The sequence below is a fragment of the Vitis vinifera genome, chromosome 4 (genome assembly GCF_030704535.1).
Source record: "Vitis vinifera cultivar Pinot Noir 40024 chromosome 4, ASM3070453v1".
NCBI lineage: Eukaryota > Viridiplantae > Streptophyta > Magnoliopsida > Vitales > Vitaceae > Vitis > Vitis vinifera.
Genome location: NC_081808.1, coordinates 7264194 through 7336282, shown reverse-complemented (window position 1 = coordinate 7336282; position 72089 = coordinate 7264194). Strand labels below are relative to the sequence as shown.

The following is a 72089-nucleotide window of genomic DNA, read 5'->3' as shown; positions in this document are numbered from 1 at the left end:
TAGCCAAACAGCCTCTGAGGGCTTTTCCTCAGAGGATGATTGGCTAAAACTTTTAGTTTCTCAAAGTATGGATGTTATGTGATGGCTTGGATGCAATCCCATGGAAATTTCTCGCACCTCGAAGGTAAGGTAGTCGTTTTTCATTAATGGTTCATTAATGCAAAGTTTGGTTTTTATTTCCTTTGGACAACTTCCAACAGCCAATACTTGATAAGCTTTTGGATTTCTATCCATTAGTTATCTCCTACGAGCTATTGGAAGGTGAGGTTTTCAATTCCAAGTTTTGCATTAATCCGTTAGAACCAATTTCAATGGCCATTGAAAGGTGAGTTTATCACCTGGAATGACTTTTAGTTGCCAATATTTGGTAAGCTTTTGGCTTTAGACCATTAGTTATCTCTTACGAGCCATTCAAAGGAAGTCTAAGGTGAATAACCATTGATGAAATTCAATACCATCTGTTTTGCCATTTTAAAGGATTAAAACTTGATTTGCTAAATCCATACCGGTTCGGGAAGCAAGCATCACCATAGTTGCAACCCCAACGCGAGGAGCCTATCCTGAGATTTCCAATTTGCATAAGAGTCAGAGCATAGCTATCCTATCTTTGAGAAACTTGTTTTTACACCCTTTCATTTTAGTCTTTAATGTTAGCTTAGATTAGTTTAAATCTTCCTAAAACATTTACATCTTCTTTTAAAGCTAACATTCATAAGAAAATCACCTATTTTCCTAATTTGAATATCACTAGTGTTTGCGAAAACCCTTCCCAGTGAACGATCCTAGAACCACTATGCTATAGTAGCTTGGCTACTTTAGTAATAGTATTTAAGGTATAAATTTTGTTGATACGCCTTTAAAGCTAAGCTACCATGAGTCGCATCAATGCATAAGGAGTGGGATAGCCCATTTCATGTTTAATTTGTTTGGTTTGCTCTTGTAATAAAATTTTGAGTGGAAAACATATTCCATTCAAATGCTTGTGGCTTGCATAATGTAAGGTTTGGAATGAATAGAATGCCGTAGTTTTATGTTGCTGAAAATTTATTGGTTTGGCAATTTCTTGGGTATCATGGATCAAAGTCTATTAGGAGAATGATGTGGTCAACTTGTTCAATGAATGCAGCAGCCTGCAATCGAGAGCGATTGAACCCCTCTTCTGGATCAAAACCTTTAACCCAATGAGCATGAGCACGTTAAGAGTTGTACAGTGTTAGCCAACACTAGAGATCAGGTTGGCTAACCTGAATCATTAGGCCTGAAGACGAACCTGGAGTTCGACTTGAGTCTTCAGGTTGGCCCAAGCCCAGCCCAAAGTTTTCCCCTGACCCAATCCAATTGTGTTACAACTTACAACCCTTGGCATGAATAGGCTTCCAAGCACCTGCGAGGCTGCCACACACCTTGGCTATACGCGTGAGCTTACTAAATACCAATATTTTATTGCAACAAAACCCATAATATATACCAATATTTCATAACCACAAAACCCGCTCCGCTCACTGTGGGTTTGTGGTCCTTCCCTTCCCCTGCGCACTTTACCTTTATCCCTACTTCCACTTCGTCTTCCTCTTCCACTCTCCCTTACCATTGGTTGAAGGATTCAGTCATTTTGTTCTTGACATGGTCTGATTTCACCCTTTCATCACAAGCATGCCTGCTTTAGTATGTTCGGGTATGTTGGCCAACCATTCTTGTGTCTCCTTGTTTATTTTCTTGATTTCCTCTATTGTCAGATTGAATGATTTGGATGTTCATGATTTTATAGCCTTCCAAAACAAATTCCTTAAGAGCAAGCCTCCATATATATATTTCACTTTGAAGTTGTTGTATAGATGTCTATAATAATGCATCTTTAAGAGTTACCTACTACGCCTTCTAAAGCTTCCAAGTCGTGAGTATCTTAGCCTAACAAGTTAAGCATTGGAAGTAAGACTGACTTAGCAAGATCAAGTGTCTTTACTTATCTAAGTGTCGCATGAGCTTAGGAAAAGAATAAGTCCGTGACATTAAGCTTTGAATCTTCAATATTTTTTGCATTTCTATTTTTTATTTAATTTTTATTTATTTATTTTATATATTATCACCCTATTACTAAAATAATTGTGGATTATCATTTTTTCTACTTTGTTCAGATGTGTAATTGTATTTATCTTATTTGAGTTCCAAATACATTAAAATCCACATTAGATGGACCGATTTTTTTTTTCTTGGTTGTAAAAGAGAGCTCCTAAATTTAATTGGGGGTAAAAGTAGATTGTACTTTTTTACATCATGAATGAAATAATTTATATATATATATATAAACATAATTATTCTATTGTGTATATAAAAGGGTCTTGAAGAATTGTAAGGTGAAGTGGAGTTACATCGTACACTCTTGACATATAAGAGTTATTATTGAAAATTAAAATTATCTTCCATTATATGATATAATAACATGTTTACTAATTAAAGCTAAATTATATTTGAAAGGAAGAGATGTGCAACATTTAGGTGGAGGGTAGTACTCTTTTCATTAACTTAAAGATAACAAAAAGAATGTTTGGACGAAGACAAATTATTTTCAAGGTTTGGAAAGACAAGAAGATTAGGGAGCAGATCACAAAGTTATACAAATTCAAGATTACAACTAACATTGAGTTGCAAGAGTTGAAGGCATTAGTATGGAATTTCTTGCCACAACAAACTAGTTTTTCTTAATAACCACCACTTCAATCTTACTCATCTTCCAAGCCACCATCTCCACCATTGAGTTGACCTCATGATGTAGTTTACTATTATTTGTTGGTCACTTTTATTTTGGGCAATATTCAAATAGTACTTGGACATTGTTTGTTTCAAGTATGATTCACATTAATGAAACAAATGTTTTGATGTATACTTAATTTTTATAGTTATTATATTTTTAAGTTATTAAAAGTTTGATTTACATGATATCATATTAATTTAAAATTGTTGAATATCATAGAGGTTTATATGGGTTTACGTTTCATTTAAAAGATAACAAAAATATTATATTTAGGGAGAAAATTTTTTCATCCCCAAATGTGTAGATAGTTGATTTTTTTTTTTTTTTTTTTATCTCCCACTATGAATATATATATTTAGAGATGAAATTGTTAGTTCCTTAAACATTGTTAACCTCTTTTAAGATAAAATAATTTTGTCTCTAAATATAATAAGCCAAAACATTTCAAGATGAAAGTTTTTTATTATCCAAACTAGATGTAAATATTACAAGACATAAATATTTCATCCCCTAATCTAAGTTGAAATATTTGGAGACAAAATTATTTCTTTGTACAAAATGTGTCAATATTTTGGGACGAAAATATTTTGTCTCCCAATGAATAAAGTAACATTTAAAGACAAAATAATTTCATTTCCCTATGAGTTCTTGTGTTGCCAAATGGTTTATTGATATTTACAAATTTTATTTCCAACAAAACTTTTGACTTTGCACCATAAGAAACACTTGTTGACAAATAATTTTGGTCATGATTTTTTTTTTCATTAGAGATATGTTTATGTAACAAATTTAATTTTTTTATCTCCAAAAAGGGTAACATAATTGTAGAGACAATTCTAAGGACAAAATTTTTCATTGAAAAAGACTTTTTTCCACAAAAGTAAAATCTTTGGAGATGAAACATTTCACCCCTAATAATGTACTTTGTTGTAGTGTCCTTAAAAGCACATATATTTTAAAATAATTATCCTATGTTGATAGAGCCCTTAAAAACATAATATGATATAACAATTATTAGCCCAATGATTCTCCTAAGTGTGTTTTGATAATAACAAAACAAGGTTAAGTAAGCTAATAAGTTTAAATCAATTAGTTAAGTTTCAAGTATTAATAAAAAAAAAAACAAGTTTACTTTAAAAGAATCTAAGCAAAGTGAAGTTGATGATGCATAAAGATTTATCAAGTCTATGAAATCAATGTAAGATGAATCATTTGGGTGCACTTAGGATTTAAGGTTTTTTTCCATGCATTTCTTTATATTTAGTTTTTCTAAAAACTTGCTTAAACAATTACTTTTTATTTGAAACTAGATTAAACTTCAAAAAGCTTTGGCAAAATTATTTAAAAAGGACTTATAGAGTCCCTAAAAGTTGTTGCCTAAGTGTTAAAAAGGTTTTCGATTGAAAAAGTTAGGTTTTGAGCCTTATTTGGTCCAACCAATCTAAAGGGACTTCAATCGATTAAATCGATTGCTCTTTCTTGGTCAAAGTCCAGTCCAGGGTATAAAAGTTTTTCTCTTTTTTCCAAAGAGCTTGCATTCTCGGTCTAGGCTACTCATTTCATGGTCAAGATATGATCAAGGCCTAGTCAAGATTCGGTTGATGCTTGGTTGAACCTTAGAAAAGACAAATGGTCACCTACTATGCATTTATTGCCTAACCCCTAGTGAACCAGTCAAACTGGAGTTCAACCAATTGAGACTTGTTTATGCTATTTTTAGGTGTCCGGTGTTAAAAACCTATAAATAGAAAGCTCCTATGAATATTAATTAAGAAGAGAACACTTGCATTGAATTCCTTATCTACCATTTTCTCTCATTCAAAGCACTTAACTCTTTGTGCATCGATTACTCACTTGTAAAACTCCTTTAATGCACCCATTTGTTCATCCTAATTTCTTTTATATTCAAGCATTTAGTGTGTTGGGTTAAATGCTGTTAAACCTTCATTCATTTGAGTATGTTTGAGTGTTGAGGCTTCAAGTTAGGATTCAAGTTGAAAAGACTTGTAATATATACTCATTGAAGCCATTGAATCCAAGTGTGAGACTTGAAGGCTTGGGTTGGAAGCCTTGATCTAGTGGAACCCTCACTTGAAAGGGGTTTAAGGAGAGTGGATGTAGGAGGGAATTGCTGAACCATTATAAAAACATTTGTATCTCTCTATCTCTATCTCTTTACATTCTTTATGTTATTATTCGTTTAATTAATTAAGTGTGCTTTTTGAAAAAGGTTTAAAATCCAATTCACCCCATTCCCCCATCATTGGGCGTTTTGTTTAATTTAATTAGTATTGTTTTATAACAATAAATAAAATTCATTAATATTTACATTATATATTATTCCAATTCTCTTTTCACTATCTCATTTAAGCATTATCTATGTCTAAACATTTAGATCCGCATCACTTATATCGTACATGACTTGGGTGCATTAAGAGTTACACAAGATCTATGACATGGGTTCCTTGTAGGATTGATGAATTGTCCATAATTGGTTTATAGACTTAGGCAATTCATCTAAGGTTATAGTACACTACCTCCTAATTGGATGAATGACTTATTTTAGTTGTCACGATAGGTTTTCCATGATGAGTGCATGAGTTTTTATGGTTATACAATGAAAAGAACCTATAGTGAATCATAACATTGGCTATCGAGTAGTCATGATTCATTAAGCTATTATGTCGCATGGCTTCTCAACCTTAAAAGAATACTGAGTTAGTGTTGAGGTCTTTAGTGGTTTTGGCTTACAAGTGAGACTCTAAGATAGTCATATATTCTCTATGGATTTAGCCATTATTCATTAAAGCAAGTGACAAAAAGTATTCTTAAGATATTCACCATGATATCTCATGGATTTGAGATAATGTATCCCTTTTAGTGATCCTAAGGATATGGGGTCATGAAATCTGTGGTCGTACTAATTCCTTAAGTGGAATTTAACATATGCTCTAACAAAGCTAGAATATGTTAGTTCATCCCGTAATAAGAGGATTTGAGGCTCAAGGATTGTAAACATAATCTTGAGAGATTAATAGTGTTCACCTTGTTAGATTACAAATACCAATTCATGAGGAGATTGTATGCAGTCATTAATAGGTCACAAATCCAAGTATTCTATGTCAATATAATATCATAGGATATTAAAGTTTAGTTAACTCTCTGTAGTAGGATAGTAAGTCCAATTCAAAATTGGATTATGAAAGAGTTAGTATTTTCTTATGGATTCCACTAGTCCCTACTCGAGCTTATATTCCTTAGTGGCACTTATTTGAGGAAAAGTTAGGTTCTTTATTCATATGTGTGCATAAGAGTGTTTTTGATAAATATGCAAGGATGCACAAAATCTTATGAATGGTTTTTCTAGATTGGTTAAATAATTAATTAAAGTTTAATAGAACTAATTAATTAATTAAGACCTAGTGGGCTTAATTAAGTGACCCAAGCTCGAGATGGGCTCAAGTCACTAAAGCTCACAAGGTTAACCTATATAAACCCTCTTAAGTGTTTAAGGCTAAGGTTTTTGCTATTCGGTTTTCTAAAGAGAGTAATTCGAGCCTCAATGCCCACATAGAGGATTTTACCATTCTTATGTGCCAAGATTTGGAAGCCATTGAGTGGAAGATTTCTTGGTTCTTCAGATCTGCATCACCTCTTCACTGACTATAATTGACCCAAGAACATGTAGATTGATAGTATGTTTTCCTAAGCATATAGATTTATATTTTTTTCATGTATATGCTTCCTTTGCGCAAATCTAAAGATCCCTGGGATAGTTTTACATGCACTCTAACAATCTAAGTCATGAAATGAAGCAATCCCAATATTCTACGATGTCCTTTTAACTATATTTTTCCACTACTTTCAATATAAATGTGGTTAAGAAGCCTATGTAGTTCATAAGCATCTCTATCACCACTCACAACCAAATTCTTCTTATTTGATTTCAAATCTAACAATTCATTATTTTCATTTGCTATTTTAATACCTTCACCATACCTTCATTGTCATCACCTTGCTCATGGAATAAGTCATCATTTACCTTACTATTTGATTCCTTATCAAAATCATCATAATCTCTTCATTCTTCGGTACCCATTCAACATCATCACACTAAAATCTAATTCCTCATGAACTTCATTTTCATGTTTCCTCACCTTGTCAACCTTATCTCATGTATCCTTATACTTTAACTTTGAAAAAAAAAGTCTTAATCCTAACTTTAGGGGTTGATAATGGTTCAACCTCTAAAGGCCAGTTTCTAGCTAGGAGTGAACACAACTTCAATAGTTAATAACTTCCTTGATATGAACATAAACATCAATATTTTGTTCTCTTGTGAATTCAAAATACTTGCATCAATCTTCATCAATGTTCACCCTTATTTTAGCATCAAAGTGAGGAACAAAGTAGGTTACCTTGGTACTTGATTAAAGCCACAAATTGTACCTAAGGGCATATATAGGAATGAATTATGCAAATTTAAAGACTCAACTCACCCAACTTAACTCGAATTGTTACTAAGATCTTAGCCATGGATCTAACATATATCTTAAGTTAAATATCAAGTTTAAAAGATGAAAATGATGTAATTTGAAGAAGTCATTTTTAGTCATGGTAGAAAAGAGACTAGATATGCTTAGAACGTGTTCCAAGAGTGTAAAACATGATGAAAGTTTTGACAAGTGAATGAAGATTATGGAAAGAGTTGGAAAGCAAGAAAAGAAAGAAAGTTAAAGGATATAGCTTGAAGTTCAAACATTCTAATTGGAACTCAAAATCAGGTAGCAACATATACATTGACTTTGAGGTGAAATTTGGAGTACTTCCTAATGTCATTTTTTATCATGCAATATATCGTTTTGAGGCTCGGGAAGTCAAGAGTTGACTGTTTCAAACAGTGTGAAAATCAAAGTTAAAATAAGGAATATGTGAGTGATTAAAGAAAACTGCACAAAAAGAAACTAAAGAAGTGTCAATTTCGCATGTTCATGCAAATTTTCACATGAACGTGTAAAATGGACTAGAGAGCTAACTTTTGTTATAGCTCAAAAACCTATGTGAATCACTTTCGCATGAACATGTGGAATGCGCTAGTGAGCATGTTGAGAGAGCAATGGGAATAAATTTTGTATCACCATGCGAAATGGAGTATCCTCATGCGATATTAATAACTTTTCATTAAATGTTCCTATGATTCAAATTTTACAATTTTGATTAAAAGCCTTTTATTTGGAAAGAAGATTTTACACGCTCTCTAAGATCTTGCCATATGTCAACTTAACTTTTGGCCTATAAATATAGGGCATTGGATTTCTTTTTTAAGAGTCTTGGATTTTCTTCGAAAAGAAGACGATATTGAAGATTCTTGGTTTGTTTTCTCTATTTTATTGATTTAATAATTTGTTTCTAATTTCTTTTATTCAATAAGGATTCTTTATTCTTCTTTTATGGATTGTGTGAATGAAATCACCACCATAAGAGGCTAAGAAGCCATTTTGAGGCATGAAACATGAAAATCTAGGGTTAGAGCCAAGGGAAAATAATAGGTAAAATCCAACTAAAAATGGAATGAATGAAAGGTTAAGGCATGATAAATGAAAATAGAGATATTCTCTAACGTTAGTTTGAATTAGGGGATGGTACAATAATTCATTCCTTTATACTAGGGATTCTTAGTAATTCCTAATCCCTAATTATTTGAGGTTTTGCTATTACTATCTATTCTAAGACAAATCTTCATAGAGTGATAAAGGCCTAAATCCTAGCCCTAAACCTAGATTTTATATCTATTCATTTATTTGGTATTTCAGTAATTTAATCAAATAATAAAAGTTAGGACATAAATGCAACCTTGAGTAGTGGAACTCAGGTTTGTCTTGTTTGACCCCACATTCTGAATATCCTAAGACTAATTAAAATTGATACAATTGTTTTGCTTAAGATCCTATACTCAAAGTTGGATTATGGAACCCTCAATCTTGAATCATTTGAATTAAAAATCAATGATTCTTGTAGAATTAAATTAGGTTTGTTTTAGTAAATTCAATTTTATTCAAATCAATTTTATACATTTTTCAATATAAGAAGTTTTACAAAAAACAATCATTTAGACTCAGTTTGACAACTTCCATGAGTTAGTTCTTGAAGATGATACCTAGAGTACTACAAAAGTTGTAGTGACGTTTTTTTCTAGTTTTTCTTGGTTAGAATTGCTACATAAAAAAGTTTTGTATTTTGGACAACAAAAAAATCTCAATCATGCTAATATTCACTAATGCAACTCCACACTCTAAAATCCCTTTCAATGTATTATCATATAGGTCAAATATGTACTACTTATTTGGTCAATACCATTGACGACATAGATGCAATTAATTCAAGTAATAGAACAATATACTATCATTTTGCATGTGATCAAACCCATGAAAAAATATATATTCTATCTTTATATTAACTATGGTCACATGTTATTTGTTACACACAATTAAGAATCTAGGTTCCAAATTCCCAAGAAAAGAAAAAAATAGTATACTCAATCTTTACATTTACTAGGGTCACATGTTATTTGTTACACACAATCAAGAATCAAGGGTTCCAAATCCCAACAAAAATCCTTCTTTTTTTCCCTTGTCAGCTTCCTTCCAAATTGCCTGCTTCACTGAAACTAGGACTTCATTTGTGGCTTTAGTAGGGTATACACAACTAAATCTAGGGCTTCCATTCAATAATCTGATTAGGAAAAAAAAAAAAACCCACTTCTAATTAAAAATATGGTTTTTGATGAATTGAGAGTTTGTTTTGATTTTTACCCTTTAGACCACCATTAACCAACGTTGAAGGACACTCTTAGGGAAGATCACTGTACTTTCATAAGATAGAAGGGAGGTTTGTTTTTTTCATAAATCTTAGAGTAGGAAAGTGTATTTTTCCTTATATTTTTACTTGCGTTAACATATGACCCTACCATAACTCCAATATCAAGTCATTTATATTTTAATAACGGCGTCACCCTCATACTTTGATACAACAATAATTTTTAAATAAAGAGTGATCTATATTTTGTAATTTTAAAAAATAGATAATTATTAATTTCTTCAAAACTTCAAAAATTTTTGCCTCAAAAATTAATAAATTATTGAAATTTTCTAATGTTATTATTTTTCTACTTTATCCTTCGACTGTTTCTAATAATTTTTTAATTTAAATAATTTATTATTATTATTTTTTAACCAATGCCTTATGGTATTTTGATTATTTAATTAAAGCAAACCCTTGCCCTTTGATATTGAAAGCTCCTAGTCTTGCATTGAAAGTATTTATCTATTTGTTTGTTTTTAGTAATCCCAATCACTCACTATTTAAAGTTCATTTGACTGTGATTTTATAAAGCATTTTTAAAGCTCATTTGATAGTGATCCAAAAAGTTTCTTAACTTTTCTAAGACTTGAAAACTTTTATCATTTAAGTGTTAAAAAAATTAAAAATGTTTCCTAAAATCATGGCTAAACACACTCTTAGTCTAACACCCACACCATACTCCAATTTTTACTTTAAATTTTTAGTAATTTTGGCAAGATTTAGGGCAGTCAAGGGGTAAAACATACACAAATGGAAACCCAGATTCTTTTACTTGTATAAACCTTAGCCTTGTCATTTCCAAGTGTACATTCATAACAAGCTTTCTTTCTTTCACTGCTACACAATCCAATACACTTGCAATTCTTTCCTACGACCTATTTTATTGGCCGTTAATAATTGATTTTTCATTGGACTACGATATATATCCTTCAATATCTTCAATCCCATACATATTAATCCAACCTTATTTAACTACATGACTACCGAGAGCTAGCTATCTGAAGATTTTGTTTCTTCATCAGCTTGATGATTTCACTTGCAGCCTCCTGGGGTGAATCCAACCCTCCCTCCAGGGACATCGTACACCACATCAAATGTCTTTGACTGCACATTTCCTGGGATGGCAACATCGATGGCATCACTGTTTCCCGCAAAAGCTAGACAAACTTGTGATTCACTCAAAATATAAAGGATCCTTGAGGGATCTAAGTCCATCTCCACCATCACTGAAGTATAGATTGATCCTGGGTATGTCCACCGTGTCATATTGACAAAAGTCATAGCATGTGTCGAATGGGGAAGCTGGAGCTGTTGTTGGATATTTAGACATTTGTTGCTGGAAAGCTGCCCGAAAGTCAGAATATGTTGTTGGGGGCAACCGACTTATGACTGTCCCGAGTCTTTGATGGTGCATGTGGTGGAAAACACCAATGCTGGTGTCGATAATTTACCTTCCCCATTGCTTATCGCTATCAAATTCAGGAAGTAAAATGAGGGGCCCTGTGAGTTCACCAAGGTTGGCGTAAATTTCACTGCTTTAGAGGTTCAACCTCCACTTCCAAATGTAAGATATCTAGTTGAGCTACAGGTGGATAGGAGATAGCAGGAGAAAACTTTGCCATAATTTTGAGTTGTCTGAGACACAAGGGATAAAGCGCTTTGCCCTAGCCCTAGCAACCCAGCAGCGCCAACAAATAGGCCACCGTTTTTTGGTCACAACCAAGGATTGAAATATCGGTAAATACGGATATATCGGAAATATCGGAGAAATATCGGTGGATATTTTTCATCAAATATCGATGAGACAAAAATTATCCAAAATTGATGGGAATGCTTAGAAAAATCCAAAGAATGATAAAAATAAGCAAGAATATACATGTTAAAGTTATTTTATAAGTGTAATCAATGTTTTCAGAACCGAACCGATGATCGAACCGGTGACGTCATAAATATATAATTTATATATTATTAAAATTAAAAATAATTATAAAAATTTTAAAATATATATGAATAAATTAAACATCAATAATATTATTTTATATCTTTGATATTATCAAATTAAATCATATTAATATTTTAAATTTTATTAAATGAAATATGTATAATATTTAAATGTGAATATATAAAAAAATGAAAATTTAAACTAATTTCATAATTTTTAAAAATATTATATTATTTTTATTTAATATTATAAAAAAATTTAAAATCTAATATGTATTGTTTTGTTTGGCATATTAGATAACAAAACACATGTAGCCTAGTGGTGTCCTAGGTGGACTATAGTAAAAGATTGGTCCAAGGTTCAAATCCTCTTGGTGGAGTTTTGTTATGTTTTTTTTCAGTGATATTTAGCAATCCCAGATCGGAAAATGAGAGGAACAAGGAGTCAAATGACTCCTATAAAAGTCATCCTCAGCAAAGTCTTGGCATGGTCTTGTGGGCTCAAAAAAAAGCCCACAATAATTGGAGTGGATATGTGGGCTGTGTCATAAGACATGTCCAACATGGAATCCTTCCTTTCATGCTTACAATGAGAGGGTAATATTTTTATTTTGTAATTTTTTTAAAAAAAATTAAATTACACGGGTGAAATCTGGCTGGAAAAAATTGGTGATTTTTTCAAAAAATCACCGATTTATCGCGATTTTATCAGCAAAAAATCGACGATATATTGCCGATTTTGCCGATTAATCGCCGATTTTTTTCCATCCACCTCCGTCTTCTCCGCGCGTGCCTCCACTCGCCGATTTTTCGGTTCTCCGCCGATTTTTCGCCGATATATCGGTGATTTTGCCGATTTTTGGCCAATTTTTCCGTCGATCGATAATCGGTGACGATTATCGTTTCGGTGCCGCCCGATATCCAATATTTCTCCGAAATATCGACGATATTTTCCGATTTTTCAATCCCTGGTCACAACTGAATAGGAAATAATTGAACACAACTGTGGATGTCAAGGCAATCCATGGTTCAAAGTCATGGTATCGGTCACTGACTCGGAGGGTCTTAAGGCATATCGGTCTAAGTGTATTGGTTTGGTATCGGGCGATACGTAAAATAAGATAATTGGAAAATTCAAAAAAATATAAAAATATTATGTAAATCATCAGAAAAATATATACAATGAAATAAGCTCAAAAAATTAATAAAAAAAAATTGCCTATCATTTAACATTATTTAAATAGTTATAAAAGTATCTGATAAAACAAAGGCTATGAATAATTAAGGAAAATACCCAAAAGGGGGGGGGTGAATTGGGTTTTTCAAAATCTTTTTCCACACAATAATATATGCACAAAATAAATAAAGGAAAGAGATAAAGGTAGAGAATTCAAACTCAGATTTATAGTGGTTTGACACTCCCTTGCCTACGTCCACTCTCCTCAATCTCCTAACCGAGTGAGGGTTCCACTAACTTGAAGCTACAATCAAGCTTTCAATCGTCTTACACTTGGATTCCGGCTCCAATGGGCTCTTACACAATCTCTTCAAGATTTGTACCACTTGAAGGCTTTCACACTCAGTTTACACAAGAATGAAACTCTCAACCTAGCTTAAGGAAGGCTCAAGTACAAGAGAAAGCTAGGATGAATTGCAAGAGTGCACTAAAAATATGCAATTGATGGTTTAATGCACTAAGAAAGAAGATGAGAGCTTTTTAGATCAAGAACAGGTAGGTAGGCTTTGAATGCAATTGTTCTCTTGGTCATAAATGAAGAGGAGCTCTCAATTTATAGGTTTCTAAACTCGAGAGACAAAAACAGCAGAAAGTAGCCTTGACCGGACGAGCAAAGGGTCGACCGGATCACTAGCCGTTGGAGCATTTAATGCATAGCAGGTTACCGTTGCCTCGACCGGACTTCGACCGGACCTCGACCGGACAAAGGGTGAGGCTCGACCGGGAAGAGGAAGCTACTGGGAGAGAGAGAAGGTTTTTATGCCTCCCTCGACCGGACCTCGACCGAACAAGGAAAACCGGTCAACCGGTTCCCCAACCGGTTGAGCCGGTTGGCCATAGCCACGACCGGATGAGCCTTTTGGCCCTGAAAACCTATCCTTTTTTATTTCTTTCTTTTACAATACTTAGGCAAGGTCTTTAGGAGAGTTAATATGTCAATTTTGAGTCAATTTGCCTAAGTTATATTTGATAAAACTCGGGTTTTAAAGAAAATCAAGTTTTAAAGAATAAACCGAGTTTTCTAAGATACATGAAAATGTATGAACATCCTAAGTGCACTCATGCTATCATCTTACATTCATTTCCTATGATCACAAGTCTTCCAAATGGTCTTTATCCCGTATTCGTTTGGTCCTTGAGATTATACCTGAGATTCTTAACAATTTAAAACAATTAGTCACTTAACCACGGTTTGTTATCATCAAAACCTGATTAGGAGAACCCTTGGGCTAACAATCTCCCCCTTTTTGATGATGACAAACCTTGGTTATCTAGGAGACAGAGAAATCTCCCCCTCAAACCAACCATGGGATAATCAACACAAAATTTAGGAAATTTAAAGCGAGAAGACAATGTAAATCAATAAGAGTGTCATATCGTATATAAGCAAGAGCAAGAGTACATGAAAGCGTATGATATGCATGGAAATGAAAAAGTCTCCTAAGGTCCCTATCCTAACATATCTCCCCCTTTGGCAACATAAAAAAGAAACGAAGGGGGATCCCAAACAAAATCAAGGCTGAGGAAGTGGTGGTGGAAACACAGAACGGAGGTAAGCCATCATCTCCTCGTGCTGATTCTCCTGGCGGCTCTCAAGACGCTCAATCCTCTGTACAAGCTGCTCAAATTGAGAGGTGAAGCCGGCCTGATACTGATCGATGCGATCCTCCACGGAATAAAAGCGAGTATCATGAACTACAGCTAACTCCTCCATACGAGTCCCGAGAGAGCTAATCTGTGCCGAAAAATCCATCCAAGGTGGATGCTCAGGAGTATGAGGAGCCTGAGATGGTAGCTCGGTAAATGATGGCTGAGATGAAGGGCCTGCTGGGAAGGATGGCTCAGTCATCATAGGCTCTGAGAAGGTAGCCTCAACATGAATGCCCTCTGACTGATGTGGAGCCGGAATGTCAAGCTCTGGCCCTCTCTGCTCAAGGTCCCTCTGAGGGTCCAACCCATCCTCCATCTTTCTGATCTCGTCCTCCTCCTCTACTCCGGGGTGTAGCTGATCATGTCCCCGGGCCTGTCGCTCGACTTTCCTAACCCAGGAGCCGTCGGGGGCCTTCTCAAGCTTCATGCGCCCTAGAGAATGCTCGTTATAAGTGTCATAGATGCTAGGTGCCTCAAACTCTGTCTCTCTACTCAAGTCTACCCCAGCATCCTTGAAGACACGAGTGAGGAAGCGGCCGTAGGGAAGCACTCGTGTGGTGCTCTCACAACAGGACATCGTATGCCTCATCATCACATATCCTACATGTATCCGCCTCCCGGTGATAAGTGAGTCGACAAGAAAGGCCTCATAATAGGAGACCTCGTCCCGATGTCCACCCCGTGGTAATAGGATGGAGCAGATCATATGATGAAGGACTCGGCTAGGCACGGTCAGGCTATGTGCTGAAGGTTTGCCCATCCCATGGGCATCTACAAGTCCGTAGAGCCTCTGAATGGCCTCTCTAGGCTCGAACCCGGGGATAGTAGGCCATGCCTTGGCCTCATATACTCTGAGACCAACGGGGGGAACGTCAAAGATGCGACAGATGCTCTCCGGACTCAGCTCAATCTCAACTCCTCGGACAGTAGTCCTAATCGGCCCTCCAAATCCATAGGTCATCCTGGAGTAGAATGCACGCACTAAGGTCGGAAAGATAGGCTCATAGACCGTCACAACTGGCAGCCATCCCATCCTGATGAAGAGTCCCTCAAACCCGAGACTCTGAAGTTGGAAGAAATTGATGTTTCTCCCTGGAACCACCTTTCTCTTGGCGAAATGCGTCTTGTACCTCTGATAATCCTCAATTGAGCCGAAGAGGGCGGTGTCGTACCTCGCCTTTCGGCGAGCCTCGGTCTGCTCGGGCTGCTGAGAGGGCTCAGCAAGGCGCTTGCCCTGAGCCCTGGAAGTACCCGTCTCCTTTCAAGGAGCCATCCAAAATCCAAAAATGGAGATATGCTTGGAGAACTGAAGCGAGTAGGCAAAGAGAGAAGACTAACCCCAAGAAGCCCTAGGCGCGCGGGAAAGGAGCAAAACCAGAAGATGGGGCGCAAACAGAGAGCAACCCGTCCAGATCCGAAGTCCAAATCCGTTCAGAGATGAAACCCTAGCCTCAAAATCTCGTCAGAAAACACTCCAAAACCTCAAATCGGTCCTAGGAATAGCCCAAACTGATCTCTGAAGGCGGGAAGATGAAGGGTCTTCGAGGGATGGCAGAAAACAGTGGAAAAAACTGATGCGCGGGGGCCTTTTAAATTCCCAGCCCCGACGAACCGGTCGACCAGTTCCTCAACCGGTCGACCGCCTCATCAACGGTCAACGGTTACATTTTCCAATTTTTCTTGCGTTTTCTTGTCTCGTGATCCTCCCCCTGCTCTTTTCAGTTGAAATCCCCAATTTTTGATGTCCAATGCCACGGGAATTTTGATTTTTGGTCAAAAATTGACCTATTTTCTAAGGGATTGCTATATGATGCGTATGAGATGAATTTTATGCAATCATAATGCATTTCCAACAAGAATTCATTATACAAACATTAGATCAAAGAGAAATAACCCCTAGTTGTCTTCTAATATCGGAAAATTGTTCTTCACTTAGAGGTTTTGTAAAAATATCGGCAAGTTGATCTTTTGTGCTTACAAATTCAAGTGTAATGTCACCCTTTTGTGCATGATCTCTAAGAAAATGATGTCTAATTTCTATATGCTTGGTCCTAGAGTGTTGCACGGGATTTTTTGAAATATTTATGGCACTAGTGTTATCACATTTGATAGGAACATGCTCAAAAGACATGTTAAAATCACTAAGTGTTTGTTTCATCCAAAGGATTTGTGCACAACACAAACCGGCTGCTATGTATTCAGCTTCCGCCATTGACAAAGCTACCGAATTTTGCTTCTTACTATGCCATGAGACAAGTGAGTGTCCTAAGAAATGACAAGTGCCACTAGTGCTCTTTCTTTCAACTCTACAACCGGCAAAATCGGCATCCGAGAAACCAATCAATTCAAAATTATCACCCTTAGGATACCACAAACCAATATTCATTGTCCCTTTCAAATATCTAAGAATTCTTTTAACGACACTTAAGTGAGATTCTTTAGGACAAGATTGAAATCTAGCACACAAGCATACACTATACATGATATTGGGTCTACTAACGGTCAAATAAAGCAAGGATCCTATCATGCCTCTATACATGGTTGAGTCAATAGATTTACCTTTTTCATCCATGTCAAGCTTGATGGAAGCTCATTGGAGTTTTCATCACCTTGGCTTCTTCCATGTTGAACCTCTTGAGAAGATCCTTTATATACTTTGCTTGATTGATGAAGGTTCCTTCCTTTAGTTGCTTGATTTGAAGTCCAAGGAAGAAATTGAGTTCTCCCATCATGCTCATTTCAAACTCACTATGCATACACTTAGAGAAATCTTCACAAAGAGAGTCATTAGTAGCTCCAAAAATAATATCATCAACATATATTTGAACTAGGAGCATATCCTTGTCTTTGGTTTTTATGAAGAGAGTTGTGTCAATTTTTCCCATTTTAAAACCCTTTTTCAAAAGAAATTTACTTAGTCTTTCATACCAAGCTCTAGGTGCTTGTTTCAAACCATAAAGTGCCTTTTTAAGTTTAAAAACATGATTTGGAAAGTTAAAGCTTTGAAAACCGGGTGGTTGTTCAACATATACTTCCTCATTTATGAAGCCATTTAGAAAAGCACTTTTCACATCCATTTGATATAGAATAAAGTCTTTGAAACATGCAAAAGCAAGCAACATTCTAATTGCTTCCAATCTAGCTACGGGGGCAAAAGTCTCTTCATAGTCTATTCCTTCTTCTTGATTATACCCTTGGGCCACCAATCTTGCCTTATTTCTTACTATGATGCCATTTTCATCCATTTTGTTTCTAAAGACCCATTTAGTTCCAATAACACTTTGATTTGAAGGTCTTGGTACTAGTTCCCATACTTCACTTCTTTCAAATTGATTTAATTCTTCTTGCATAGCAATCATCCAATTTTCATCAACTATAGCATCTTTTATGTTTTTAGGTTCAATTTGAGAGATGAATGCAAGATTATTACAAATATTTCTAAGGGATGATCTAGTTCTTACCCCACTTGATGGATTACCAATGATTTGATCTTGTGGATGGTTGATGACAAACTTCCAATCTTTTGGGAGGTCTTGGCTTGATTCACCTTGCACTTGTTGAGGAGGAGGTAGTGCCAAAGGTGAATCTTCTTTCTTGGGATCCTCTCCACTTTCTTCTTGTTGTCTTTTGTCCTCAATTTGCAATTTTCCCATGGAGGTCTCCAATCCTAAATCATCATCAAAACTTTCTCTTTCTTGAAGAGAATTGTTAGATTAATCAAAAATGACATGGATGGACTCTTCTACAACCATGGTTCTTTTGTTGAAAACTCTAAAAGCTTTACTTGAAGTTGAGTAGCCAAGAAAAATTCCAACATCGGATTTTGCATCAAATTTTCCAAGATTATCTTTGGTGTTTAATATAAAACATTTGCACCCAAAGACTTTGAAATAGCTAATGTTGGGTTTCTTGTTTTTCCAAAGCTCATAGGGAGTTTTCTTAAGAATGGGCCTCAACAATATTCTATTTAAAACATAGCAAGAAGTGTTTACCGCTTCGGCCCAAAAATACTTTGGCAAATTGTTTTCCTTTAGCATGGTTCTAGCCATTTCTTGAAGAGTTCTATTTTTCCTTTCAACTACCCCATTTTGTTGAGGAGTTCTAGGAGCCGAAAAATTGTGATTGATACCATGCTTATTGCAATATTCCTCAAAGTCAAAATTCTCAAATTCTCTCCCATGATCACTTCTAATGCAAGTGATTGAAAAGCCTTTTTCATTTTGAACCTTGTTACAAAATTTTGAAAACTCATAAACAGCTTCACTCTTTTGACTTAAAAACAAGACCCATGTGTATCTAGAGAAATCATCCACAATGACATAAGCATAAGATTTTCCTCCTAGACTAGGTGTCCTAGAAAGACCAAATAAATCCATGTGTAGCAATTCAAGAGGTCTAGATGTTGAGATGAAATTTTTGTTTTTAAAAGAGTTTTTGATTTGCTTTCCCATTTGACAAGCTTCACAAATTTTGTCTTTTTGAAAATTAATTTTGGGAAGGCCTCTAACGAGTTCATCTTTGTTGAGTTGGGAAATGAGGTCCATGTTAGCATGTCCTAACCTCCTATGCCACAACCAACTTTGATCATGCATGCTTGAAAAACATCTATCATGGCCATCATATTTTGAAATATTTATAGCATATACATTTTCACATCTATGGCCCATGAAGATGGTTTTGTCGTTTTGAATATCCTTGATGATACAATGAGATGCTTCAAAAATTACTTTAAAACCTTTGTCACAAAGTTGACTAATGCTCAAAAGATTGTGTTTTAAACCATCTACCAATAAAACACTTTCAATAAGGGAGGATGTACCATTACCTATGTTACCTTGACCAATGATTCTTCCTTTTGCATTGTCTCCAAAGGTGACATATCCTCCTTTTCTCTTTGTAAGGAAAGCAAACTTGGATTCATCCCCGGTCATGTGTCTTGAGCACCCACTATCCAAGAACCACTTGTCCTCCTTTGAGCCCTACAAAATAGAATTCAAGTTGGTTTAGGTACCCATGTCTTTTTGGGTCCTTGAGGGTTAGTGACTTTGGATTTTTCAATCCAAACCTTTTTAACCTTAGCATTTGAATTCTTTTGAGCACCATTTCTTAAGGGACATGTACTACTAATGTGCCCTCCTCTTCCACAAAAGTTACAAATAGTGGAAGGACATTCACTTGAGGATTCTTTTACAAAATAGTTTTTAAAATACTTTTGGTTCTTTGAAGATTTGAATCCTAGTCCTTGTTTGTCAAAAACACATTTTTGGCTTGCTAAGATCATTTCAAAGGACTTTTGTCCACAAGAGAAAATTGAAAGAGAGGAGGTCAACCATTCATTTTTCTTTTTCAAAATTTCATTTTCATTTCTTAAAATCTCATTCTCTTTTTCAAGATAAGTTTTAGAGATTTCATCAATTGAAAACTTTTCTTTCACTTCCTCAAGTTCTTTTTCAAGTTCTTGAATGCTCTTTTTAAGAGAATTATTTTTCAAACTAAGTTTTTCAAAATCCTCATATAGTTCTTCAAAAATAACATGCATATCTTCATCACTAGAGTTAGAGTTTACCTCATCAAGATCATCTATTGCCATGAAGCACATGTTTGCCACTTCTTTTTCCTTTTCTTCCTCGGAATATTCTTCACTCTCACTCCAAGTGGCCATCATTGCCTTCTTCATTCTTCTTTTGGCTTCAATTTTGTAGAGAGGACAATCATATTTAATGTGTCCCGGCTTTTTGCATTTGAAGCATATCAAATCTCCTTTCTCTTCCCATTTTTCTTTGTCACCATGTGATGAGGATTCCCTTCTTGAGGGATTTCTTCTAGAGGTAAACTTTTTCCCTCTAAACCTTTCACCTCTCATGTACTTGTTTAGCTTTCTTGTGATGAGAGCTAAATCATCATCTTCTTCACTTGGTTTTTCTTCTTCAACATCTTCTTCTTCCTTGGTTGTAGCCTTGAGAGCTATACTTTTCTTCTTCTTGTCTTCACTCTCTTGTAGTTGCTTTGTCAAACTGATTTCATAAGTCATCAATGACCCTAAGAGTTCTTCCATAGGTAGCTTGGTCAAGTCTTTAGCTTCTTGAATAGCGGTGACCTTTGTATGCCACTTTGAGGGTAGAGACCTCAATATCTTCATCACCTTTTCGGATTCATTTATGACCTTTCCCAATGCTTCAAGGCCATTGACAATTTCAGTGAACCTAGTGATCATATCAACAATAGTTTCAGTTTCTTTCATTGAAAACAATTCATAGTTATGGAAAAGTATATTAATTTTTGACTCTTTCACTTGATTTGTTCCTTCATGAGTTATTTCAAGCAATCTCCAAATTTCCTTAGCAGATTTACATTGGCATATTCTATTATATTCATTCCTATCCATAGCACATTGCAAAGTAAAGACGGCTTTAGCATTTAATTGAAAATTTCTTCTATCAAGCTCATTCCATTCTTTCTTGGGTTTTGGAACCAAAACTCCATCAACTAATTTAGTGGGAAAAGTTGGGCCATCTTCAATGACATCCCATACATCTAAATCAGTTGATTGTAAGAACCAAGTCATTCTAGCTTTCCAATAGGGATAGTCGGTTCCCGTAAAGAATGGAGCTCTATGTTTTGAAAAATTTTCAGTTTGAGATGAGCTTGATGGAATAGCCATTTTCCTCTTAGACAATTAAGTCTTAAGCAAGAAACCTGGCTCTGATACCAATTGATAAAACAAAGGCTATGAATAATTAAGGAAAATACCCAAAAGGGGGGGTGAATTAGGTTTTTCAAAATCTTTTTCCACACAATAATATATGCACAAAATAAATAAAGGAAAGAGATAAAGGTAGAGAATTCAAACTCAGATTTATAGTGGTTCGACACTCCCTTGCCTACGTCCACTCTCCTCAATCTCCTAACCGAGTGAGGGTTCCACTAACTTGAAGCTACAATCAAGCTTTCAATCGTCTTACACTTGGATTCTGGCTCCAATGGGCTCTTACACAATCTCTTCAAGATTTGTACCACTTGAAGGCTTTCACACTCAGTTTACACAAGGATGAAACTCTCAACCTAGCTTAAGGAAGGCTCAAGTACAAGAGAAAGCTAGGATGAATTGCAAGAGTGCACTAAGAATATGCAATTGATGGTTTAATGCACTAAGAAAGAAGATGAGAGCTTTTTAGATCAAGAACAGGTAGGTAGGCTTTGAATGCAATTGTTCTCTTGGTCATAAATGAAGAGGAGCTCTCAATTTATAGGTTTCTAAGCTCGGGAGACAAAAACAGCAGAAAGTAGCCTCGACCGGACGAGCAAAGGGTCGACCGGATCACTAGCCGTTGGAGCATTTAATGCATAGCAGGTTACCGTTGCCTCGACCAGACTTCGACCGGACCTCGACCGGACAAGGGGTAAGGCTCGACCGGGAAAAGGAAGCTACTGGGAGAGAGAGAAGGTTTTTGTGCCTCCCTCGACCGGACCTCGACCGAACAAGGGAAATCGGTCGACCGGTTCCCCAACCGGTTGAGCCGGTTGGCCATAGCCACGATCGGATGAGCCTTTTGGCCCTGAAAACCTATCCTTTTTTATTTCTTTCTTTTCCAATACTTAAGCAAGGTCTTTAGGAGAGTTAATATGTCAATTTTAAGTCAATTTGCCTAAGGTATATTTGATAAAACTCGGGTTTTAAAGAAAATCAAGTTTTAAAGAATAAACCGAGTTTTCTAAGATGCATGAAAATGTATGAACATCCTAAGTGCACTCATGCTATCATCTTACATTCATTTCCTATGATCACAAGTCTTCCAAATGGTCTTTATCCCGTATTCGTTTGGTCCTTGAGATTATACCTGAGATTCTTAACAATTTAAAACAATTAGTCACTTAACCACGGTTTGTTATCATCAAAACCTGATTAGGAGAACCCTTGGGCTAACAGTATCTATTCAAAGTTATTTATGATAATGGTAATTAAAGAAAGTTATTTTATTTCAAATATAATAAGATTTTTACTAACAAACATACAATACAATAATCAATTCCATGTTGAATGATGAGAGGGTTCAAAATCATCATCATCAGTCCTATGACGAGTATAAAAATTGGGATGGCAATTCTCGTAGTGAGGATATGGTTGAAAGAGTTGTTCATAACTAGAATATGTTGGGTGAGATTGGCTTGATGATCCATAATCAGGAAACTATGGTTTCGAAGGCTATTTGGGATCAACACCATATTGATAGTATCCAAAACCTCGATAAGCAATGCTACTGCTACTAGAAGATTGATCATATCCATATGAGTAACTAGCTCGTGTTCCAGTATTTGAATATCCCTCTAGATGCATCATTGGAAATCAATCAAAATCATTTCTACTAAAAGTACTGGAAGAGCTATCATGGTCTCTAAAGTTGTGATATGATCTATCATCTACCCCTTTGAAATACGACCTTGATCCTATACCCAAATTTTGTAAGTGCTCATCAATACGGTGATAATTTGATCTATGATAATCATGCCCACTAAAATAATCATCATCATTGGGAAATGTAGTTAGTCTTTCCAAATGCTTTCGTTGTTCCCATATCCCTGGTCGATATCCATGACTCGTATCTTGTGTGGCATAGTAATTTTCACCTCCTTGTGTCCATGACATGCCAGGATCTGCTTGACTAACATAACCGCCCCTAGTGCCACCATATCCTCTAGTACCCTCACTAGTGCCATCAACTCCTCTATTGCCCCCACTGTAGGGACCCCTCCCCCTAATGCCACGTGACACACATTTCCTGATGACACGTGGCACGTATTCTCATCTAGATTACCCCCATCCGTATTTCCCCAAGAGTACACGTGGTGCGCTTCTCCTATCCGGACTTCCTCAAGGAGAAGCACACGACACTCTCAAATATCACATCTGGACGATCGTCATATCACATCCGGACGATCGACATATCCTATCCGGATATGTTTGTCCGGATCATTGACTGAAGTAAGCAAGTCTTGCATGTCATCATAACAGTCTGCCATGACCCACGTTCCACCACCTGCAGAGTGAAAGGACAGGAATGAAGTGACGGCAAGTCACTTCCCACGATCTCTGACAGCCGCTGCGCCTCCCACGATCTCTGTCAGCCGCCCGTAGGGTGATGATGGCCTTGCCACCACCTAGTGGCATCATAACAAGCCAAAATGTCTCTCTACCATTAAAGAGGGAAACAAAGCTTCTGGTACTATATATATGAACCTTCACACAAAGAGGAAGGTAAGCTTGCTATACCTAGTAAAAGGCCAACTGATTTATCTCTCTTTCCATGGCTGACAAAACCATCGGAGGGTGTGTCCGGACACCCTGTCCGGACGCCTTTTGCAGGAACGACTGAACCAGGAATCTATATTGGTTGAGATCGTGCGTCCCTCCACTTGGCAACTACGTGGATCACTAGGGACGCGAGACCTCAACATTGGCGCCGTTTGTGGGAAAATCGCTGATTCGGTCACCGACGAAGATGGCCACACCTTCCCAAAGCCGTTCATCTGGTAAGAGAGAAAAAGATCATTCTGAATGGCGCCAGGCCATCGAAAGAAGACAGTTAGCAAGCGAACGACAACTGCAAGCTCTCCTCCAGGAGACAGAAAAGTTAAGAGAAGAAAATGCGGTGCTACGCATCCAAGCTTCATCGACGGGGCCTCCCCGTCGCCAGCGTTCGAGAGGCCAGATGGCAAACTCAAGGCCGGAACCAGAGTCAATATACCTTGGGACAGCAAGAGCCATCCCAGAAAACAACAACGTTAGGCCACATAAGCCACACACTCCCATGCACCGAGCTCCTCATGAGGAAAGCTCAGACTCTACTCATTTTTCAGCAAAAAGACAACGCGACAAAAGGCCCCAGTTGTCAAACTCAATACGGGCGAGACTAGGCCCATAAGAGCCTAGAAAACCAAGGCCACCAGCAGCCACAGCCTGGGAAGTGCACCCTGACCCTATGGTCACCCCTATGGTGCAAAACGTTCTCCCACACTGTGACCCCATGGTCACCCCTATGGTGCAGAACGTTCAACCGCACCTAGCGGTACGACAATCTGGGAGAAACCTCCCAAATGAGCCGCCTATTGGCTCCATCAGCAAAAGGTTGGACGACATGCTCTCCACTCCTTTCTGCTCTCATATCATTCGTTACGAGCCCCCAAGGGAATTCCTCGTACCCAAATTCTCCACATACGATGGGTTCAGCGACCCCTTCGATCATATCATGCATTATCGACAACTCATGATTCTCGATATAAGCAACGACGCGCTGCTATGCAAAGTGTTTCCCGCCAGTCTACAAGGGCAGGCCCTCTCATGGTTTCATCGCCTACCTCCTAACTCTGTTGACAATTTCAGGGACTTATCAGAGGCTTTCGTGGGACAATACTTATGCTCCGCTTGACATAAGCAGAACATTAGTACTCTGTAAAACATAAAAATGCAAGATAACGAATCCTTAAGGGAGTTCGTGAAACGGTTTGGTCAAGTCGTACTTCAGGTAGAGGCTTACAATATGGATGCTGTCCTGTAGATCTTCAAGCGAGGCATCTGTCCAGGCACCCCATTTTTCGAATCACTCGCTAAAAAGCCTCTAACAACGATGGATGACTTGTTCAGACGTGCAAATAAATACTCAATGCTCGAAGATGACGTACGAGCAGCCACCCAGCAAGTCTTGATTGCTGGACAGGCATTTAGAAGTGGCGCGGATAGAAATGCCAAACTTCCGAACCGGCCAAGGCCGTTCGATCGAAGGTAGGAAGGGCCAGGTTGCCCGGAAAGACCGCCCCTCACACCTCTCTCCATATCATATGAGAAACTTCTCCCTATGATCCAAGGCATGTCCGACTTCAGGTGGCCTAGACCCCTCGGAACGGACCCATCCAAAAGAGATCATAGCAAAAAATGTGTCTTCCACAAGGAGCATGGTCACACAAAGGAAGAATGCAGGTGCCTCCATTATTTGGTCGAAAGGCTCATAAGGGCGGGACACTTAAAGCAATACCTCCACTCAAATGCCGGAGGTAGAGACGCTTCTCAAAACCACAACACTGGAGCCCCCAGGGCCCCAGCCGCCCCCAAAGCCGTTATAAACTATATTAACGGAGGCCCATCTGACGAGGAGTATGACTCCAAACGAAAGAGACAAAAGTTATTACGGGCCACATCGGTACGCGAGCGTATCAACTCCATCCGGCCTGGGATAACTGGAGGGGGCCCTCGCCCCATAGATAGGACAATCATTTTCCCACCAGTAGATCCCACCCGGATATTGCAGCCGCACCACGACGCCTTCATCATGTCCCTGGAAATAGGAGACTTCGACGTGAGACACATCCTAGTTGACCCGGGCAGCTCGGCTGATCTTATGCAAGCATTGGTTGTTAGCCACATGGGGCACAATCTCACAGGCCTCGAAAACCCTGGGCGAATCCTATCCGGATTCAACGGGTCGTCAACTACGTCATTGGGAGACATTGTACTACCGGTCCAAGCTGGCCTAGTCACTCTCAACGTACAATTTTCGGTGGTACAAGATTTATCACCTTTCAATGTCATCTTGGGGCGCACATGGCTACACTACATGAAAGCCATCCCCTCTACATATCATCAAATGGTAAGTTTCCTTACCAAGGATGGGCAAATTGACCTATATGGCAGCCAGTTAGCCGCTCGCCAATGCTACCAGATAGCACGAGAAGCAGGGACCAGCCAGGAGGATGCATTCCTCCCTGAGTCCAGCCATGCACGTGACCAATAGCAATTATTGGGTCCGGCGGACTAAGATCCCCCGACAGCGGATCCCTTGCAAGCAATCCAAATTTCGGAAGAAAGTACTCACCTTACGAATATCAGTTCCCTTCTGACACCAGAAAAGACTCGGAACATTTAGAATGCCCTCAGACAAAACCATGACATCTTTGCATGGGCACATTCTGATATGAAGGGAATTCATCCATCCATTACTTCTCATAGTCTTAACGTCTTTCCAACAGCCAGACCCATCCAGTAGAAGGTTAGGCTTTTTCACCCGGATAGACAAAAAATTATCCGGAACGAAATTGACAAATTACTAGAAACCGGATTCATTAGAGAAGTGGAATACCCGGACTGGCTAGCAAATGTAGTGGTGGTACCCAAAAAAGAAGGCAAATGGCGAGTGTGCGTCGATTACACCAACCTCAATAATGCATGTCCCAAAGACAGTTTTCCTTTACCACGGATAGATCAAATTGTCGATTCCACTGTTGGGCAGGGGATGCTCTCATTCTTGGACGCTTTCTCCGGATATCACCAAATCCCCATGTCCCCGGCTGACGAAGAAAAAACAGCCTTCATAACACCACATGGTCTCTATTGCTACAAAGTCTGGCGCCACTTATCAAAGACTGATGACAAAGATCTTCAAACCTCTAGTCGGTTGTACAGTAGAGGTATACATTGACAATATTGTGGTTAAAAGCAAAACTCGAGAGGAGCATGTCCTCCATTTACAAGAAGTCTTCCAACTCTTAAGGAAGTATGGCATGAAGCTAAATCCTTCCAAATGCGCCTTTGGCATAAGTGCTGGCAAATTCCTGGGATTCATGGTCAGTCAAAGGGGGATAGAGGTTAGCCCGGATCAAGTGAAGGCGGTCATAGACACACCACCCCCCAAGAACAAAAAGGAATTACAGCGCCTCACAGGCAAGCTCATGGCACTAGGGCGTTTTATAGCTCGATTCACTAATGAATTGCGACCATTCTTCTTGGCAATATGAAAAGCTGGAGCCAACGGATGGACAAACAGCTGTCAAAACGCTTTTAAAAAAATTAAACATTGCCTCATGCAACCGCCCATCCTGAGCAGCCCCATCACTGGTGAAAAATTGTACATGTACCTAGCTGTATTAGAGTGGGCAATCAGCGCTGCTCTATTCCGCTGCCCCTTGCCCAAGGAGCAGAAACCCATCTACTACGCCAGCAGAGCATTGGCAGACGTAGAAACCAGGTATTCAAAAATGGAGCTAACGACCTTAGCTCTTCGAAGTGCTACCCAGAAGCTCCGCCCCTACTTCCAAGCCCACCCAGTGGTTGTCCTAACTGACCAGCCCCTTCGCAACATTCTGCACAAGCTAGACCTAACCGACAGAATGCTTCAATGGGCTATAGAATTAAGCGAATATGGAATTGAGTTCCAACCTAGGCTATCCATGAAAGGCCAAGTTATGGTTGACTTCGTGCTGGAATACTCCCGAAGGCCTATCCAGCGCAAGAAACCAGATGAACAAGAGTGGTGGACTTTGCGGGTTGATGGAGCCTCACGATCATCAGGATTCGGAGTAGGGCCCCTGCTGCAATCACCAACAGGAGAACATTTGGAGCAAGCCATCCGACTGGGGTTCCCCGCCTCTAACAATGAAGCAGAATATGAAGCCATTCTATCCGGATTGGATCTCGCCCTGGCTCTATCCATCTCCAAGCTCCGTGTCTATAGCGATTCTCAACTTGTGGTCAGGCACGTCTAGAAGGAATACGAAGCTAAAGATGAGCGCATGGCGCGATACCTAGCTAAGGTGAGAGACACCTTACAACAATTCTCCAAATTGATGGTCGAAAAGATTAAACGGGCCGAAAATGGACGCGCCAACGCATTGGCAGGCATAGCTGCCTCCCTCCCCATTAAAAAAGCCATATTATTGCCTATACATGTGCAAGTCAACCCTTCCGTTGCGGAAATTTCCACCTGCAATACCATTGAGACAAGCCAAGCAAATGTCCAAGAGTGGACGAACGACATTATAGGGTACCTCCGGACAGGCACTCTGCCCGAGGATCCCAAGAAGGCACACAAGATTCGGGTGCAAGCCGCCCATTTCACCTTGATTGGGGGGCACTTGTACAAGCGATCCTTCACAGGTCCCTATCTCCGATGCCTAAACCATTCAGAGGCCCTATATGTATTAGCAGAATTGCACGAGGGAGTATGTGAAAATCATTCTAGAGGATGATCTCTAGCGCACAGGGCCCATTCGCAAGGATATTATTGGCCCACAATGAAGAAAGATGCGGCAGCCTATGTAAAAAAATGTGACAAATGTCAAAGGCATGCCCCCATTCCGCATATGCCATCGGAGACATTGAAACCAATTTCAGGCCCCTGGCCCTTCGCACAGTGGAGCATGGACATAGTAGGTCCCTTACCAACCGCACCCACTCAAAAGAAATTTCTGCTCGTCGCTATGGATTACTTCAGTAAATGGGTGGAAGCCGAAGCATACGCTAGCATCAAAGACAAGGATGTCACCAAGTTTGTGTGGAAAAACATCATCTGTCGCTTTGGAATCCCTCAAACCATTATAGCCGACAATGGTCCACAATTTGATAGCATCGCCTTCCGGAATTTCTGTTCGGAACTGAACATTCGGAATTCATACTCCACACTGCATTATTCTCAAAGTAATGGGCAAGCAGAAGCCACAAACAAGACGTTAATCACGGCTTTAAAGAAAAGACTCGAGCAAGCAAGAGGAAAGTGGGTGGAGGAGCTACCCGGCATCCTATGGGCTTATCGAACCACACTCGGACGCCCGACAGGAAACACTCCCTTTGCCCTCACATACGGTATGGACGCAATCATTCCTACTGAAATAGGGCTACCCACTATCCAGACCGAGGCAGGAACGCAGGATGATGCAAATGAGGAGTTAAGAAGAAATTTAGATTGGGCAGACAAAGTAAGAGAAACTGCATCCATCCGGATGGCAGACTATCAACAAAGGGCATTCGCTCACTACAATCGCAAAGCAAAGCCCAGAAGCTTTAAAAATGGTATGTTGGTCCTTAGAAAAGTTTTCGAAAATACTGCTGAAATAGGAGCAGGAAAATTTCAAGCCAACTGGGAAGGACCCTATATAGTGTCTAAAGCAAGTGAAAGTGGAGCTTATCATTTACAAAAGCTAGACGGAATACTATTACTCAGACCATGGAATGTGTCGAATTTAAAGCAGTATTACCAATGAAAGAAGGAGACAAGTACAAATGTGAAAAATATATGTTTTATTGATATCTGTAAAGTTATATACAAAGAGTTCTCCGGACTACAAGATACAGAGAGAAGATTGCAATAAAAAATTACAAAAAGAAAAGCTCTCATTGAGTAGGCTTGCCGCACATCTTCTCCTTCTCACCCGGGGGAATTGAAAGGACGTCCCGCTTGATACCATGTTTCTTCATGCAGCAGCGATAGCCGAAGGAAGTACATTTCATCTACTTGCTTCTGGTAGTCCGCTTCAAGTTCCTCCCTTTCTGCAGCAAACTCACTCTCCAGCTCATCTTTTTGCGCTGTTAAGCGCAGCTACAAATCTTCTCTCTGCTTTCTCTCAATACATACCTCCGTCCGGAGATGCCTCACTTTCCCCCTCAGAAGGGTCATCTCGTCCTCCGCCTCATGTAGGCGGGCGTCCATAGATTCCTCCCGACTCTTTGCCTCAGCTAACTCTGCTTGGAGAGCCTCATTGTCTCCTCGAGCGACGGATAAACTAGCTTCGGCCTCCTCCAGTCTCAAGCACATTTTCTCTTCATTGTTTTTGCGCTGAGAGACGAAGGCCTTCGTATAGTCAGCGGTCCGCAGCAGGTCAGAAAACAGATCATGTTGTTGGGCCATGCCGCGAAGACCGCTTACCAGCTACAGAAAAACACACAAACAAGAAGAACAAAGTTACAAACCATGCCACAAACACATCAGTATGGCAAGAAAAATCAAGAAGTAAAACTATACCGTTTCCATCGCTTCGAACATTTTTGCTGAAGGCATGGCAACATCTGAGCTGGCTGGAATCCGTTTCAGCTTCTCTTCCAACTCCACGTAGCTGAAAGAGCTAGAGGAGATGCAAGTTGCATCATCAACAGGACTCCCCCCTGATGAGGCGTTAAAAAGTGACTCCTCCTCCGGGTCCAGGGCCTCCTCATTTTCGGCCGGCTGGGTTTCTCCGGTTGAACCCTCATCCGGGACCAGCACCGGGCGGTTGGGTTCTATTCGATCATCTTCGTCTCGCTACCCTCCGGGTGATCCTCCTGGACGGACGAGCAGCTGACTTTAATGGTTTCCAGAAAGCGATCCTGTAGCCGCCCGATGAGGCCATACTTCAAGTCATGCGTCGGACGCGACCTCCTTGTAGCTGACCCCTTCACCGGTATTAGGGCAGGAGGGCTTGGCCCGCAGGGAGGCAAACCCTGACTTTCTGCCCCATTTTCTTCCATTGGGGGTGCCATAGGAGGCAATGCTACAGCACAAGGAGCCCCGGCTGCGTTCGCATCCGGATGGGGAGAGCCGGGTTGATTTATTGAAGTAGCTTCTTCAGCCAGCAGTGCCAGGCATCCAGCCACTGACAGTGAAGGCCCCGAATGGTTCAGCCCCGCTAGGCGTCCGGAGCCGCTTGAGACAGAGGGCAGGGGGGGACCTTTGGCTCCCTTATTGTTATTTCTTTCACATAAGTTGAAGGGGGAATTACAAACTCCTTCAGAGGAGTGAGAAGTTTTATTTCCTTCCCCTTATTAAGAATCAACTTCTTCTTATTCTTTTTCGCTGGGGCGCCAGCAGGAAAAGAGGGTGCGGAGTGTTTTTTACCAAGAGCCTTCCGCAAAGTTCCCTCTTTCCTCCTCCTCTCTCGATCGTCAAGGAGTGCTCAGCGTTTCTGAGCGTCTGCCTTTTGCACCTCCTTGTAGAAAGGGAGGTCTTTTATAATGTAATGCTCCCCAGGCACTACCTTCTTTGGCAGCTTCTTAGGGAGAATATTGATGATATACGCTTGGGGCTCCCGGACAACGGCTAACAGGTTTCGCGCAGTTAGCAGCGTCTCATGATGCCTTTCGACGGCAGAAATCTCAAATAACTTGTTCAGCCGGGTGAACGACGCTTTTTCTACCCACTCGACTACGCGACCCCTCTTGTCCGGACCTGCATTATCAGCAAACAAAGATATTAAGTCAAATGATAACACTCCCAAGCAGTACAACAAGATGAATGCCGGACAAACCCCGCAAGCTGCCTTACCCGGTAGCACCAACGAATGGTTTGGGGAAAATGGCCTCTCTGGATGCTCCAGTAGCCCCACCCAGGCACCCCAGACCAACACATGTCCCTTCGCTCCTCCCTTCGTGGAGTCCGATAGCTCAGTCACCAGTTGAAGGGAAGGCAGGTGGGCAGCCATACTAAAAATATCATTTTTTCCCTTCTTGAGGGAGTAGACGAAAAGAACCTCCAGCAGCGAGAGGTCCAAGTTGAACAGCATACTTAGAATGCTGCATCCCATCAGCACCCGGACTATATTGGGGTGGATGTAAGCTGGAGGGATCTGAGTGAAGTGAAGGAATTCCTTGAACAGCGACGGGAGGGGGAACCGGAGCCCAGCATTGAACTGCTCCTTGGTGAATACGATGGCATGGTCCTCCGACTTCTCAGTCGACACGGCCTCTTCGTCCATGAGCTCCACGAGCACGCCGTTCGGGATACAGAAACGCTCACTAAACTCCTTCATACTCAGCTTATCCACAGATTTCTCGACCTGAGCATCGTCGGACGGGCTAGATAAGGTAGCTTTCTTGTTTGTAGACATTTTTTAGCCTGAAACTGAAATGGAATCTGCATGAAAGAAGGCCAACAGTCAAAAACAGTAATCCAACCCCACAAACTTAAAATCTAACCCAAAAAAGAATCAATGGCCCACAAAAGACACAGGGGGGCAACAGAAACCCTAAACACAGCCAAAACCCCCTAAAAAAGCCCTAGCAACCACATACCAACTCTCAATCGCAAAGCAACTCGCCCAAACAAACCAACAACAAAACACAAAGCAAATACAACGAAGAGAAAGACAACAATAGTGCACGTACCGAATGTGAACTGGGAAAATAGGGTTGACAACCGCAAATGCAGTCACCGTCACGACGAGAAAATTGCCAGTAGAAAACCCTAGAGCTTCACTCAAGAACGAAGGTACACAAAAGGCTGAAGATAAAGCATGAATAGGAAAAAACGCAGAAGGAAAAAATGCAAGAGGAAGGAATAGTCTGCTATTTATAGTAAGACAAGCCTCTCGGTATTCTAAACCGTTCAGCTATGCCATCATTGAAACGACACGCTGCCTAGGAATGCCCAGAGTCGGCGGCTCATCATAAATGCTTTTCTGCCTCTTCGCCCCCGCTCGCCACGTGGCCCAATCTAGCAAAAAAAGTCACCTCAGTTTCAAAAACCAATTATTTTTTAACCCGCCCATTTTGCTCAAGCAAAATCGGCAAGTTAAAAAGGGGGCATTATAGGGACCCCTCCCCCCTGATGCCACGTGGCACACATTTCCTGATGACACGTGGCATGTATTCTCATCCGGATTACCCCCATTCAGATTTCCCCAAGAGTACATGTGACGTGCTTCTCCTATCCGGACTTCCTCAAGGAGAAGCACACGACACTAGCAAATATCACATCCGGACGATCGTCATATCACATCCGGACGACCGACATATCCTATCCGGATATGTTTGTCTAGATCATTGACTGAAGTAAGCAAGTCTTGCATGTCATCATAATAGCTTGCCATGGCCCACGTTCCGCCACCTGTAGAGTGAAAGGACAGGAATGAAGTGACGGTAAGTCACTTCCCACGATCTCTGACAGCCCCTGCGCCTCCCACGATCTCTGTCAGTCGCCCGTAGGGTGATGATGGCCCTGCCACCACCTAGTGGCATCATAACAAGCCAAAATATCTTTCTACCATTAAAGAGGGAAACAAAGTTTCTAGTACTATATATATATGAACCTTCACACAAAGAGGAAGGTAAACTTGCTATACCTAGTAAAAAGCCAACTGATTTATCTCTCTTTCCATGGCTGACAAAACCATCGGAGGGTGTGTCCGGACACCCTGTCCGGACGCCTTTTGCAGGAACGACTGAACCAGGAATCTATATTGGTTGAGATCGTGCGTCCATCCACTTGGCAACTACATGGATCACCAGGGACGCGAGGCCTCAACACCCACTAGTGCTACCATCCCACCTAGTGCCCCCATTGTCACCATTATCATTACTAGAACTTGAAGAAATTGTTCTAAAAGCCTTACCTTTACGACGGGAATCAACATCTCTTTCTCTACCTTCTTCATTAGTGGGAAGACCTTTATCCAACCAATCCAAATTATCAGATAATAAAATAATCTCCTCTCCTTCTTGTATCCACTCATCTAATATATCATCATCATTAAAGATATGATTCAGATCAATTGGATTGTATAAATCTTCATTGCTTCGCTCTTGCATCAAACTCTTAACTTGAGGTTGCATGATTACTACTCAAAAAGTGCTCTTTTACATCTTGTTATAAACTTTTTTAAACACTTTTGAGTAGTAATTAATACGTTTTAACTCAATTGGCACATTAAGGACCTTTGCATATGTTATTAATCAATTTTTGGCTAGTTTTGGCGTTTATGATAGCTTTTTGATCATTGAAGAAAGCCAAGAATGAGGGAGAACCTTGTGAAACCCTTGGAATAAGTTTACAAGCCAATCAAAAGGTGCAAGGAAGAGGATTAGAGAGAGAAATCCATCATGAAGCAATTTTACATGGTGATGCGAAATCTTCACATGCTATGCGAAATTCAAAGGATAGAAGTTTCAAGGAAAATTTGGAGTACTTACTGGCGTCCAATTCTTACATTCTATATATCATTTTGAAGCTCGGGAAGTCAGGAGTCCAACACTTCAAACGGTGTACAATTTGGAGCTGAAACGAGGAAGTTATGACCGTTTGAAGGCAACTACACAAAGCTGAGGAGGAATTTTCGCATTGACATTTCCTGGTGCGAAAATTTTCGCATTGACTTCGCACTGACATTTCTCAATGCGAAAATTTTTGCAGCACACTTTCCCAATGCGAAAATTTCCGCATTGACTTTCTCCGATGCGAAATTCTCTGCACCACCTGTCTCCAATGCGAAAATGTAATATCTAGATATTTTACATCAACTCTTTTAGATCTTTTTACCTTAAGATATTTGGTGTACATTATCAATTCTCTTCTTGTAATCAGTTGAAGATCTTTTAAGATATTTAGGATATTAAAAGGGAGGTTAAAAATATCTCTTTGGATATTTCTTAGAAAATATCTTCTATATATATCTTTGATATCATGTAAAGAAGAGATGAGAGGTAATGTAATAGACGGAAGAGGATAGTAAGAAATATATCTACAGAGCACTTGCTCTGCTTTTTCCTTCACATTTTTGTTTTCATTTTCTTTCTAGCCAAACATCCTCGGAGGCCTAGAGAATGAGTGGCTAAGCTCTTTTTGTGTTTCTTGGATTGAAGAAAGCTTGGTAAAGGATCCGGATACAAAGGTAGGAGTTTTCCTTGTTTCAGTTTTTAATGAAGAGGAAGTTGTGACCCGTTAATGGTTTTTATATTTTTAGTTAACTTAAAACGCCTTAAAATCACCTGGGCCAACACTTGGTAAGGTAAGTGGACTCCGTCCATTAAGTTACACTAGTTTATCTCTTGTGAGCCTCTGGCAGGTGGTTTAAAGGTAGGATTTTCTAGAATAGCCAACACTTGGTAAGATTTTGGACTCTAAGGAGACATCTATTAGTTATCTCTTGCGAGCTTGTGAAGAGTAATCCAAGGTTAAGGATCACCTTGAATGGCAAATGCTAGGTGAGAGGCACGAGCCATTGCAAGATGCATCAATGAGAGGGAATTAGTGTTGAAACCATTAAGGGGAAGCAACTGTAACACACCGGTTGGGAGGATAACTATAGGTTCAATCCCCAATGCAAGGAAAGATCCGGAAATCTCCATTTTTGTATAAGGGGCCTGAGCTTAGTGACTTGGAAATCCAAGAGACCATTTTCTTTGTAATTAAACTCAGTTACTATTTTTGGTTAGCTTAAAACCAACCTTTTCCAAATCAAAGATTATATTTTCTTTTAAAGCTAACTTAGAAAAGAAAAAACACCAAATAAATTCTTTAAACTAATATCAGGTGTGAAATGAAAACCCATCCCAGTGAACAATCCTAGAGCCACTATGCTATGCTAGATGAGGCTATCCTAGTACATGGTGAAATAGGTTATAAATTTTGTTGATTACTCCTGTCTGAGGACTAAATTAGAAGACACCAGCTAGGCACGAATCATTGCATATTTTAGTGCACATAAACGAACTTATGCAACTTTTTCATTGCCAAAGGGTTGTGCAACTTTGTGTGAATCAATGACCATGTGCTCCAATTTCTTTCACAACCTGATAAAGAACAAGTTTGGCTTAAAATTTTAACAGCAATCTTTTGTAGATGTGGACCTTCATCGTCATAGTTGATCCACCATTCAGTTATAATAAAGAAAATGCATACTTATTAATCACTATGATATATTTAACAAAAAATGATGATAATTTCTTATTTGTAATAGACGTAAATGTATTGAGTACCTAGAAGAGATTGATTTATTGTTTTCTTTGTAAGTGTACTTCCAAATTCTCCTTGGCCGTCAACAAATAATTTCACCTACATCATTAACAATTTTTTTTTTTTGTTAATGCACATTACATATACAAAATGCATTATATAAAGGTCACAAACTATTATTATACCTCGTTAATAGCTTTTGCTTGTCTATCCAAATCTGACTTTAATATTTTGATAACCTCCTTTAATCTAACTTTAATTTTCGGATGGTTGGAGAAATGCTTTGAATATTGGAACATTGGATTTAAAAAATATGTTGCCATAAGTTAAATAATGATCCGTTTATAATAATTTGTACTTGAAAAAAATAAAAAATAAAATATATAAAGAATTTTTTTATTACTTGCAGTATGCAAATGTTTGTACAATTGACCTTCCCACCTTCTATCAATGACTTCCCAATACTTTTCCCATTGATTGACCAATGCCTTGATAACCAATTTAGCTTTATCCATTGCTTCATAAATGATTGATAGTGTGGGCTTTTTATCTTGATCAACCAATTTCAATACTTTGACAAGAGGTTCCATGATGGTTTGAACTTCCCCTATCTTCTTTCAAAATCGATCAGTTAAGATAAGGTTGGATACCTTATCTCTTAGACTTTTTCTGCTCCTATCTTTGTTGAATTCACGCCACTCATTTGTTGTGCACATTCTCTTCAAATCAACCTCATAACATATAAGACTCTCAAGTGAAATGATTTCAGTGGAAAAATGGGTTATTCTTGGCCTTAACAAATCTCTATCCTTGGTGAACACTTTCATCAAATTCACTACTTTCAAGCTATTATAAATAAATCCTGTGATCATCTTAGCTTGATCTAATGTCTCCTTAATCTGCTTCATGCTTGCAATATCTTCAAGCATTAAATCAATATAGTAGGCTGCACAAGGAAACCAAAACAAATGCTTCCGCTTCTCCATTAACAACATGCCAGCTGCTTTAAAACTTGCCTCATTATCAGTGACTACTTGAACAACATTTTCCTCCCCAACCTCCTCTAAAACTTTATCTATAAGGGAAAAGATGTAGTCTATTGTCTTAGGTATGTTGGTAGTGTCAACTAAAGAATGGTATATCATACTTCTATCATAATAAATCATGAAATTGATGATAGGCTTTCTAGTCCTAGAACTCCAACCATCACACATGATTGTGCACCCATATATAGGTCATTTAGCCTTCAATGCTATTATGTATACCTCAAGCTCTTACACCTCCTCTTACAAATATGTATTTCCAATTTGGTATCCCGTGGGACCCTTGATGCCTGGATATGCTTCTGCTATGGTATCAATCATTGATTGATAGTAAGGCCCACTGTCAGCTGCATTAAAGGGTATTGCATTAAAGAGAAATAATTTAGAAATAACTTTACCCACTTTCTTCACACCTTTAGTAGAAAACAAGTTTTTTTTTATTGATTTCTGCTTTGATTGGAGCATGTAAGGATCAATTCCTTTTGGAGGTATGCTAGCTCCTTCTCTTACACTGAAGCTACGTGTCAGTCCGCACTTAATCCTAGCATTAGAAGGTTGTGAAGAACTACCACCCTTCTGATGCTCTTATCCATCTTCTTCAAAAATTCGACGACTTTCTTTCATTGCTTGTTTCATTTGTCTTCTTTCAAAATTAACCATAGCAACTTCCTTAATTTCATCATCAGAATCACCCTCATCAATTTCATAGAAATTTTCTCTATTTAAGGAACTCAAAAGTCGTTTTTTTTTCTTTAACTGTGCTTTTTCTTTTGAAGTATCAGACATATGTTATCTAACACTATGTGACACTTCTATCGGTACACGTGGACATCCTTCCACTTGTCCGGATATATGTGCAATGTGTTGCTTTAATCTTGTTATACTGCCATGTATAACTTTCCCACAATATTTACACTTTGTGGTTCTTCTACTACCACTAACAGGTTCCACATGCTCCCAACCAATATCATGTATTAAATCCATTTTGAAAATTTAACCTAACCATGTATAAAAGGAAAACAACTTTTCAAATTAAATATATATAAACACATTTATATAAGAATTATAATATTCAATTTTCCACTCACTTATATGTTTCATATTGTTACCATATAAAAATAAATTCTACTAAAAAAGTAATAAACACGATCTCACCTAAGTTCATCATCTTTTGTTTTCCACTTATTTATATATTTTTTTAATTAAAATAAATAATAGTTTAATAAATGAATATTTTTATAAAAAAAAATCTTTTAAAAAAGTTTGTTTTGATAATTATTGATTTCCTATTGTAATTTAATTGTAGAATATTATAAAATAAAAAATCTACATGATATAATGAAGTAAAATTGATTCAAATATAAATGTAATTGACCATGTAAATGCATACCCTTCATTCCGTATTATTAAATCATTTATGATTATTTGAAAAAAAAAATTAAATAATTATTAATTTTCTAATGTAAATTAATTTTGCAATATTATAAGATAAAAACATAAATTAAATATAAAATATCTATTCCATATAAAGTTTACCATATAAATGTACTTTATATTTCTACATACAAAAATAATTTAGTGTACCAATTTATTGTTTTGATAATTATTGATTTCCTATTGTAATTTAATTGTAGAATATTATAAAATAAAAAATCTAAATGATATAATGAAGTAAGATTGATTTAAATATAAATGTAATTTACCATGTAAATGCATACCCTTCATTCCATATTATTAAATCATTTATGATTATTTGAAAAAAAATTAAATAATTATTAATTTTCTAATGTAATTTAATTTTGCAATATAGTATTAATGTAATTGAGTAATAGGGAAATTTTTTGTCACTAATATAATATAAATTTATTTATACTAATAGAAAATTGAGCTATATTTTTAAAGTATTTAATACAATTTCTTGTACATTATATTTTATAGCATTATACAAAATTTTATATAAAATATAAAACATTTATTCAACCAAGCAATGTAACATTTCAAAGCTCATGATATCACTCAATAATAATATTATAAAAGATTTTGATGATAATTTTACTCAATACTATTTGACTAATTATATGTCAAATGTTAGATTTTCTCCTTATTGATTTTTTTTAAATATTATTAGCATAAAAAATAAAATGGACAACTAGAAAAAGAAAATTAATTTATTTTAATATCTTGTATGATAAGATGCTTTGAAATTATGTTGTAACATTGGTGATTATCGTTAGTGAGTAACTACTTAGCAATTCTAATTCAAACGAAAGATCGAGTATTAAAATTATCTTGAGATTTACTTAATTTATTAAAACCTAATTAGTTAAAAATGATGAAAATAATCCTTATATTTTAAGTGTAACTCACTTTTATATATATACCCTTGATTATTTTAAGTATTTACATGAATGCTTTAAAATAAATAATTATTTTTATAAGAAAAAAATGAGAGTTTTTTTTTTTAAAATGATGCCAAAAAAATAATGAAGGGTTAGATTTCCAAAATTGGGTTTTCAATAACCTTTTTAATTAAATAAGTCATTTACTAATGCTATATTTGGTTTATGAATATTAGAGGAAAAAAAAAAAAGAAAACTAAACAAATTTAAGGTTAATAAATTATTTTCGTATGGCTCTTTTAATTCATTTTATTTATTTATTTTTCTATATAAAGATTATATAATTTTAAAATATATAAATGTTTAGCTAATTTTTAATTGTAGTTGATTCTCTTTTATATTTTTTATGATAAAAATAATGAAAAATAAATAAATTTTCTTAATAAATTTTTGGGAATCAAATATAACCTAAACGAAGGTTTAGTATCTATTACAAACGAGTACTTATAATTTTTTACTTATATATGGAAAATTAGATTATACCATAGTTGAAGAATATAAAACAAAAATCAAAGACCATTCAACCAAAGACTAATAGATCACATCTCAAGGATGGTCAATCACCCAACTGGGCTAAGATGAATTTTAATTAATCACTTAATAAATAAATTAGTATTTAATGTCACTTGTCATTGTATAAAATAAAAAATAATGACTGATTTTATTAAGAGTATTGAGAAATTGATAAAATGTATAATTTAATAGTGATAATAATTTTAAAATATTAAAGATATTCATTTATGTTTTCTCATTTATGTGATGGATGAAAGTCAATCAAATCAATGTCATAGTAGGTTAGGACCAATCCATCATCATCGGTAAAGTTCATCTCTATTTCTTTTCCTTTTTCTTTTACTAATATTTGGGTGTACGACAGGTACACAACCAATGTCTCTTCATACCACATATATAACAATTATTCTCATGATTCTTGGGAGGTTTATCTTGTATACACTTCCCATTTTTCTTGTTTTGTCTTAGTATTACTCCACTTTTGGTGGTGTAATGAGACTTTTGTTTTTTGAAAATTTAAGGAATTATTACCATAAGAACCATGGTATCAGAGATTCCTTCAATGACCACGACCATGTCCACATCCACAAGTTTGGGATGATATTTCATTCACTTCAGGGAATGGTTCAGATCTAGTTGGACGAGATTGATGATTTCTCATCAAAAGCTCATTATTTTGTTTAGCAACAAGAAGACATGATATTAATTCAGAGTGCTTTGTAAATCTATGCTCTTGATATTGCTCCTATAGAAGGACATTCGAGACGTGAAATGTAATAAAAGTTTTTTCTGACATGTCTTCTTCTATGATTTTTTCTTCACACAACTTTACTTGAGAGTTGATTTTGAATGATGCGGAGTTATATTCACTAACAATTTTAAAATCTTGCAACCTTAAGTGCATCTAGTCATATCGAGCTTTTGAGAGAATTATAGTTTTCTAGTGGTTATATCTTTCTTTCAAATTTCTCCATAGAGTAAAAAGGTCTTTTACCGTAAGATACTCATTTTTAAACCTTCATAGGGATGATGGTGAAGGAAAATCAGTGCTTTTGCACAATCCTATAGGGATGCTTGATTTCCTTATTTGATCATAACTCCAAGATTTATTACATCAAGATGTATCAGCATCAAGGATCCAAGATAGATAGTTCTTTCCTAAAATTTCTAGTGCCACAAATTCGAGTTTTGTGAGATTCGACATTGTCAAATAACTTCATATATATGACAAAACAATATTATTAGAATTAGTTATAATAAGTTGATCGCATTAGTATAACTTTTGATTATAATCAAAATCAAATAATTTGCCTATAGTTTCTAACAATATATAACACAAATTAAATGAATTTAACAGTATATAACAGTGAACAAAATCAATAGTAATATAAACATGTAAAATTTTATTCTATATAAATAACTTCAAGTTTAAGATATGAGAATTACCTTTTATAGCAATTCGTGTTGATAACGTGTTGTAAAACGAGAGTAAATGTAAGTAAAAGTAGAAGCAAATATATATTACTATTAAAGTGGTGTAATTTATTCTTAAGTTCACATCCTTATTTTATCATTTTACCCATATTTGTCATAGTTATCTCCATAATCTTTTTTACTACGCCACGACCCCTACTACTATTGAACCTCTTTTGCCTTAATTATAATTTATGATGATAAATATGTTAATTTGATGATTTAAAATAAATTTTAAGTTAATTTTATTAAACAACCTTAATACTTAAAGTAAGAATTAAGTAATAAATTTTAAGTTGACAACTTAATTATAATTTAACTTAAAGTCAACTTAAGTTATTAAGTTTTACCAAATACCCCATAATGTGAAAATTTAATATCTTAGAAGATAAAAAAGGTTTTAATCATGATCTCAAAAAAGAGTTTAGTTGAAAAAAATAGAAGTTGCAAAAAGTCACTCAATATTGTATACAATTTTATTTTTTTTTTGCTATTTTTTATGGACTTCACTAATTATTAATTTATATATATTTTTTTGAGTCTTTAAGAGTTTAAAAAAGTCATTATCTTATGCTTTTAACGAAGTTATTTTTTTAATGACCTGCACCCAACCATGTAGATATTGTCCGCTTTGGGCCCAAGGGGGCCCTCACGGCTTTAAAACGCGTCTTCTTGGTTAAGAGGAGCCTCTACATATATAGAATCAAAAACATTCTCTCCTATCTGATGTGGGACATCACAAACACCCCCCATGCAGACACGACGAGGACGCTGTGTCTGCATGGGGGGGGGATGGTGTTTGTGATGTCCCACATCGGATAGGGGAGAAAGATTCTGACGCTATATATGTAGAAGCTCCTCTTAATCAAGTAGACGCGTTTTAAAGTCGTGAGGGCCCCCTTGGGCCCAAAGCGAACAATATTTGCATAGTTGGGTGCGGGCCATTACAAATGGTATCAGAGCCGATCCCCGACCCCGATGTAGGGGTTTGTTTGGCCCCGTAATCCCATGGGACACAACGAGGACGTTGTGTCTGCATGGGGAGGGGGGGGGGGGGGGGTTTGTGATGTCCCACATCGGATAGGGGAGAAAGATCCTGACGCTATATATGTAGAGGCTCCTCTTAATCAAGTAGACGCGTTTTAAAGCCGTACGGGCCCCCTTGGGCCCAAAGCGGACAATATTTACATGGTTGGGTGCGGGACGTTACAATTTTAGTCTTCTAACTCGAGTTGAAACTAGAAGATTTTATTATTTAAGCAATATTATTAATTTATCCAATATTTATTTATTAAGATTTTCCTGTATATTGCAATACTCAATCCTATTTCACACTTGTCCTATTGACATTTTTTTTGGCAGAAATTCATAATCCAAAATATGACGTCAATTGCTCAAAGTTTGAAATGCAAAAAAATTAAACATTTTGAACATTCAAATCCTTAAGTAAGTTTTTTGAAGCATTATACAAATATAAAATGCTTAATACGCATATAATGTTTGAATTCATAAGATACTCAATGAAAATAGTTAAAATAAAAAATTAGATGAGTATGGATACTAAATAAATTTTATAAAATATTTTTTTATTTTCATTTTTAATTTTATTTAATCCATATATAAGAATATTATATAAAATTTATTTAGTATATTGTATAATAAATTCTAATAAAATGATTTTTTTGTAGCTTTGTATTTGATATTTGATAAAAAAAATTTAGTGGTGGGTTTAATCAAGTAGTACTCATTTACAAATGACTATGTAAGTATTTAAATTATATATTATTTAATTGTCGATAAAATTTAATTTACTTTATGTTGAATTATTTTGGGTTTCATTTTGATATGTATTATTTTATGTTTAATTAAACAATTGTTTATTTACAACTGATTATTTAAGTTTTTAAGTATTTTGCCATATTTAGGTTTCCCTGCTACATTTAATTTTTAAACAAAATTTTTATCAAACTCCATGATTGATACTTTATTATTATTTATAAAGAAAATCTAAAATTAAACTTATCAGTGAAATTATTTAATTTTTCTAAAAGTTTGGAAATATATTTTATTTAAATACTGAAAATTTCCTAGCCATACTCACTATTTTAATTTTTTTTTAATATATTCTCATTAATAAAATTTAATTTTTGTGGTCAATATTTGTTAGTATTTTTCTAAATTTGATATACTATAAAATTTTCTTTTCTTTTAATGTTAATAATTATTTATTTTATTAAATAATAAACATTATTTCTAAATTATAAAAATTTATCTACGTTTATTACAATTAATAATTTACAATTTTTTTACTACCTTTTACTTGATTTTCTGACCCCAACACTGATTGCGAGTAAAAGTTGCAATAGGTAGCAAACTTCGTCTATAGATGAAGCTACCTCCCACTTTCCTTTAAAGCCATGGTTTTCTATGGGGATTTTGGAAAAAAAAAATATAGTCGATTTAAAAAATATTTATTCAAAGATGACACATTTGAAATTATTTCTAAACGTATGGTACTTTGGAAAAAAATCCAATTTAAAGTTGTTTTTTCAAAAAATCCAAAAAAAAAAAAATCCAATTCCACTTTTTCTTCTTCCTTCTTTTTAGGGCAAAAGAATTGGTTGACTTGAATAACTGCTTAGCCATCCATTGACTAAGTCTACTTGGCCAAAACTAATCATGAAAAAGTTTGGAGATCCATCAACATAAATATTAATTCCTATTCTTCCTAAATTTTATCTAAAAAATGTGAAAATTTTCAGTTATAATTACCTCTTAATTTGAATTAATATTCATTAAAATAGTGTACTTTCATTTTCTCTCCAAGAAGATGTTGATGAGGGAAAAGTTTGCACCAAAACTTTAAAAATCTCATGAATTTTGAAAGAAATGACCAAAAATGAGGAAAAAAAAAATGGTTTCTAAAGTAGTATGAGTCAACAGGTCAAGATGTGATCAACTCATGCAACTTGGGAGGGGACTTGGTCCAAAGGCTTTGGATGTTCCACACGCAAAGACTTTTCCATGGCTCAAAGAGAATAATATAAGCATATTCCATACTCTTATGTAATATATATTGGTTAGTACTGAGGCTAACACATTCAGCAATAACAACTGAAAGTTTGTGTGTTAGATCCATGGCCATTCTTTGTCCTTCCACTGCCATCTACCATCTTCTCTTCTCTTTTCTTCTTCTGTTTTTCTTATGTTATGTGGGCAATACACCCGTCTGTGGAGATGCCAGAGACGGATATCACACCCTTGATATAAATTCACTGCTGCCTAAGAGCAATTGCACGGCACCAGTCGGAGGTGAAGTCTCTAAGCCACAAAATCTTGTGTTCCCATGTGCATATATATATATATATATATATATGTATGTATGTATGTATGTATGTATGTATAGCTTTTAAAACAATTTCTTAATTGATTGGCTCCATCTTGTTGCTTCTTTATTCAATTCCATCTCTTCTTGGATTATTATTTCTTAACGGACAAAGCATGCGAAATTTCATTTTACTTGCAAATTAAATGAAGATTTGTAGGTTAAGCCTGCAACCTATTTCTATGAAATTTGAAGGGAAAAAAAGAAAAAGAAAAGTCTACTTGAGAAGGTTCTTATGCTGACAGTGTGTAGGTCTTGCAGGAGGGTCTCAAGGGCTACCAATAACATATAGTTATGGACCATGCTCGCAATTAGGCCAGAAGAAGTCTCCCAGTCGTCAGCAAATTTTTCTCCAAGATCGGTCCAGAGTTCGCTCTATTAACGCCAAAATCTTCGGCCAATATTCTACGCAAGAATCCAAAGACGGCTGGTCCCCAGAGTCTATGGACACTTTAAATGAAGATGGCCTTTTTCTTGTCAATGTTGGTTTTGGCACGCCCCAACAAAAATTTAATCTCATAATCGACACAGGCAGTGACACAACTTGGATACAGTGCAACTCATGTTCATTAGGGAATTGCCACAACAAGAAAACTTTTAACCCTTCCTTATCATCCTCTTATTCTAATCGTTCCTGCATCCCCTCTACGGACACGAACTATACCATGAAGTATGAAGATAACTCCTATTCCAAAGGAGTTTTCGTATGTGATGAGGTTACATTGAAGCCCGATGTATTCCCCAAGTTTCAATTTGGTTGCGGAGATAGTGGTGGTGGAGAGTTTGGCACAGCATCTGGGGTACTAGGCCTTGCAAAAGGGGAACAATATTCTCTGATATCTCAGACAGCTTCAAAGTTCAAAAAGAAATTTAGTTACTGTTTCCCACCTAAAGAACACACCCTAGGGTCTTTGTTGTTTGGGGAGAAAGCAATTTCTGCATCTCCCTCGCTGAAATTTACACAGCTTTTGAATCCACCTAGTGGGTTAGGGTATTTTGTTGAACTGATTGGTATAAGTGTTGCCAAAAAGCGATTGAACGTCTCTAGCTCATTGTTTGCATCACCTGGAACTATAATAGATTCTGGAACTGTCATCACTCGTCTTCCTACCGCAGCCTATGAAGCACTCCGCACTGCATTCCAACAGGAAATGTTGCACTGTCCCTCTATTTCTCCGCCGCCACAGGAAAAACTATTGGACACTTGCTATAATCTTAAGGGATGTGGGGGGAGAAACATAAAGTTACCGGAAATAGTACTACATTTTGTGGGAGAAGTGGACGTAAGTTTGCATCCATCAGGAATTCTTTGGGCCAATGGGGACCTAACTCAAGCTTGCTTGGCTTTCGCAAGAAAATCCAATCCTTCTCATGTAACCATCATCGGAAATAGACAACAAGTGTCTCTAAAAGTTGTGTATGACATAGAAGGGGGAAGGTTAGGATTTGGTAACGATTGCAAGCATTGAGATCTAATCCCTTCTTATTTCTACATGGGTTGTAGTTTGTTTTAATTTGTTGAACAAGGGTTCAGATAGAATATATAGATCCTAGGACATTATTTCTTTGGGTAATCTGTTTCACTGTTTGAATTGCTACATGTTATAAAGTTTTGTTTGTAAAACATTCCATTCCAATTGTCAGATTGCATAATATCGAGATTTGGATATGAGTATACTATTTTTGTGTTTTCTCTAATAATTGTTGATATATAGTTTTCATGAAAAATGATTGGCTGTTTCATTAGATCATCTACATTGTCCCTCTAAAGTCTGATGACATGAATTATAGCAGGAGTTGACTAGTGTATATTATGATAACCAAAAGTTATTAGCATGTATGAAAGAAAAAGACAAATTAAAAAGAAAAAAAATCAAACTTAATTTCTGGGAGAAAACCAAATATATCAATCTTTATGTAACATGTCATCATAGGTGTGATTGCCTTGGATGTTATAATTATGATGGCTAATTAAGTTTATTCCTATGACCAAGTTCAAGTATAGCATAAACTATGTACAACACCTATGGGCCATTCAAGGGTGCGATCAAAGGTGACAAATTAAAATGATTTTTTATTTTGTGAAGTTTGAAGGGTTTAAACATTTCATTTGGAAAATAATGGGCAATATTCTTTTAGGGTGCTCGTCATTACATTTATTTTTACATTGGGACTAGATTAATGTTTCACAACACACCTAGCTATTTTCCAACAGGATTTATGCTCATCCACCAATGGGACTTTGGTACCCATCCATTGCATGTTATAGCCAATCTAGTGTAGACCTCCATTTTGTCCTCTTAGTACATGCAACATTAGGTGCCTTCCTATACTTCTCTCTTGACTCGTAATCATTCCTTGGTGGCCTATCGAAACTTATATAGTGTCTTTTTTTGAACCACCTTTAGGGACCCTTTGTTGAGGGACTCATTTGGACCCTCATTATGACCATTGGTAGCCCCGAGTTAGATTTAGGATTTTTTTTTAGGATAACTCATTTAGGTACACTTTTAGGACATTTAGATACACACTAGGTCACTTAGACATTATTTATTTATTTATTATTATCTTAGGACATTGAGCCCATTTAGACATACCCTGGGTCACTTAAACACCTTTTGAGAATAGGAGCACTTTTAGATAATTCCCCACTTAGGTCACTTAGATCTTTCCTAGGATAGTTTCACTTAGATACTTTTCTAGGCTTAGTTCACTTAGGCTTTTTCTTGAGTTTGATTGCTTGATTTCGAGATTAGGTGAGTATTTGAATTAATTTTGATTTTTGATTGCATGAGATGAATTTTGAATTTTTGTTGTATGAGATTGACATTTTGATTTATTTAATTATTATTGCATTAGTTTAGTATTTTAATTCTTGATTACATGCATTTGATAATTTTGTTTTTTAAGAAGATTGCATGAGATTGACGTTTTGATTTTTAATTGCATGAATTGATATTTTGATTTTTTTTTTATGATGATGATGATGATGATTATTATTATTATTATTATTATTATTATTATTATTTTTACATTTAGTGATATAGTACATTTAGTGAATTTGTTCTATAGTCAATTAGATCCGTGGTTTTTACAACTATTTCTGGTAAACTTTGTAAGTGGCTTTTCATGTTTATACATATCATGTGTCTTTTTGTGATTGCAAGTATGATATCTGGACATCTTATATTAAAAAATTTTAATTATGGAAAAAATTGAAATTTTAGGCATAAAATTAGGTCCACATATTCACTCACTGCCTATGTAGTTGCCATGGGTTAAGAAATCATTTTCTATTGATATTAGAGTAGGATAAATTTAAAATTAAAATTTTCTATTCCCACTTAATCTTGAGTCATCATATTGTAGTGAGTTGGATCACTCATAAAAAATCCTTCATACACTTTGTTGGATATAACTATCCTCATTGGAAATCTTGTATAGAATTTTTCTTGAAAATATAAGATGGACAAGATTGAAATGTTTTTGAATTTGGTTAGGAATCTCTATTAATATTGGATGGAACTAGTAGATTGATTAGAAAAATTAAGCCTAAACATGAATGGGACAAATTCAATATGAAGGAAGTGAAGTAAACAACAGGATTCTCCATGGCATCTTTAATAGTATCAGTCCTAATGGGTTTTACGGGATAGTAACATGTAAATATGTTAAAAGGACCTGTGATTTATTATTTATTACTCATGAGGATACTTCTACTATGAATTTGTCAAAATTTTAATGCTAATGACCAAGTTTGAGAGTATTGGAATGCAAAAAGGTGACACTTTTATGGTTTTTATGCTAGTTGAGTGGTGTTGTCAAGTTGACTTTCTATCTAAGAGAGAAGATTCTCGAATTTATTTATTTTTTATATTTTAAAATCCATGGATTCCTTTTTGATAGATTTAGGCTTAAAATAATTGCCATAATGAACATGCTCAAAGCATCTAACTTAAATTAGTCCTAAGACCTTAGTTATGGATCTACCTTTTATTTTGAGCTTAATCTTAGGATAAAGAAATGAAAAGAATATTAAGTGCAAAAGTCCTTTTCAACTAAGATAGAGTAAGGGATCAATTATACATACAAAGAGATTTAAGACTTGTGGATTATGAGGAGAGTCTAAGCAACATCATAATAAGCAAGTCATGAGCATAAAAGAAGAGAAATAAAGTTTATGGAGATAGCTAGAGAGAAAGTAACCATAAGGAAGAAGATTTGAAGTATTCACATCAAATTCAAATGGAAATTGGAACTCAGAATAATGCATCAACACCAACCTTGACTTTGAGCTAAATTTTGGGTAGTCTTCCTTGAGTACTTTCATGGTGACTTCCACATATAGTTTTGAAGCTTACTAAGTTAACAATCTAATGCTTTAAACAATTTTTGAGTTGAAGTCAAACAAGAAAGATATGATTAGTTGAAGCAAATTGCATAGAGGGAAGCAACCCAATTTGAAATTGAAAAGTCTAGTTCTAAATGGTTCTAGCCATTTGGAACTCAATTGAATGCAAGGCCAAGTTAGGCAATAGCTATGTTCAAAATCTCACACCTATGTCTAGCATTGGAGCACCATTTCAAACTAAAAAAATAAAATAAAATGGAAAAACAACATAAATAGTTGTTGAGTTGAAGTAGTTAGTTAATTTTGAACTTGACATAAAAATAGGATTTTGGGCCACTTATGAGTTCAAAAAGCATTTCAAACCACTTCAATCTCAAACTCAAGGTTTGTTTATGAGTTTTAGCTTCAAAATCACTTTGAAATGAGTTCTGAATGCATCCATTCAATTATGAACAAGGGTCATTTAGAACTAGTAAATTTGATAGTTTTTGGGATATTTATGATGTAATTTTGGAACAAACGGCCAAGGAGAGAGTATGCTACATTTTAGGAATTTCAATTAATACCAAATAAACTCTTGTAGTTTTAGGGTTTAGGATATCTTAGAGAAGTTTTTGTTGATGAAGAAAAAGAAAGTTTAGGTTTATTTATTTATGGTTTGAATTGAGACATTGTTTTTAGTTTCTTTTGATTCAATGAATGTCTTTTTGTTATATTATGATTTGTGTGAGTGACAACACCTTAATAAGAGGCTAAAAAGCCATCCTAAGATATGGAAAACCTAGGATTACAAACTAGGAGGAATAATGGGTAAACAAGAGTAACAATGAAACTAATGAATGGTTTAAGGCATGATTCATGAGATTTTAATGATCTCCATATTAGTTGGATTATGAGATAATATGGTAGTATACTAATCGATGCTAGCAAGTGCTTCTTAGCATCCCTTCATCACTAGTCATCCTAGTTATCTTTATTGTTATCTATCCTAAGGCAAGGCTATAAAGAGTATAAAGGATTATAAAGTTAAACTTGAACCTATATTAAATTTTATTCATTTGATGATAATTCAGAATTTGAATTAAGAAGGGAAAAATTAAGTTTCACATGCAACTCTGAGTATAGAATTCAGATTATCTTGATCAACCAAGGATCCTAAAAACTCTAAGGTCATTGTAATTGAGAAACTCTTGTTCGCTTTAGTATCTATTCAGAAGTTGGATTATGGAAACCTCTAGGCTTGAGTTAATTTAATTAAAAATCAATATATTTTTTAGTTGTTAACTAGTTTTCTTGAGTTAATTCTAACGCATAAAATTAGTTCATGCATTTTTCTTTTTAATTTTAGGATTTAGGTAAAAACAATCATTTGATATATTATTGATAGTTTCCATAGGTAAATCTTTAAGGGTGATACCCAAAATAATACAGAAGTTGTATGACTTTTTCTCTAGTGTTTCTTAACCAAAGTTACTATGTATTTAGGCTTGGTATTTATGGGAGAAAACTTCCATAGTATATTGACTCTTGTTGAAGTAAGATAAAAAATTATCAAAATCAAGAATTCGAGGGGAATTTTATTTGCTTGGAAAAAAGAAAAAAAAAAGATTGTTGTGTTAAAACATAAATCCGAAGGAACTAAATTCAAATTGAATGGGTAATAATTTGATTTAAAACTTGGCATGATCTAATGGATGACCTGGGTTAGTAATATGGATCACATTAATCAGACAGTAAGTTGGTCATCTTGATATTAGTTGAAGTTCTTTGATGTTACTATTATTATATCTTGTTTAATATATAAATGTTCTAGTTTCCAATTAAACTTTGGATAATTTTTATGAAAATTTTATATGATGTGAATTTAATATTTAGTTTTTCTTAAATTATTTATGATTATTGTAATATATGGAGTAAAATTGTTAAAATTGAACAATTTACATATGAATGTTATCAATTCTTGTTATATATATATGCACAATTTTAAAGGGCATTTACATTAAAAAGGACATTTTAGATGCTCATAGGAGTGCTTGAGTTGTTTATGATATGGAAGGGTGCTTAAATAGCTCAGGAAGAAGGATAATGAAAAGAGGGTTTGAGTTCTCTTTAAGTCACTTCTAGTGTTGCAACATTTAAGTGTTGTTAACATTGGTTCAAGATTTGCATCTAGTGCTCTAGCTTGGACCATTCAGACACCTATGTTTTTGCATTGTCTTCTCACTTTCACATGCTCTCTTGGGTTTCTAACCATATCTCCTATTTTTAGTCCAATTCTTATGTCTTTTTACATCAATTATTCTTAGATTTGATTCCATGGGATTGTTCATAGGGATTTCCTAACCTTTCTCATTGTTCAATTTCTTAGGTTTGCTTTCACATTTCTTTGATTTTCAGTTTTTCAAATTTCATAGAGATGTATTTTGGTCATACTTGTTAGAGAGCTTCTCACTCTCTGCCTTATTCCTTAGAGCATATATTTGGACATCCTACTATGATTCATAGCCATATGTCTATGGATTATCTCATTATTCCTCACATTTTTACGAAGAAGTGTATGAACCTTTATTGCTCTCTGCTTACCAAACAATTTAAGCTAGTTTTAGCTCTAGACCATTTCCCCTGCTAGATTGTTCAAGCTAGATTATTTTAGTATTACATGTTATACATTTTAATTTATTTTTCTAGATCTTAAATTTATGATAATTTATGTTTTGGTGTATTTTGCATAAGATTGTATGATTTCAACATCATTTTCGTTACTTTTGATGTTATATTTTGAGTACATGTGATTTCCATTAATTTACTTTGTACTCTCTATTGTTTTTGTGACAAAAAAGAGAAAGAATAGAATAATTATTGATTGCTAATTGATTATGTACACTATGAACTTTGGATATTATTTGGATCTACTATGCTTGGTTATTGATACTTAGTTATTGTTGCTTGGTTATTGATACTTGGTTGTGAATTATTAGTTGATTGGACAACATGATCTTTGGTATGTGACATTGACTATTATTGATTGATTATGCTTTTTCCCACGCATTGCTTTTCATCGGTTTTGTTGTTTGTGTTTAGAAAATAATTTATAGATCTAGATTAAAGGGTGCATGCAACTAAGATCCAAGGTACAACGAAATATGCCTAATTTTCAAAATATTACTCCAGAGTGCTCTTCAAAGACATACATTTGGATTTGGATGTTCTCAATTTTTTTTTTCTATTTGTAAAATTCTTAAATCTAGGAGACACTCTCGAAGGCCTTGTGATCTTCTACTTGATGACTCTCTCTTGGATCTTGACAATAAAGAAGTGTGGACTTCTTTCTAAAGAGAGTGGTGGTTAGGGTTTCTCCTGAAAACTAAGTAAAAGACAATAGTGTACATGTCTAATCTTTGACCCTAAGAGGGTTTATACAGATTCACAACTAGGCTTAAGTGATTAGGACCATCTCATGGACTAGATCACTTGATCTAGCCCAACGATTCCTATTTCATTAATTTTCTCAATGAGCTTCAATTAATCAAATATTCCAATGAGTCTTGTTTAATTAATTAGTCCAAGGGGTTTCAATTAATGAAATAACTCAAAATAAAAACACATAAATGATTTAATTATAAGTCCCTATGCAATCTTGTGTTTCTGCAAAATTATTCAAGAAAAATCTTTTCAACAAGTTGATTGATCTAAGTGGTTGATTGGTTGGATCAACCCTTGGCTAAACATTCAAAAGATATAGAAAATTGATGTATAAATAACTTTTAAATACTTGGATTATTTCAACATGAAAGCTTAAGGTTGAAATTTTTAACGATGAAATATATGTCAAAATATGGATTTTTATCCTTGAAATAAATTTTATCCAAGGTTAAATAAATTCTTTAACAGTTAGAAAATCTTTATAACCATGAATAACACTAATTAAAAGTGGTTTTCATTTAAATAGATTCTTCATCCAATTTATAAAAGAATACCCATTTAGGCACTTGAATGATTTTAGGCCCTTAAGTAAAATTGTAGTGTCATGTGATTCATGCCCAATTGGTGTCTCAGCTGATTTGTGTTCAGCTGGTGCTCCTTGATTGAGGGAGTAATCAACAAAATTTATTACCTATAACACCATACACTAGGGTAGCAAAGAAAAAGCTACTATAGTATAGTGGCTCTAGGGTCATTCACTGGGAATGACTAACAAGCAATCAATGATACCAATTCCAAGTAAATTGGTCTTGTTTCATTTCAAGGTTAGATTAAGAAATAAAACACAAACTTTGATTGGTAAAGGTTGAGACTTAAACTAACTAACATAACAGAAGTTTGGAATAATTTAGGAAGAAAAGCATTCCTTAGAGATTTAGGTTCACTGGGGTGGTTCCTCATGCAAAAGACACGGCTCTGGTCAGTTGGTTCATTTCCTCGCATTAGAGATTCAACTTATAGTCAATTCTCTAACCGGTGATGTACAGAGACTCCTTCAATTAGATTTCACTTTAATTCTCTCACTGATGCAACTTGCAATGGTTTAAGCCTCTCACTAAGCCTTAGCCATTCAAGGTGATCTTTAACCTTGGATTACCCATCAAAAGCTCGCAAGAGATAACTAATGGATGTCTCCTAGGAGTCCAAAAGCTTATCAAGTGTTGGCTATTCTAGAAAATCCTACCCTGAAATCACCTACCAGAGGCTCGCAAGGGGTAAACTAGTGCATTTCCATGGTTGGAAATCACTTGCCTTACCAAGTGTTGGCCCAGGTGACTCCAAGGTGTTTTAAGTTAACTAAAAACATAGAAATCACTAAAGGATTTCACTTCCTCTTCATTAATAACTAAAACCACAGAGCTTTGCATTCTTGCATTTGGAACCTTCCCCGGCAACCTTAGCTCCAAGGAATTAGAGGTTTAGTTACTCATTCTCTGGGGAAAACTCCTCAGAGAATTCATAACTTAGAAATAAAATGAAAATACAAAGTGAGAAGGTAAGGCAGTAGAAAGAAAATAGACTTTACTTGCTTACCCAAACGGTTACAGAAGGAACTCCTCTCTGAGAACAGGCTCTCGAGAGGTATATATATCAACATAATATAAAACTAATTGTTACAAAGATATTTAGTCTTTTTACTAACTTAAAAACTAAGGAATCATGTAATTGGTGGTTTACAAGGAGTATTTTGGGATTTAGACAACAAAAATCTAATGGAAAATATCTCCAAATGTCGGTAGCAACTTTCGGGAGGCTTTAGGAACCATTTCGCAGGGGAAAAATGGTGTCTGCGAAATTTCGCAGACACCCAAGAGGGCTGCGAAATTATTTCGCAACACCGAGCTATCTTCACAGGGCTGCGAAGTTGGCTTCCACCTTGAGGTTCCAAGCTTCCTTCTCGCGGCATAAATCGTGCATCGTCAGAAGGAGAAACACCTTACTGTACAAAAATGCTGCGAAATCACTTCGCAACAAAAGGGTGATTTCGCAGCACTTTGCAAAATGCTTCCTTCAACTCGGAGTGATTGGCTTGTAATGGATGTAACTTCTTCGTTTCAACTCCGAATTGCACACCATTTAAAGCATTGGATTGTTGACTTCCTGAGCTTTGAAATGGTATATAGCATGCATCATTTGGACATCAGAAAGTGCTCCAAAAGTGGCTGCTATGATTGTCATCAAGAATATGCTTTATGGCAGATTCTCTTTGCTTTTTCTCCTTGCAATCCGGATTCACTCCTGGCAAATGACTTCTCAACTTTGCCCAAGATTCCTCATAGCTCTCCTCATTCTTGACTTGCTTTGGTGATCAAAATACTAACAAAAACACCAAAACTTACACAAAGTGATCAAAATTGCTTTAAAGGATCCTTAACATGCCAATTGAGTTAAAAGGCCAAAACTACTACTCAAAAGTGTTTAAAAGGATTAATTATAGGCTATCAAATAGCACTTTTTGAGTAGTAATCATCATGTGAACATGTTGTACCAATAACCTTACAAAGATATCCTAGAAAAATAATTTGGAATACCATTTCTTTGAAGTCTTCTTTTTCTTATCTGACCATTTCCTTTTGGCTTGGATATATTTTCTTGATGATCTCTTTAGAAATCATTTTGCATTCAAATATAAAACATTAGATTTAAACCTTATTTTGTTATTATCAAAGTTGAGATTAACTAAAGTTTGGTTTAACAATATTTAAAAACGGTATCATACATGTTTAGATGGTCATACCATCTTCTAATAGAGATTTTTATTTCTAATTGATAATTGAATTTATGAAAAATGATTATTTCTCATTGATAAATTATCATTTTCATTAAGATATGTTATTATCTATTAAAATATGTCATTTTTCATTATAATGAGTCATTCTTTTTCAATAAGTTCTATTTTTATTAAACAATAATGATCCAATAATCTGTTCCAAAAGTTGGAGAATGGAGCATTCTCTTGAATAATGAGATGTTGTCACCATCTTGTAATTTTTATTTACCCTTGTTTATCATTACATAAAATGAGGAAAACAATTACAATAATAAAAATAAAAGTAAATTTAAAATTCATTGATTTAATGTATTGGGTTGTGAATTTGCATATTTAGCTTGTGCTTTAGTTTATTTTAGGTTTTCCTCACCTGGTTAAGGAAAAAAATGTTATTTCTTTTACAGTAGACAGATTTGATGATGTTTTTGACAAAATTGTAGGTATGCAGGCATAAATTTTTGTTCTCTCCCATTTATGCTAAGGATGCACTAGCAAGGCTTGTTCTTAGAGAGTTCATAACTATGATCACTTTTAAAGTGTTCTATGTGCTGAAAATCTTTCTACACAATGTCCTCTCATTTTCTATTGATTTCTTGTTAATTTTGTTCGGTGCATATTGGATATGACAATTAGCTTTTGTGAGGAGTTTAAGTGAAACGCAAAAATTATTCTCAAGTCATATATCTACTAAAACGATTGTTACCAATTGTTTTCATGGCTATCTCGGTATCATTAAATTTGTTTTTCATGGGTTCACATTTTTTTAGAGATTTCTTTATTCATCTATAGGACCTAAGAAGACAAAACCTTGAGGGAGACAATGGGGACAAATATGGTGTTCATGCTGCTAGAAGGCCTTTTGACAATGCTGATAGAGATTTTGTTGATGAAGGTGAAGGCATTGTTGGGGTTGGTCAAATAGTTAGAAGAAATGCAGAAAATATAGTTTCTTGGTTGGAGATGCTAGCAACTCAACTTCAAGATCATGTTGGATGGATGTTTAGTAGACAAATGGTGTTACCATTATACAATTTTTTTCCATTTGACATGCTTGTACGCATACAGATCCCTGTGTTTCGCTTACTTGAAAATTCATTTTCTATGAGTATGCAAAAATTTTTCCCGTGTTTTATTGTTTCTTGATTTGTTATTCATTCAGGGCAACTATATGGTGCCTAAATCATGATTTTATTTTTTAAATATTTTCCTAGGTATTGATCATTTCATAATTCTATAAAAATCTGTTGTAGTTGTCTAGTTTTTTTTTATTGTTTGTAGTGTATAGCTTAGTATATGTTGAAAAACTATGATTCTCTACAGGTTCTTTCCAAGAACACAATTTTTCTTCTTGTAAGTTTTATCCCTCTTTCCTTGGGACAAGTTTTCTCTCTACATCTATTATGGCTCTTCTCCTCTACTACAATTTTTGCTTTGTCATTAGCCATTCCACCAACTCAAACTCATGCCTTAGCGAATAATACATTGACATGCAAAACCAGGTAACAGTGGTGGTTGCGAAGATGTTGAAAGAAGACTCAACTGAATTGGAAGATGTCTTAAATATTATTAGCAAAACACTTTCAACAAACCTGTTAAAGGAGAAATTATCATAACATCTCACTTGACTAATGAGATGACTCTTGCCATAGGTTACATGTTTATACTATTGTTCTTTTTGAAAGCTTAATAAAAGTTACAATGAAGCCATCAAAATGGGTTGATTCTTTGTCTTACTTTCTTCAATGGGATGTGTTATCTTCACTTTAAAATCTCATTGAATGCAATGTTGCTCTTTAGCCCGCCTAATTGACCTTAAGGACTCAAGACCACCTATACACCATAAGCAACACATTTGAACTTTTTTGCCTAATAAAAATTTGAATGATTTAATATTCCAAATAACCCATCAAGACTGAATTTGAGATTTCTAGACGATATGGTAATAATGGAATAGCCCTTACTAGTCATGTTCATGGTGCATGTGGTAGAAACTGACAATGCATTTATGTAACATGTTTTGCTAAAAATGGCATATTTCAATGAATCTAGAGAAAACCATTCTCCATAAAATTGCTTCATTTTCATTCTTTGAATTGCAAAATCAAGGATACAAACATGGTTTCCAACTTGTTGCCCATTTCTAGCCTTTTCAAGGTTGCAATAATAGGGGTACATGCATTGAAGTGAAAAGATATCATAGCTTATAATCGTATCCCATTGAAGTGAAAAAATATCATAGTTGGAGAGCATGATGCAAGGCATGTCCCATTTTTCTTTTCCGCGCCCCTCTCTTCTTCCCCATATCTAATATGTTTTTCCATCATTTCAAGTTGTATGAATCCAGCCATCAGCTATGAGCTGATTTAATCAACTATCATTCGTCCATCTATAGTCATTTCAACATGCTAAACATCTTTAAACCACTTTGTAGCAACAAAAATGGTCAATGTAACGCTCAGTAGTATGTTGTGAAAATCATGGCTACTCATATCAAAGTTAGTCACTGCATTCAAGTCTTGGATGGTAATGACATCAATGTCATAGGCGTTTGCTACTTCACCTTGGGTGCCTGCAAAAAGAAGATGCAAAAAACAAAAAAAAACATCTTAAAGAAAAGCAAAGATACGAGGAAATATTGAAAATGAAACTAGATTTCTATCAAGGTCTTGTAACTTTATGGCAGCAAAAGTTCAAGCAGGGAAAATTTTCTTAGTATTATGCAATTGATAGTGATGTTGATTTGGCAATGTGGTCTTTTAAAGAGGTTCTACAAGTTTATAACAAAGCTAACGATAATATGTAATTATAATATATAAACAATAAGGATGAAACTCGACATTGTTTGGAGCATTAGGTTAAGGTTATCTTGCAGTTTAAGAAGATGGCATATTTTGTAAAAGTAAAGAGAATAGGTTCAATTGAGAAGTACTTGAATAACAAGAGAAATAAAGAAGTAGAGAAGAAAATATGAGATAAGAGGAAATACTATTTAGGGAAAACTACAATTTTCAGCTTCCCAAGACAAACAACTTATAAAATAATAATAATAATAAAAAAAACTCATAAAAAACAAGCTTAAGGTGTTTGTGGGTTGGTTGAAGGTAGGGAGTGTGAGGGTGGAGTTTGGTGGTGTGGTTTTCTGGATGTGTACAATTGGACCTTAATTATAGACTTTAGAGAATTTGTGTAGCCAATGAAAGTCTTCTAAAACAAGACTAACCTAGTACTAACACAATACAAATTTCTCCCCCTTCACTCTCCCCCCACCCCACCTCTCACCTTCTTAAAAAATGAACTTTTCTAGAAAATCAAAATAGGCTGCCATAAATCCAAGAAGAGACTTTTAATCAAAAGTCAATATAGAGACTCAAAATATAGAAATTCAAATAAACCTTAAGATTGTTTTTGATAGCCAAATTAAAGGAGAATGAGATTAAACACCCGACGAAATTTAAAACCTTAATATTTCAATGCTACATTAACTTTAACAAAATTATTATAGGAATTGAAATATAATCTACTTTGATAACAACTTGCTAGAAAATATTGACATTAACTCTCTAATTCATTACTAGTTAACATAAGCAATCCCACATATGTGGGAAAATTAAGAGGATATATGTTAGATAAAGTGTCTAACAAGGAGGGTATGATCTAAGTCACAAAAAGCACACAAGTTCCATCAAAGTTGAAATAAAGAAAACCATATGCTAGGCAAAATAAATGAAACCAACCTTGAAACAAATAAGTGTAAAAGGAGAAAACTCACATCTCTTAAACATTTGACCCATTAGAGCAAAGATTTAATGAAATGATTTTTTAAATGTATTTTTTGTCATAAGTTAAACAATTACCTTATTGTTGCAAAGCTTATTCAATTTCATTCTTTCTAGACAATCCAGGCGTTTTCATCCCTTAAGGTGCACTAAGGTAGTAGCTATCTTAAATTCAAGTAGTACGTAAGCTTCACTAACATAACATAAGGTGCATTAAGGTACTTCACAAATTGTTGTATCTAAGGTTCACTAAGGTGTACTAAGGTAGTACCTAAGGTACATTAAGGAAGTACCTTTATGTTAGGATATAGCCTTTAAAAGTATGACATGATATAATAAATTTGAGATTCATTATTTATTTAATGATGTTCCAGTTTCACTTTTATCTATCCTTATTCCATTCATTCTTATCTGCATATTTTGCATTGTGCATGATTTAAGTGCATTAGGAGTTGCATAAAAGATTTAAGTCATGGGTTCCTTATAAATAGATGACCTGTTCACAAACGGTTCATGGGTCTAGGCAACCCATTAGAGGTTGTAGTGCACTACCTCCTAATTGGAGGGATGGTTGGTCTTAGCTATCAGGATGAGTTTCCCATGGTGAGTGCACTAGTGTGTATAGTTACACATTGGACAAGACCTACTGTGAGTCATGACTTAAGGCTATCAAGTAGTCATGACCTCACCAAGTTGCTTCATTGTGTTGTCTCTCAACCTTGAGAGAATATTGAGTTTGTGCTAAAGTTTGCAATAACTTTGACCTAAGTGTGAGATCGTAAGCTGATCATATATTCCCTATGGATTGGGTCATTGTTGATGGAAGCTAGTAGCAATAGGTACTCTCAATAAAGATACCATGATATCTCTTAAGATTGAGACAGTGTGTCTCATTAGGTGATCCTAAGGAGATGTGTTCATGGAAACTATGATCATAGTAGTTCTTTAAGTGGAACTTGACATAGGCTCTTTGAGAGTTAAGATATGTCAATTGAACACACAATAGGAGGATCTGTAACTCAAGGATGGTAGAGGTAGTCTTAAAAGGCTGATAGCTTTCACCTTGTTAGACTTTGAACACCAGTTTATGGAGAGACTGAACAAAATGGATAGCAGTTCATAGACTTGAGCACTTGGTGTCTCATTGTTATTTACATAGGATACTAGAGTTTAGTTGATTCTCTATAGTGGGATGTTGAATCAACTTTAGAATTGGACTCTAAGGGAGCTAGTATTCCCCTATAGGTCTCAATGGTCCTTATTATGAGCTTATATACCTTGTTAGCATGGGTTATGAGGGTCGGATTGACTCTAGGTTTACTTTTTTGCACAAGGGCATTTTGGTAATTACGTAAGGTTGCATATGGGTAAGTGAACAAGGTCTCGAAATTGGGTCAATTGATTAATTAGTAAGCTCTATTGGGTTAATTAATCAATTAAAACTTATTTTGGGCTAGATTAAGTGACCAAGTCCATGTGGGCTCAAGTCACTTAAGCCGACCTAGGAACCCTATAAATACCCCATAAGGATTAGGGTTTCCATAGCTTTTGTCTTCCACAATCCAGAGAGGTAGAGAGCTATAGCCTCCACCCTCTTTTCCTCTCCACCAGAAATGTGTCAAGATCAAGGTTCGAGTCATCGGGTAGAAGACTTCGAGTTTACGAGACTTCTACGATTTCGATTTTCATCTTCACCATGTAGATTTGATTTAGGAACATCTGAATCTGAGGTATGGTTTTTGTTAGCACTTTCTGAATCCTTTTAAAGTATAAAAATGTTATTTTTCCGTTGTGCATAAGATTTAAAAAAAATAATCAAGGATAGTAATGCATGTTTTTAACCTGATCTGGGCTTGGGAAATGGAGAGATTCGGGTTTTTCCCATCACTTTACACCATTAAGGTAGTACCTAAGGTTCCAATTGAGTAACCAATTACAACATATTAATGGCATGCTTGTATCTAGAATGAAATTAAAAAAATTGTGTCTTGAGTAGAAAATTTCTAACATCGTTCATCCTGAAACGATGTTCTCCATCCATAATGAAGGCCAAAGCTAGGTCATATAAATCAGAAAGCTAGTACCTACAATATCCAAAGGAACTAACCAAGGTTCAGGAATGAAGTACCTAAGGTCCATTAAGGTAATACCTAAGGTTCACTAAGGTGGTACCTTAGATGATTAAGGTAGTACCTAAGGTGAATTAAGGTAATATATAAAGAGCATTAAGGTAGTACCTAAGGTGCATTAAGATAGTACCTAGGTGCGTTAAGGTAATCCCTAAGGGGAACCAACTAAATAACCTATTAGAACATAATACTATCATGCTTAATTAAGAAAATTGTGTACTGAGTAGAGAAGCTCCACATTTATCAATTCATCTTAAAACTAGTATGGAATTCAATGCCAATTAAACCTAGGTCCTATGGTTGAGCAAGGTGCCACCTAGGAAGGTTAAACTAACGACCCAAGGTTCACAAATGAACTACCTAAGCTCCATTAAGGTAATACCTAAGGTTCACAAAGGCAGTACCTAAGGTGCATTAAGGTAGTACCTAAGGTTCACTAAGATAGTACCTTAGGTACATTAAGGTAGTACCTTAGGTGCAATAAGGTATTACCCAAGGTGAACCGATTGGCTAACATATTACAACATAATAATTCCATGCTCAATTAAGGATATTGTGTATTGAGTCTCATTTCTTGATTCATTTTCAAACTATGATGGAATTGAATGCTAAAGATACGTCCTATGATTGAGTACAGTAGTACCTAGGATTGACAAAGTAACTACAGTTGGTTCACAAATGTAGTAACCAAGGTGTGATAGTACTTAAGGTTCACTAAGATAGTACCTAAGGTTACTAAAATAGTACTAAGATACATTAAGGTAGTACCTAAAGTACATTAAGGCAGTACCTTCACACCATTAAGGTTACCTAAGCTTCCAATTGACTAACCAATTACAACATAATAATGTCATGCTCGTATCTAAAATGCAATTAAAGAAATTGTGTCTTCAATAGAGAAGTGCACCATTTCTCAAATCATCTTCATCTAGATGTTCTCTATTCTTATTGAATGCCAAAATGGGTACTATAATTAATAGAGCTAGTACCTAGGATTGACAAAGGAACTACCCAAGGTTCAAGAATGAAGTACCTAAGGTCCATTAAGGTAGTACCTAAGGTTCACTAAGACAGTGCCAAATGTGCATTAAAATAATACCTAAGGTGCATTAAGGTAATACCTAAGGTGCAGTAAGATGATACCTAAGATCCATTAAGATAGTACTTAAAGTGCATTAAGGTAGTACCTAAATTGCATTAAGGTAGTACCTAAGGTGCATGAAGATAGTACCTAAGGAGAACCTCCTGAATAACCTATTAGAACATAATAATGTCATGCTCAATTAAGGAAATTGTGTACTGAGTAGAGAAGTTCGTCATTTATCAATTCATTTTAAAACTAAGATGAAAGTGAATGCCAACTCTATGTCCTATGATTGAGGAATGTTGTACCTTGGATTGACAAAATAACTATAGTTAGTTCACAAGTGTAGTACCTAAGGTTCACTAAGGTAGTACCTAAAGTGCACTAAGGTAGTACCTATGGTTCACTAAGGTAATACCTATGGTTCACTAAGGTAGTATCTAAGGTTCAGTAAGCTAGTACATAAGGTGAACCAACTGATTAATTTATTAAAACATAATGTCATGCTCATATCTAAATGCAATTAAAGAAGATTGAACAATGCAAAACAAGTTCCACACTTATCTCAATTGATCTTCAAAATATATAAACCTAAATGCAAAACCAAAACACACTAGTAACCAGGTGTGAACAACACGACAGAGGATTATTGAAGGAAGATTGAACAATGGAATTGGCTTATCCAGCTCCCAATTGGTAGAGGCTTGTAACTGCACACCAAACACTGGGGTTTTGAATTTAGTTTATAAAAAGGCAAGCCTCCCATTCATTTGTTACTTAGCTTCTCAAGTACAATACAAAACAAGATGATTGACTTAATTCATCTGTAGAATAAGCATACATATCATGGCTCTAAAAGGAATTACAATGTATGATCTATCAAAGATTGCAAGGATGAAATCACAATATAGTCAAAATAGAAGTGACTATCCCAAACTCAAATTCTAGAAACCATATGATCTCCTATGTAGATTAAATGCCAACATATGAAATCACTTAAACCCCAATTTATCAATTTTTAATTAAAACACTCAACCATTTCCACAACCATGGAAACATCATACCTCAGCTCTAAACAATAACCAAACTATAAACCAGAAAAATCAAACAAACCCAATAAATCAATTGCATAAAAATCCTCAAAGAACCATAAAAATAGGTAATAAAATCAATCAAAAGATTAGTGCACACTTCAAACAACTATAAGAAAAACAATAAACCTAATTCATCCTAATAGCCAAGAAAACAAATTAACTAAAAACCCAATAATCCAATTCCACCAGAACCACAAAAAAAAAAAAAAAAAACCAACAACAAGCTTCAAAATCACACTCACCTCACCGAATTTTGGCCCGCAAACGTCTCTATTCCCACACAACACCCAAGTATCACACAAAAATGACCCACCATTCCCACACACATCTCTTTGCAAGCCCTGCAACACTCCTTGGAAGAATTGAACTTAAAGTCAAAATTCACTACAGGCCCCCAAAGTTCCAAATTCTCAATACCCCTACAACACCTGTCGTTCCCAACCTTCACCCTACAACTCCCATCCTTTCTAACCAATGCTAAAGCATCAAGCTCTGAAACTAGAGAATTGTCCTTGGGTCTAAGCACCACAGAAAATAATGCACAAACTAGAATTCATGAGGCAACACCCATCGAAAGAAGAATCAAAGAAGAATAACAGTTGGGTTCAGAGTTGATTTGCTTCTAACCCATTTGGGATTTGGGGTAGTAGAGGAAAAAACATAAATGGATTTGGATTTTATTAATTGGGTGTAGAGAATTGGGAAGCATTGACCTGTGAAATAGAGTAGTCTAAGTTGGAAATTGAAGGGGTTTTTTATTTTGGTTGTTTTATTAATGCTACAAAGTCTCTGAGATGAAGCCATTTATGGAAAAAATATTAAGAGAGAGCGCTTACCTTGGGTTTTGGATTTTTAGAGGGTGAAGTGGGAGTTGTGTCGGTGCCAATGGAAACAAGAATGAAGGAGATGAAAGTTGCCTTTTTTTGGTAAGGGTTACGAGAGATACCAGAATGAGATCTTACAATTAGGGCTTTAAAGATTGGGGAAAGTATGTTATGGGCTTCAATGTGTTTTATGGCTGCAAACAGTTGTAGAGGTCCAACAGTGGCCGAGTTATAATGGTGAGTAGTAACTAGATGTCAATGGTAATGGTGAAGAAAAAAAGTGAAGGAAAGTTGAAGACAAAAAAAGCCTGCAATCGAAATTAAAAGGGATCTTTGTGTTAACATGGATGTTAATATGGAGATTGATGAGGGTCATTGGTATAAAAAAACGAAGCAGCACAAAGTGAACAAAAATCATATTATTTTCCACATTAACCGTTGAATCTCATATTTCCAATTCTTGGGTTTTGAAAACCCAATTATTCTAAAATGGTTGGCCCAAAACACAAGTTTCTCTTAGTTTTTCTATCTTTCATTTACCCTGCTCTTATTGCTTCATTCTTGATTTGATCATCTTGCACGTGAGATTCTTTTTTATGAATATGTTTCTTTGTTTAATCCATAGGTTCATTTTAGTTGGTCATTTTCTGCCTTAGAAATGTCTCATTCTCATTCCTGTCAATCCTCTGAATTGACCTATCCAGAAAAAGAAGCGATAGAACCTATAGAGGAACATGCTAAGTCTCTTGTGTCAAGTGATAGCTCGTATGAGTTGGACAGTAACGAGTCGGGTCAAGGAATGGATGTGGTGAAGACACAAGAGTATCGTTTTCATTGTAAATACTCTATTCCTAAGGATATAGAGGTTTGTTTTCCATCTGACCATTTGGAGGCTCTTTACTCCTAGCAGGTCTTGTTCATTCATATACTAGCCTTGATAACAATTTGAAGTCTAGCCACAACTACCTCTTCATTTTTTAGTACATCAATTCTTTTACTACACTCGTATCACCCAATACACGTTCATTCCAATTATAGGTATATCAATTCTGAATTATATACATGATATGGATATTGGTTTGGAAAGGTACTTTTCATATATTCATTCAAATTATCTGTTGGAGGCAAGTTTCATTTTATGAGAATGCTCTTCTCTCCAACTAGTGCTTGGTTTACCAATTACTAAGAAATGAATTGTTTAGGGTAACGTCATAAGTTCTTATAACTGGGGTTTTGCCTCTAAATCTTTATTGCCAGGTTTTCCTCTTAGTGGATCCCTTTGTGTTCTTGGTATGTGTCTTTATGTTGTCATGCTTGTGATTTGCCTGTGATGGTTCTTTTCTTATTATTTCTTACATTTGTTTTGTATAGGGCTACCCGAATGAGGAAGGCAAGTGGAATGGATTTCTCCTAAATATCTAGGGAAGATTACTTTTGTATTGAGCGTAAGTGAGAAGGTGAGGGAGTATAACTTTTTGGTGACACCCTCTCATTTAAAAACCCTTCTTAAGCATCTAAGACCCTTTTGCAAATAGGATATACCCTGTTTACTATTTTCGTTGGAGAGATATGATCCCTGTGTTCATAAGGTAATTAGTTATACACTTGGATGCATTGAACTGAAGAAATCAAACACAGTTTTTAGGAGTCGAGAATTGGTGGAAAGAAAACGAAAATGCCAATAAGGGACTTTAAAGCAAACGAAAGATCAAAAGGCCTTGGTTGTAGCTGCCTTTAAGGCCAACTACTCTGTGGCATACTTTGTTTCTTCTTCATTATCATTGATCCCTACTTAAACTGCCATTACAGAAAACGAAGGAGGTGCTTCAATGATGAGTGCTTCAAGCCATACTTTGGGCAATGTGGTTAGTGGCCTTTCAAAGAATCAAAAGACAATAGACAAATAACCTTGTTCTGTTTCTGATAATGAGGGACCTTTTGCTAAGCGGGTTGCTCTTCCTCATTTGGCTCAATCTCCTATCACTCGTGATGGGAGAGCCTCGGTATCTTTTTCTCTTATTGTGAATGCCAATGCATCTACATCCAATAGTGTCCAATTTGTTACGATGGCTAAAGACAGACGAAGACATTCTTTGGAAAACATGTTAGCAAATTTACATATTTTCTTTGAAGGTGATATACTGACTTACTCATTTGCTAATTTGATTGTTTTGCCCCAAAATTCTAGTTCGTTTTTCCATGCTCCTGAGAGTTATTTTGTGCTCATTTCAAAGGGTATGAATGAGTAGAATGCCAAAGTTATTGAGGCTATAAACCATTTTTATGTGGATGACTTGTTACCATTGGTTCATATTATATGTCTTTCTTTCTAGTATTCTTGCTTTTTACTACTTATTTGTATTGCTATTTTTTTTTTCATTTTCAAATTTAGGTTGCATCTATGGACTTAAATTGCCACTATCAGCTCATAAGAGATAAACTTAAGTATCACGAGTCACTAAAGACTCTTACATTAGGTCTAAGAGACAAATACAAGGAGGGTTTTGCTCGTGTTCTTTATCTAGAGAGAAAGCTCAAAGAAGCTGAGGAGAATTTACATTCCTCTCTACAATAGGTTGATTCTTTGAAAAGAGGAGAAAAGAAACTTATTTAAGAGAAATCAAATCTTGTTGTAGCTATGGATGATCTTAAGTCAAAGCTAGCTCATATTAACTAAGAAAAAGAAAAAAACCCTAAACAAACTTCAATAACATTTTACTGAGGAAATGTAGTAGCAATTTCAAGAAGCATATGATTTCGATTGGGATCATGCTCTAGAAAAATACAAGATCATGCCTAGCGATCAGGAAGTGGAGTCACCTACAATAAACGCTCCAACTATTCATGGAGAAACTTTTGGCGTAGGGGAAGCTATTGAGAATGCTAATGAACTTGAGGCCCGAGATGGTGATGTTGTGGTCCATGTGGACTAGGATGGCTTTTCTGAAAACATTTGGATATTTGGTTAGCAAGACATGATGTAATAAAGTTAGACATAACTATCCCCTTGCTATTTTTTTGGTGTATTAACATTGATTTGAGCATTCAACCCAAATCTCTTACATTGTACATGACTTGGGTGCATTAGGAGTTGCATAGAAGATACAAGTCATGGGTTCCTTATAAGTGGATAAGTTGTCCATAGTTGGTTGATGGATTTGGGCAATTTAGTAGAGAATGCAGTGCACCACCTCCTAATTGCAAGGATGACTTGTCTTGGTCATCGGGATAAGTTTTCTATGGCAAGTGAACTAATGTATGTGATGTACACTGGATATGACCTATAATGAATCATGACGTAAGACTATTGATTGTTATAATTCACCAAGATACCATACTACATGGATTCTCAACCTTAAGAGGGTATTGAGTTTGTATCAGAATCAACATGAGGCTTTCACCTATGGGTGAGACCCTAAAGTGGTCATATATCCTTATGGGTTGGTTCACTATTGATGAAGGTTAGTGGCAACAAGTATTCTTAATAGAGACATCATGATATCTCATGAGATTGAGATAATGTGTCCTCTTGGGTGATTAAAAGGACATGTGATCATGAAATTTATGACCACATTAATTCCTTTAATGGCATTTGACATATGCACCTTGGAGTTAGGGTATGTCAATTGATCACATAATAAGTGAGATTTGTAACTCAAGGATTGGGGAGGTGATCTTGATAGGTGATTGCACTATCTTGTTAGATTACAAACACCAGCTCATAGGGAGTCTGCATGTAGTGGATAGTAGGTCACGGATCCCGAGTTTCATCTCATTGTTATTTATATACGATGTTGGAGTACAATTGATTCTCTTTAGTGGAATATTGAATCAACTTCATAATTGGATTCTAAGAGAGCCAATACTCTTATGGGTCCCAATGGTCCCCATTCTGAGCTCATATACCGTGATGACACGGTTTATGAGGGTTGGATTGACTTTAGGTTCATTTTTGTGCATAAGGGCATTTTGGTAATAATGTAAGGTTGCATAGGGGATAATGAACAAGGTGTTTGGATTAGACTAATTGATTAATTAGATGACCCTACAAAGTTAATTAATTAATTAGAGTTTGTTTTGGATTAGATTAAATGACCCAAGCCTTGATGGACTCAAGTGACTTAAGCTTAGTAGGCAACCCTATAAATACCCTTTTATGGGCTAGGGTTTCCATAACCATTTGGTGAGATTTGTCTTCCACCTCCAGAGAGAGAGGGGGAGAGTCATAGTTTCCTCCTTTTCAAAGCCCACACTTTAGAGCATCAAGATCATGGTGAAATGTTGAATCAACTTTAGAATTGAATTATGAGAGAGCCAATACTCCTATAGGTCCCAATAGCCCCCGCTTTGAGTCCATATACCATGATGACATAGTTTAAGAAGGTTGGATTAACTCTAGGTTCATTTTTATGCATAAGGGCATTTTGGTAATTACTTAAGGTTGCACAAGGAATAATAAACAAGGTTTTTGGATTGGACTAATTGATTAATTAGATGGCTCTATGTGGTTAATTAATCCATTAGGACCTGTTTTGGGCTAGATTAAGTGACCTAAGCCTTATTGGGCACAAGTCACTTAAGTTTGGTAGGGGAACCCTATAAATACCTTTTTGGGGTTAGAGTTTTCATAACCTTTTGGTGAAAGTTGTCTTCCACTTCCAGAGAGAGAAAAATAGAACCATTGCTTTTTCCCTTCCATTACCCACACTTTGGAGTGTCGAGATTATGGTTCGAGTCATCGGGCGGAAAATCATGGGTGTACAAGATCTCTAGACTCTTCAAACTTCTTCCTTATTGGATGGATTTGAATTTGTAAACACCCACATCATAGGTATGAATACAATATCTCTAGATTTATAGTTAATGATAGTTTTTATTGTCATTTTATTCTCTATGATAGATTTAGAAATGCCTAGGGATAGATTATGCACTCTATGATATCTAGGGCATAGGAACAGAGTAATCCAAAGTTCCCAACAATTAGTTGCAATCATTTGATGTTACGATTGTTATATCTTGTTTAATTTATAAATGTTCTAGTTTCTAATTAAAAAATCTTGTTTAATTTAGAAATTTTATAGTTTCTAACTTTTAATTAATTTGCTACTTTGGATAATATTTATGAAAATTTTATATGATGTGGATTAATCTATATTTAGTTTTTCTTGAATTATTTATGATTATAGTAATATATGGAGTAAAATTGTTAAAATTGAGCAATTTACATATGAATTTTATCAATTCGTGTGTGTGTGTGTATCTCTCTCTCTATATATATATATATTACACAATTTTAAAGTGCATTTACATTAAAAAGGGCATTTAGATGTTCATAGGAGTGTTTAGGTTGTTTATGATATGGAAAGGTACTTAAATAGCTCAAAATGAGGGATAATGGAAGGAAGGTTTGAGTGCTCTATAAGTCACTTCTAGTGTTCCAACATTTACGTGTTGTTAACATTGCTTCAAGATTTGTATTTAGTGCTCTTGCTTGGACCATTCAAACATCTATGTTTTTGCATTTTTTTTCTCACTTTGACATGCTCTCTTGAGTTTCCAATCATCTACCCCCTATTTTTAGTCTAATTCTTATGTCATTTTACATCGATTATTCTAAGATTTGATTCCATGGGATTGTTCATGGGGATTTCCTAACCCTTGTCATTGTTCAATTTCTTAGGTTTGCTTTCTCATCTCTCCAATTTTCAGTTTTTCAATTTTCATAGAGATGTGTTCTGGTTGTACTCACTAAAGAGTTTCTCACCCTTTGTCTCCTTAGAGCATAGATTTGGACATTCTACTATGATCCATGGCCATATGTCTCTGGATTACCTCATTGTTAATTGCATCTTCTCTAAGAAGCATATGAACTTCAATTACGCTTGGCCTACTATTCCCAATTTGAGCTCTAGACTATTTCTCCTACCAGATCGTTTGAGCTAGATTAATTTAGTATTACATGTTGTACATTTTAATTTATTGTTCTAGGACTTAAATATATGATATTTTATATTTTGATGTATTTTGCATAAGATTGTATGCTTTCGACATCATTTTCATTACCTTTGATATTATATTTTGAGTATGTGTGATTTCCATTGATTTACTTTCTATTCTTCATCATATTTTTGTGATAAAAAAGAAAAAAAATACGATAATTATTGATTATGTACACTAGGAACTTTGGATAATTGAATTTATTAAGATTGATGATTTCTCATTGATAAATTATCATTTTCATTGAATTAAAATATGTCATTATCTATTAAAATACCTTTAAAAATAAGAAAATATAACCATTATGATAAAAAAGATTAAAGAGTCATTCTTTTTCACTAAGTTTTATTTTTATTAAACTGTAATGATCTAATAATCATCTTGGTTATACTAAAATGAGACATAATCTATTAAAATTACCCTTAAAAATAAGAAAATAGAATAATAAGAATAATAAATTGAGTTTTTGGCATAATTTTTTTTTTCATATTTTATTGTTATATTAATTTCATAATGTATGTATATATATATATATATATATAAATTTCATATTTTATTGTTTAGCCCCTATTTGGAAACTGTTTTTTAAAATAGTTTTTAATTTTATAGAATAAAAATAAAAAAGAAAAAGAAATAAAACAAAATATATGTTTGATAACTAGAAAATATTTTTATGTTCTAAAAAGAAGAAAAACAATATGTTTTAAAATAATATCTTGTAATTATTTTCACTTATTTTTTAAAAATTATTTAAAAAAATAATTATTCACATATAGAGAATGATTAAAAATAAAACATTTCAAGTTTCTAAATAGATTGTTGTTTTCCACAAAACATTAGAAAAAAAATTTCAAAAACTATTTTTAGAAATTATTTTTCAAAACTATTCTAAAAAACATTTCCCAAACAAAACCACTTTTTTTTTTTTTTTTCATATGTGGATCATATCCTACCATTTTAACCCAATTTGGAGCTTTTCATGATGGGGATATACAAATGGGACATGGCCATAAGCATGAAGGGAATCTACAAATCTCAACATTATCTTTCTAACACTAAACAATTCCATGAATACAAATCTACTTAAAATCATGTATAGCACAAGAACTTATCCATAATCCCCAACTATGTGAATTGCACAAGTTTGAAATTCAGAAAACTTCAACATTCAAATCCACAAGCAAATTTTTTGAATCATTATTATATAAATACAAAAATGTTTAATACACTTATAATGCTCGAAATGATCATAAAGACACTCAACAAATGAAAGTAGGATACATTGTAAGAATACTTTACCAATTATATATGAATCTACCAACCTACTTCCCATTAAGCATTAGTTTTCTGGTCCTCATAGACATGCAGGGAGTGATCACTTTATAGTCTTCCACATTTGGACGACCAAGCCTCTTGGGATTTGGAACGAAATCACCGACCTTTAATTCATTCTTCTTCCTTCTTCCTTCTTGTAGGGCAAAACAATTAATGGTGGACTTCAAAAGACCCACACCCAAGACCCAAGTCGCTCCACTAATTTGGCATATTATAGTTCCTTTTTCTCTTTGGAACGAAATCACCTACCTTTAATTCATTGCATCTGATATTTTATTACAGTTCTTAGATAGGCCTTTCTGGGTTTTATTTTGAAATTTTTTTAATGTTTAGATTTTTAGGGTTGATAAATTCTAAATGTAGGGGATTATTTTTTATTTGATTATAAGATTTTTTTAAATATTTTAGATTTTTCGATGTAATTAAACAGTTAATTGATTACATATGTTTTAATAATAACACTATGTTTATATTATCACGTTATATACAATTTTTAAATAAAAATTTTAATACCTTCAAGTGATTTATATT

The 72089-nt window shown here is 35.5% G+C and overlaps 1 protein-coding gene across 1 annotated transcript; it reads left to right on the top strand.

The window, feature by feature from the left end:
- The first annotated feature begins 44414 nt into the window (after positions 1 to 44414).
- On the top strand, positions 44415 to 46416 carry LOC100255364 (aspartyl protease family protein At5g10770). Its single transcript, XM_002268722.4, has 2 exons — positions 44415 to 44642; positions 44977 to 46416. Exons 1-2 carry the CDS (start codon positions 44468 to 44470, stop codon positions 46182 to 46184), a joined length of 1383 nt encoding a protein of 460 aa, XP_002268758.2. The 5' UTR covers positions 44415 to 44467; the 3' UTR covers positions 46185 to 46416.
- Positions 46417 to 72089: the final 25673 nt, after the last annotated feature.

What these genes read in the sequence shown, in the direction of transcription:
- LOC100255364 (XM_002268722.4), top strand. Translation starts at nt 44,468, where the DNA reads ATGGCCATTCTTTGTCCTTCCACTGCCATCTACCATCTTCTCTTCTCT. An exon ending in TTGCACGGCACCAGTCGGAG is followed by an intron (nt 44,643 to 44,976) that starts GTGAAGTCTCTA and finishes TAGGTCTTGCAG; the next exon opens with GAGGGTCTCAAGGGCTACCA.